This window comes from Lithobates pipiens, unplaced genomic scaffold, assembly GCF_037356315.1.
Source record: "Lithobates pipiens isolate NorthernLeopardFrog02 unplaced genomic scaffold, aLitPip1_a1.2 Scaffold_16, whole genome shotgun sequence".
In the NCBI taxonomy this organism is placed as follows: Eukaryota; Metazoa; Chordata; class Amphibia; order Anura; family Ranidae; genus Lithobates; species Lithobates pipiens.
The window spans coordinates 323621456-323693544 of NW_027507748.1; the positions used below are offsets into that span (position 1 = coordinate 323621456).

Below are 72089 nucleotides of genomic sequence, written 5' to 3' on the forward strand. Positions count from 1 at the left end.
GATCAGCGGTCTTTGATTACCCAGTTTTTGGCCTTAGAAATGGCAGAGGACAGATGCAGCTGGGATCGGTAGTGCCTCCAGCTAGATGAATATACATGTTTTCTGGAATCCCAAACTAATATTTTAGGTAGTAATTGCACTCATCATTTTCTATAAAAATGTAATGTAGTGCAGCTTACTAGTCCTTAGATGTAGTAACTGCATTAGCTTTCTTTTTTCAGGCACATTTTCAGCTGCTTCCCACCCCCTATGAACGGACAGTGAAGGAGAAGCAGCAAACTGATGAGCTCAACTCTCTGTGACTCTGCTCTCACCTCCCATTGGTATGCTACTTGCAGTGCATCACATCTGGCTCCTTTTGCTGCTTCTCCCTCCCCCTTTTTCAGTTCTGCTATATGCTGCTTTCACAAATTAATTATGTATTTATGAAGACATGGTTGTATTGATACATCTACATTAATAATATATCTGCCTGGAGTTCAGCTTTAAAACCTGTTTGGTATCTGGAGCAAAAAACGTAGGTCCCCTGATGGGACAATGGTAGCATAAAAAAAACTGATTGTTGCTTGGAGTTTTAAAACTGAACTCCCGTTATGGTTTTGTAGCATAGCTACATTGGTCTAGCATGGACCGATGAAAGAATACATATTATATATAGATTATATAGATTATAGATTAGTGCTACATATATATATATATATATATATATATATATATATATATATATATATATATATGTAGCACTAACCCCCGAAGGAGCTGCTGGTTATTTTTGGGCTTACCGTTACCTTCTGTTCTCCTTGTTGCATGTCTAGGGGATGTCCCGTGGTAGATGGCCCAGTAACTCGAGACTGACAATAGATACATTCGAATGGATTTTATTTGCAAAACTCAGACAATTGAACAGTCTTTCAACTTGGGATCAGAGGTTTGGAAAGGAAGTTCAGGTACTCTTAGTGTCAAAGTCAAAAACGTTGAAGAACTTGCTTACTTTGACTGCATCCAGAGAATAGCCATTCATAGCTGGATGATCACTCAGATTGGACAGTCCCTCTCTCACAAGGCCTAGCAGCCAACTTGATGCTTACTCAGGAACAAGTCTCTGCCACAGATGTTGTTGTAGAAACGTACAAAATAATGTCTCTGCCACAGACGTTGTTGTAGAACCCGTAGGAAAACTAAGCTTTAGAACACTTGTAGGATACATGTATCTTTCAGCCTGCATGCGATATCCACAAGACCGTATTCTCTCGGTTACTTCAGCCCTTCCAGGCTCTTGCTAAGAAAACCAACCCTTACGTGGTGTTCTTCTAAAGATTCCTCCCCTGGAATGCTTGAAGTACTCTGGGTCTCTCCCGAACCGAAGACGGCACCCAACCACCTCAGAATCCTTCTTTAGTTTCCCTGCCTCGGGCTAGCCAGCCCCAAGACATTAAAGTCAGGTGGATCCGCACCCCAGGCCATAGCCTTCCTGGGGGCTGGTCAGGAGGACCAGGACCATGAAGTCAGCACATCATACTGGACCGGAACCCCGAACCACGTGACATCCGCCTCTTAAGTACCCCCTCCCGGAAAGCACAGTGAGAGCGCCACTCCCACTGGGCGGGCTCCGAGAGAGAGTAACTTAAGCACCTGACCAGACCATAGTTCCATGCCTGCCAGAAGAGACAGTGCCCCCTGTGGCCAGGCTGAACCTCTCACAGTCCAGTCAGACTGATGCTGAGGCCCATTTTAGATAATTGTACCCAAAACAAACTGCAGTTTAGGCAACTTAACTTTAGAAAAACCGCACAGCGTGTGCTCTTCAGGAGCCGCCGCTAAACGCTCCCCCTGCTTTTTTAGACAATGTCCCCATCGTCTGGGAAAGACAGGAAAAAAGAAACCCAGAGATAACAACTAGTTCTACCAAAAAAAAACCTTAGAGTACCTGAATGGTTTGGGTGGGAATGGGGAAACAGGGAAGGTAACAATCAATAAACTTCCTATATTGTGTAAAGACATAGTTAAGCATAAAATTATTATACATTAAGGTTACCACCGAAGCCTGTCTATCTAACCCACCCACTCACCGGCAGTTTGATAGATGCTCTTCGGTGAATCCTGGAAAATAGAAAAAACATATATACAGTACACTATACATAAACTATTATAAGGCAGGATTCCATCCAATCTCCATGGATTCCTCTCCTTTAAACTATAAAACGTTTGAAACTTTTAAAACCCCTTTTTTTTCTGTAATGCAGTGCTAATTGTGCCGACTCATGCCCCCTAGTGGTATGCGTCACTGAGGTGCAGTCTCTAACTTAAAACAGGTTAAGTATTCTTGATACGGTGGATGTACTATTCTCTGTGTAACTGGCTCTGTCTAACTACCCCATAGTTCAGTAGCCTCAAGAAAAATTGCAAAGAGTCAAAGACCAAGAAAAACCCTCCTTGCAAATTTCAAAGTCTAGAAACGGGGATCAGGCAAAGTTAAATATTTCCCCTGTGCATCCACAGTAGTAATAAAGTACAAGGCACTGTCTTTATCTGGTCTGCAAATCACAACTTTGTCTTCATAAATGTGCCGACCATAGCTCCAATGCCAAAGACATCCGACAAACCGTTCATAAAGCTCCAGTGAAAAAGACTTTTTCCGAAGCGGCTTTGGTACTTTTAAATAGCTCCATTACATTTACCATGATGGGATTTTCCGCACTCTGCGTTCCATCCCCAGAGGTTAAAGAAAGCCAGTCCGAAACATCTTTACAAGTGGCGGCTACATCATCTTTTCCAGCCCACAACAACTCCTAAGACAGTGTCCCCAAAATGTCATCATCTTCAGTATCCGACAAAGATTCTAACTCCGAATCCCGATATTCCTCTGCCGGTAAATAATTCACTAAAGGTGTACTCACAGTCAGACTTTTTCCTGAAGCAACCTTCTTCAGTCGATTGGATCCAGCCAGACTCGGTGGCGGTCCTCCATGTCGGTTCCGGGAAGACTTTGTGCGTTCTACTTTCTCCAAAGGAGGCATAGTGATTTCAGTTACAGTAGTAGAAGCAGTGTCCATCTGCTCCAAAGTAGTTTCCTCGGCAGTCTCAGTGGTAGACGCAGTGACATCTCTCTCGGGGATGTCAACAACGACAGGTGTCACCGCAGTGGAAGGCCTCACCAGAGGGGCGAAGATGGTTGACTCCTCGGTTGTCATGCCCGTGGCCCAGTCCACGCGGTAGGCTCTTGGCAATGCGACTGACTGCTCCACTTTAAAGGTGTACTCTCCACACCTCTTGCATCTGGTGAACGGTTGAGGGTTGGTAACCAGGCAGTCGCACTTTCCGTACAACATGCCCAGGCCCTCGATATCTCCAGTGGTGTACAGTATGAACCGCCCCTGCGGCAGCAGGCGAATGCCCATGTTTGTGAGCCCGGTACCTGGCAGCTGCATACCTGCGGAACCCCTTGCAATAGGCATCCTGGGTCCCGACACAGACTGCATACCCGAAGCACGGTACATTCTTGAGGAAAAAATATTCTCTCCAACACTCCAAGAGAAAATCAACCGGCCTCTTCCTCCTTCTGCAACACACTCCCTCGTGCAGGAAAAAACAACTCAGACTCCTCCCACTGGGATGCTTAGGTTGTGCAACTTTGCAGACTTTTCGGCAAGGGCTCCTCCCACTCAGTGAAAGTCCGAGTAAAGATGGCTCTGATGGCGCAGTTCAAAAAAACACAACCCTCTGTCCTTGCTTTACCACGTGTACAGTTCGCAGCAGGGTAACGGTAAATCCTGGACTACGAGCCCCAACATGTAGCACTAACCCCCGAAGAAGCTGCTGGTTATTTTTGGGCTTACCGTTACCTTCCATTCTCCTTGTTGGACGTCTAGGGGATGTCCCGTGGTAAATGGCCCAGTAACTTGAGACTGACAATAGATAAACTTGAATGGATTTTATTTGCAAAACTCAGACAATTGAACAGTCTTTCAACTTGGGATCAGAGGGTTGGAAAGGAAGTTCAGGTACTCTGATGCTGCGTACACACGTTCGGACTATCCGGCGGACAAACCTTGGACTTTGCAGCGGAGGTCCATCGGACTTTCCGAACGAGCAGACCTTCCCACACACGACTGGACTTTTCCAGCGGACTAGTTCCGGTGGACAAACCGTCGGACTATGGCGGGAGTTCACCGGACTTTTGAAATGAACGGACTTGCCCACACATGGAGAAAAGGCCATTAATTTTTAATGTGGCTCCAGGTAGCCGGGACTAGCATAGGAGGTCAATGTCGCCGCCTCCATTGGCGAGATTGACACCTTGCTGGCCCCGTCACCTGGTATGGACTTAAAGGGGAACCCCTACGCCGAAAAATGCCGTGGGGGGTCCCCCCAAAGTTCATATCAGACCCTTATCCGAGCACGCAGCCTGGCCGGTCAGAAAAGGGGGTGGGGATGAGCCCCCTCATGAGCCGTACCAGGCCATGTGCCCTCAACATGGGGGGCTGCTTTGGGGAAGGGGGGCCCTGCTGCCCAGAGGTGTAACTAGAACCTTAAGGGCCCTGGTGCAAGAAACCATCAAGAGCCCCCCCTGGCCCCCGACCAGGGCCCTTCCCACTGATCCCACTGACAGGCCCTTTACTCTCATTGTGGGATGGGAGTAGCAGTGCAGCAGTGGTGGAACAGCAGAGCCCAGTCATAAAAGTGCAAACTTTGTGACCATGGTAGTTTCGCCAGTGGTAGATTTTTATTTTTTGTTTTTTTTAACCTTTTTTTTTTTTACAATTTTAATTGTCATTTCTTAAATATATTTTTAAGGAACCCTGTTGGGGGGCTTGATGAAATATCAGGCATGATGACTTTTAAAGACAGAGAAAGGGACTGAGGACAGATTCCTCAGTCCACAGCCTCAGCTGCACAGAATGAATGAATATTAATAACTCTGTACAGAGATTCCCATTCATTCATAAAATGAGGCATAGTAAACTGAGTTTATTATGCCCCAGCTATAAATAAACAAAAAACAAAACAAAAAACAGAGTCAGTGATCAGTACCACCAATCACTGAATCTATTTATTAAAGCATGGAAAGGGCAGGTAAATTACACATTTACCTGTCCCTTCCCCGCTCTTCATTCTGACAGATCCACCCGCAGCAGCCAGCGGGAGGTGGAAACCCAGCAGTGCTATGGTGGGACAAGGGGAACACACAGGGGCCCAGGGCAGCAGGAAAGGGATAGGGAGGTGGTGAAAGCAGCATGTGGAGGAACTGATGCCCTCCATTTTCCTTGTAGTAGCTGAATGTCTGCGGGAGGGAGAGGAGGAGAAGTGGACATTCAGCAGGTACATGGGGGGATTGCTTCCTCTACATGCTGCCACCCCTGCCGCCCTCCCATCCAGACTTACAAGTGGGCCACCTGGAGCATGGGGCTGGGTCACAATGGTGACCCCTGCAATCCCTGCTATGGACAACTGTGAAGGCACAGAATCACTGCAGTAGTCTGTGTTACTACAGTGATTACTGTGATCTACTGTGCCAGAGGGATGCTCACGCAGCAGGGCCACCATTATCCAAACGTCTTTTTTCAATGAATATAAAGTATTCACTGATTGGATGAGGTGGACATTGTGATGTCACTGCCCCACCATATTCAATCTAAGAATGTCTTATATTGAAAAAAATAACATTTCCTATCCACCTCATCTCAAAGAAAGCTTTGAATTCATTCAAAAAATGGTTTTGAGAGGCTAACCTCCTGTGTTCAGAAGGCAGCAGGCCGGCTGCTCAGCTAGGTACCCAGAAGCAAGTGGGGAATCTGACGTAATGGTGTCTATTCCAGTCATTACTAGCCTCCAGAGGCATTGGCCGTGTATATACATAGTATACATAGTTACATTGGTCCAAGCTAGAGAAATGTAACTTTGTATAAAATATACCATACTTGGAATTAATCTAAAATGATTTCCTACTCCATTGCATACAAGCGGCACACAATTGTAGGCCAACAAACATGAATGTAGTGACATATTACATGTTTTTTCAGCACTTTAGCACCGCCCTTTGGGCTCCTTCTGCTAATTTCATGTTAGTAGAAGTTTGGTGAGTGTTGATTCGTGCTTTCCATTTTGCGCTTTTCATTTGCTTCTGAATGTTTCGGAATCGGAGGAGATAACGTGTTATTTATTATTGGCCTTGGAATCATTGCTTTGACCCAAGTCCAGGAACAGGAGGAGGAGGATTTCTTGGACCAAAAATTGGTTGCTTTATTATGCGTGACCAACTGTCATATGCCTTTGCTGCGGGAGCTCCAGGAGAATAATCCAGATGATTTTCACAATTATCTCCGGATGACTGACCCCTGCTTTCACCAACTCTTGGCATTGTTGACCCCCTATATTAAGAAGCAGAACATATGCATGAGGCTTTTATTTTATTTTTTGGTTGAATAATGATGATTTTATTTGGTATATTTTGTATATTTTTGGATGCATAGAATGGTTAAGTTCTATTGGCAGATAGCATGTATTATTTTATTAGTTTTCTTTTTTTAATGCACAATAAAAAAATTGTGTAGAATAATACTTGGCTATGTGTTTTACTTCAAATGACAGTTTGGGAGTAGGTAGTTACATTTTGCAATGCAATATAAAATTAACAAGGGACACCAACATAGTTGTATCTTTGATCTTAAAAACGACGGGACAATGGTGTTGTGGTAACGTGCACCAAAAAAAAAAATAAATAAAATAACAAGCATTTTAATATTATTCTTGATATCACGAGAAAAAAAAAGCCTTTGAAATTGTGTTTGCAATAACTCCATCAATATCATCAACATAACAGCTTCATTATTATCCCATTAAATGTGCATTTCGAGATTTCATAATTTGCCGCGCCACAAATGTTAATTCTCCATTACAAACGCTAGTTTACAAGACTGACCGCTTCTGGCTCGTCCTTGCTTCCAAGCATGCGTGTTTGTACTTTGGACTTTTGTCCGACAGACTTGTGTACACATGATCGGAAAATCCGACAACAGACAATTGTCTACGGAAAATTTTAAAGCCTGCCATCCAACATTCGTCAACAATTCTCCGATGGAGCATACAAACGTTCTGATTTTCCGACAACAGCTTGTCATCACACATTTCCCGTCAGAAAATCCGATCTGATCATGTGTACACAGTTTAAGAATTAATCACAGTGCCGATAATTGTGATGATGATGGTGGTAATGGTAAAGATGGTAATAATAGTTATACTGATATGAGTGATGAGAAGAAAGAAAGGAAGTCGGATGATAAGATGAACGAGGAGAAAAATGGATAGTTGACAACAAAGATGAAGATATTAAATTTGTAGATTGTTTTAAAAAGGTCTGGATGCATTAATAAATGCACATAATATAACTGGATATTGATATTTAGATTAATATTTAAAGTGGTTATAAAGTCAGGAGTCATTATATGCATTAAGATAAAAATCTTTCTGTTTTCAGCAGCCCCCCTCAGCCCCCCTAATACTTACCTAAGCGCCATCTCGATCCAGCGATGTTGCACGAAAGTCTCGGCTTTCTGGGACTCCCCTCCTCATTGGCTGAGACAACAGCGGTGCATTATTTGCTCCCGCCGCTGTCAATCAAAGTCAAGTGAACCAATGAGGAGAGAGAGGGGGCAGGGCTGAGCCACGACTTTGTGTCTGAATGGACACACAGAGCAGCAGCTCAGCTCGGGTGCCCCCATAACAAGCTGCTTGCTGTGGGGGCACTCAGCTGGAGGGAGGGAGAAGCACCCGCGGTAGAACCCGAGAAGGGGAGGATCTGGTCTGCACTCTGCAAAACTATTACACAAGGCAGGTAAGTATAACATGTTTGTTTAAAAAAAAACAAGACTTTAATATTACTTTAATAGTTACTATTTAGAGGTAATACTGTAACCAGGGGTAGTTAAAAAAAATTTTTTATTGTTCTTTATTTTACCTGCTTGCTGACTGCATACTCTATATATACGACAGCAAGGATCACAGAATCCTAGTACTTGATCCTGGAGGCCCGCTCCCGCTGTGTTTAGACATATTGAGAGCTGATTGGTGGGTACAGCAGCCTCGATGTCCACTGGCACCCGCTGATGCTTCGGTACAGTAGCAAAACGTCGCTCTTCCTATGTAAACAAGGCAGATCGTTGTTCTGTTACTACAGAAGACATGGATTCTGTGTCTTTGCTAAGCAGAGGCACCTATCCATGCCTTCTCCTAGTACAAGCCCCTCCCCCACAGTAGAAAAACACTGGTCAGCCACCAGTGGAGGCCACTCCATTAGGCTCCCCCCAATCTATGCATCTGGCCCCACCCCCCCAAAACAAAATTGAATACCAGACACCTCTGTCAGGCCCACACTTTGTTCGCCCCTGATGTTATCCTCTTCCCTGCCAATGTCATTAGTACAGTGACAGTGGATATTTTTTAGACCCAAAAAGTGTCAGTTAGTGTCCCGACTGCTGTAACATCGCAGTCCCGCTATAAGTCTCTGATCGCTGCTATTACTAGTAAAAAATAAATAAAAATATCCATCATTTTGTAGACGCTATAACTTTTGCACAAACCAATCAATATACGCCTATTGGAATTTTGTTTTACCAAAAATATGTAGCAGAATACATATTGGCCTAAATTGGTGAAGGAATTTGATGTTTTTACTTTTTTTTTTATTGGGTATGTTTCATAGCAGATAGTAAAAATATACATATATTTTTTTTAAAATTGTTGGTATTTTTTTGTTTATAGTGCAAAACAAAACAAAAAAAGAAACACAGAGGTGATCAAATACCACCAAAAGAAAGCTCATCAATTTTGTTTGTTCAGTTTTGCACAACTGTGCAATTGTCAGTACAAGTAACGAAGTGCTGCGTCGCCAAAAATGGCCTGGTCATGAAGTGGGGGGGGTAAACCTTCTGGAGCTGAAGTGGTTTTAAAGGGTATGCATCATAATAAACAGACACAATGAAGGGGTAGTTGATCCAAGGAATATCCAATTCCCTCCAGGAGGATCAGTAAAGATTTTTTTTCTCCCACTGGACCAAATTAGATCATACTTTATTGGGGTTATTTTGACTTTGAAATGGATATTTTATAGATAGGCAACTCCTATCCTCATATTGATTAGTGGTTCCAAATTAATAATAACTACTGCAGTAGGGAGCAGACACAAAAGATACGCTTAGAATCTTTCCAAATAACCGTTCTCCTTTATTATGACGCATGTGAAGGTTTTTATACACATGATTACGTAGGTATCACATTAATATTACAATTGTACGTTTATGGTAACAAGGGGCGTTACATAGGCAGGCAAATTCTAATCAGGACTCTAAAGAATGCAAAACATGTACTGAAAACATTATTAGTGCCGTGTGCACAGTGAGGGCATTGTGCAATACATATAAAATAGAATACAATTATATACAGAACCCACAAATTTCCATTACAACTATGGAAGGGTTTAATATATATTTAATATATTTTTTTTTGTTCTCTTTAACTAGATGGGCCTGTTTCTTTTTTTTAGCCTCACTAATGGCGCGTACACACGAGCGGACTTCTCGTCGGACTGAACTCCGAAGGACTTTTCGATGGAGTCCCGACAGAGTTTCGCCTACACACGATCACACCAAAGTCCGATCGTTTAGATGACGTACGACGGGACTAGAAAAAGGAAGCCTATAGCCAGTAGCCAATAGTTGCACTTGCATCGTTTTTAGTCTGTCGGAACAGCATACAGACAAGCAGTTTTCTCGATAGAAACTGGTTCCGACGGAAAGATTTGAAACGTGTTCTATTTCTAGGTCCGTCAGAATTTTAGAAAGAAAAAGTCAGATGAAGCCCACACACGATCGGAATGTCCGACAGAATGATTCTGTCGGACCTTTTCTGCCGGAAAGTCCGGTCGTGTGTACAGGGCATTAGAACCCATACACACTTTACAACTTTTTTTTTGTCTGATTTACTTTAGATTTACCAAATCATGTAGTCATAGGGTGTGCATGAGTGGGTACAAATTGAAACGCTTACGGTTTTACCTTTATATTATATGCATTTGGTAAATCTGAAGGAAAAAAATCTACAGAAAATTGTATAGTATGTATCACACTTAACTATGTAACTAAAACAGACACAGGAAAGGGAAAGGAAAGGGTTTAGCAGACAGTCCCTAGGAGGGACACAGTAGGGGTTAGCTCAGTAAATGGTTAATGTACAGAATGTAATAAAGAGGTGATTACACAATAACATGGGGTGGATTTCTAGAAAGAGTAGGTCCTGTCTGCTGTGAGCAGTAATAAACTAAATGCCATCATGTAGAACCTGAAGCACTGCCTGTAATACCAGGAGCAAACCCAGAACAATGAGCGTTCTTGTAGGAAATGAGGAGTGTTAGGAAAGCTGTGAGCTGTCAGTGTATGTACAGGAGCTGCCTCTTCCATTGCTCCACTCCATAGGAAGTGTGTAACCATTGACGCTTTCCTGTCTCTGCTAAGGAAAACCTTTCCCTTCCTACAGCTGGAGCAGGAGGAGCAGCCTGCATTCCGAGCAGAGAGGGGACATCACACAGCTAGACGGTAGGTGACAACATGACATCTGCTCATATCTCTGCCTCTGACATTGTCTGTATTAATCTGCCAGGGCACAGGGAAGCTGGCCCATGTACATAGATCTGGGCACTCATGTAGCCATGCCAGTGTTTACCTGCTTACCAGGATGTGTAGGATCTTCCCATTTATACATTGCTTTTTTACTTAGTCATGGGTATGGCCTCATTTAATTAACTCATTTGAACATGAATAGGCACAGCTTTATTATTTATTCATATTTTCTGCATTTGTGTAAAATGAAATCAATGTGATGATATACTATCTGTCTATCTATCTATCTATCTATCTATCTATCTATCTATCTATCTATGATACAAGGATCTATCTATCTATCTATCTATCTATCTATTTATCTATCTATCTATGATGCAAGGATCTATCTATCTATCTATCTATCGATTTATCGATCTATGATACAAGAATCTATCCATTTATCTATCTATGATATAAGGATCTATCTATCTATCTATCTATCTATCTATCTATCTATTTATCTATCTATGATACAAGGATCTATCTATTTATCTATCTATTTATCTAGCTATGATACAAGAATCTATCTATTTATCTATCTATGATACAAGGATCTATCTATCTATTTATCTATCTATGATACAAGGATCTATCTATCTATCTATCTATCTGTTTATCTATCTATGATACAAGGATCTATCTATCTATTTATCTATCTATGATACAAGGATCTATCTATCTATCTATCTATCTATTTATCTATCTATGATACAAGGATCTATCTATCTATTTATCTATCTATGATACAAGGATCTATCTATTTATCTATCTATTTATCTATCTATAAAACAAGGATCTATCTATCTATTTATCTATCTATTTATCTATCTATGATACAAGGATCTATCTATCTATTTATCTATCTATGATACAAGGATCTATCTATCTATTATTCTATCTATCTATTTTTCTATCTATCTATAATACAAGGATCTATCTATTTATCTATCTATCTATAATACAAGGATCTTTCTATTTATCTATCTATCTATTTATCTATCTATCTATAATACAAGGATCTTTCTATTTATCTATCTATCTATTTATCTATCTAGCTATAATACAAGGATCTATCTATTTATCTATCTATCTATCTATCTATCTATCTATCTATCTATCTATCTATTTATCTATCTGTCTATAATACAAGGATCTATCTATTTATCTATCTATCTATCTATCTATCTATCTATCTATCTATCTATCTATCTATCTATAATACAATGATCTATCTATGAATCTATCTATCTATCTATCTATGGTACAAGGATGTATCTATTTATCTATCTATCTGTCTATCTATGATACAATGATCTATCTATCTGTCTATAATACAAGGATCTATCTATTTATCTATCTATGATACAAGGATCTATCTCTCTATCTATCTATCTATCTATCTATCTATCTATCTATCTATCTATCTGTTTATCTATCTATGATACAAGGATCTATCTATCTATCTATCTATCTATCTATCTATCTATCTATGATACAAGGATCTATCTATCTATCTATCTATCTATCTATCTATCTATCTATCTATATATCTATCTATCTATCTATCTCTTTATCTATCTATCTATCTATCTATCTATCTATCTATCTATCTATCTATCTATCTATCTATCTATCTATCCAAGATACAAGGAGGTTACGGCACACATAGAGCATATGTGATTTGCTCCTATTAAAGAATGATCAAGCAGAGCCTGCCTTTGTAATCACTGACCTGCTCTATGCAGTAGTATATAAATACATTTTTTCTCTTAGGTTTACTGATTCAGAAATGCAATTATCAGTGTCTGAATATATGTATTCTAGTATATTTCAGATGCAGGGTATAGAATTGTGGAATGCACATGTAGTTGTGTGCTCACATTTTCTGCATGTACAATGTGGAGGTTCAAGGACATCATATTGCTACCTGATTATGTATATGTTACACTGCTAGTCATAGCTAGGGCAGCCTGTATTCACTAATGCGGCATGGCGTGCCATCTGTGTCCATTCTTCTATAACAACAAGTGAGTACCTTTGCTTAGTGCAGAAGATGAAGTGATTAGAGCACAGTGTGTATGCAGCACACACAGCTAGGAATGCAGGAAGCTGTACATCTGCTGGTCGCTGTCCTTCAGCACCACACAATCACTACAGGAAGGAGCCACCCCTTCCTTCTGTATACAGGCTGAGCTGGGATGGAGCTTTGTACAGCAGGTACTGGAGTCACTCATAACCTACATCCTGCCTCACTGGACAACCTATCGGCCATCATACAGCTGTAACTAACATCAAATGGAGGCAATTATAATATACAATACAATGTGAACCTCATATAAAGCAGTGCACAAACTGTGAGCGCTACATAAAATCTGTATAATAATAATATCTGAACCTTATGTAAAGCACTGCACAAACTGTTGGCACTGTAAATACTGTTTTTTAATAATAATGTAATGTAATCATGCTTTTCGCAAACTGTTACTGCTATATAAATCATAATAATATTATATTTGAACCTCATGCAACACGCTGCACAAACTATTGTCGCTATATAAACCCTGCATGATATTAATGTATCAGTGTGACAGTATTAAGCACTGACGCTATTCGCTCATATACTACTAATCATATTTGAATGTTCAGAATGTATCTGGGTTTCCCACATTGTGTTATTTTTAGGTACCATTTGGACATTTTTGGCAAACCTAACTTTCCCTCCTATCACCCACCCATGATTCTTAGATAAACTATCATCTTTCCTTAAAGTGATACTAAAGTCTTGTTTTTTTGCGCTTAAAAATAACAAACATGTTATACTTATTTGATTTTGCACAGAGCAGCCCAGATCCTCCTCTTCTCGGGTCCCTGGCCGGTGCTTCTGACCCCTCCCTCCTGGCGAGTTCCCCCACAGCAAGCAGCTTGCTATAGGGGCAGCGGAGCCAAGCCACTGCTCTGTGTGTCCATTTGGATACAGAGCCATGGCTTGGCCCTGCCACCTCTCTCTCCTCATTGGTTTATTGACTTTAACAGCAGTTGGGGCAATGGCGCCCGCTGCTGTGTCTCAGCCAATCAGGAGGGGAAGTCCCAGACAGCCGAGTCTCTCGTGCAATATCGCTGGACAAAGCTGGGGCTCAGGTAAGTGTTGAGGCTGAGGGGGGCTGCTGCAAACAGAAGGTTTTTTTTTTTTTTTTATCTTAATGCATAGAATGTATTAAAATAAAAAGAAACTTCTGCCTTAGGAACCACTTTAAAGTGTATGTAAAGTCTTTTTTTCTGGTACAATTATGTTTATTGAAATATAAAAGAGAGTTGTGAAATTCCCACACAGGGGATATGAATACATATAGACACAATGTAGGATTTCACTTAAAGACACGGAAAAAATGTGCCATAGAGTGTAGGCTATTAAACAAAAATGACCCTCCAACCAGGGCCAGGGGTCAACGCAAAGTGCCTGAGCCCTAGGACTCAGGGGTTGAGGTGGGTGAGGGGTGAACAAAACCTGAACCGAACATACAAACAAAAGGGGGAAAAAAGGGGAAATTAATTGAGGAAGGGGGGGAGAAAAGGGAAGGGGGGACAGGGTTACCAGAAGAGGAGCGAGGGGAGTGTTTTATCACCCTTTCCTCTTTTACTCTCCTTCTCCTCTCACTCCTCTTCCTGTGACCCTGTCCAAGGAAAGGTGGAAAGAAAGGACAGGGAAGCTTCCCCAGGCTGGGGGGTGAAGAAGGTTAATTAGAGAGGTCTAGGCTGGTCGGGTGCAACGTTGGAAGAGCGTAAGACCACCTTGGCTAAAGTATTTTTTATCTATAATAAAACGTACTTGTAGGTATCTCCTAAACCTGCACTGTTTAGAAGATATTCACAATGCATAGAGCGGGTTACGTCACTGGCGCATTCGCTCTGAAGGGATGGCATAACTGTGCCATCCAGTCATAGCTCTGCGCTGCAGCCGTAACTCCTGTACACATGCACGAGAGTGATGTCATCGCTGCTTGGCCAGTCACATGAACCCCGGAAGGAAGACCGGGTAAAGATGGAAGCCCTGTCAGCGGTGACAGTGCGCCACTGCAAGGCTTTGTTCTAAGGTATGGTCCATGCATTCTATCACATTGTGCCATTGTCTTGCAGGTTTTTTTTTTTTTAAAGGCCATGCTTTACTACCTTTGCGGAAAAAGATAAATATAAACAATATAGCATCTAATTTCTAGACATGTTATTTTGTAATTTAGGCTCCATTCACACGTGTGCGACTACAGTCTTGCGATTTCCATTACATTGCAACTTTGATGCGACTTTGGCTTTGACCATTGCACAACTGCCGCATTGATAAAGTTAAGATACAACTTTCATGCGGTATTTGAGAGTTTACATTTCTGTCTATGGCACACAAGTAAAAAGAAAAAGAAATACTGCTCTAAACCTAATAATAAAAACTAAGAATAGAAAATATAGCTGCAACTCAAATTTGTAAGATATATACAAACACATATAAGCAGGAAAAAGCTGCGGAAATACATTAAATTGTGAGTCAAGCGACAAATTAAGTGAATCACCCCAACTACTCAACCCATATGAATAACAAAATGTTATAAAATAAATGAATATTAAATAATATGTACCGTATATACTCGAGTATAAGCCGAGATTTTCAGCCTCTTTTTTGAGGCTGAAAGTGCCCCCCTCGGCTTATACTCGAGTCATCGCTGTCTGCCCGCTCGATCAGCGTGTCGAGCAGACAGACAGCGGCCATTCTGATTCAAAAGCCGCGCCTCCGGCTCCGCCTTCGCCTGTGATAGGCGGAACACTGAATTTCCCAGCAGCCTGTGTTCCGCCTATCACGGACGTCGTATCATCCTCGTACTACGGACGAGGATGATACGACGTCTGTGATAGGCGGAACACAGGCTGCTGGGAAATTCAGTGTTCCGCCTATCACAGGCGAAGGCGGCGGCGCAGCTTTTGAACTTTACAATGGCCGCCGACGAAGAGGGCACGGGACGGCACGGCACGGGACGGGACGGGACGGGGGCAAGGCAAGGCACGACACGGGACGGATGCAAGGAGGCAAGGCACGGCACGGGACGGAGGCAAGGAGGCAAGGCACGGGACGGAGGCTCGGGACAAAGGTAGGCTGGACACACACACACACACACACACACACACACACACACACACACACACACACACACACACACACACACGGTTGGAGACACACACAGGGATGGATGGATGGATGGATGGAGACACACACACACAGGGATGGATGGATGGATGGATGGATGGATGGAGACACACACACACAGGGATGGATGGATGGATGGATGGAGACACACACACACAGGGATGGATGGATGGATGGACACACACACACACAGGGATGGATGGACGGACACACAGGGATGGACGGACACACAGGGATGGACGGACACACAGGGATGGACGGACACACAGGGATGGACGGACACACACACAGGGATGGACAGGCATGTCTCACCCTCGGCTTATACACGAGTCAATAAGTTTGCCAGTTTTTTTGGGGGTAAATTGGGGGCCTCGGCTTATATTCGGGTCGGCCTATACTCGAGTATATACGGTAACAACCCCACAATAGGGTAAAAACGAATTGTTTACAAAAAACGAAAAAGTCCAGTGAAGTGAATAAAAATCAGTCCAGTGAAGTGAGCAAAAATCAAAACACAGGTCACATGAAAGTCACATCAAAGTAGCACAGGAACCTTTTTAAAGTCATTGCGACTTTAAGTAGCATAGATTTGAACGGCTGCCATTGAAATACATGGGCTGTGACTTGTTGTGCGACTTTAAAGTATGACTAAAGGCAAAACTTTTTTTAGTGTTGGATAGAGTGGAGAGAACACCTGCCAGTTTCTATTGCTGTCTGTGCCCCTGTTAAGGAGATTTACCCTCTCTATTGGTCCTGTTTACCATTATCATTGAAAGTGAAAGTAAAAGAAAACCCCAAATTTTGGGTTGTCCCCAGAAAAGTAATAGAGGGGACATTTTCCAATGGGGACACTAGTTCTGGTGACCTGGGGGTCCCCAAGAGATTCTCTTGATTTACAGTGATTTCCTCTCACTTTCTGTATGGCTATGGGACAGGAAGCGAAGGGAAATCTTTGCAATGGAGATGGCGCAGATGGCAAAAAAAAACAAACAAATTGACAGGGGTTATAACTAGGGTTGCCACCTGTCCAGGATTCACCCAGACAGTTCGGGTTTGGAATCATGCGTCCGGGTTTCAGACGGCCTGAAACCCGGACACATTATTTTGACTGGACTATGGCTTCCCAGCAGGGTTGCTGGCTGCAGTTGTCTAGGCTGAGAGTGTCTGTTACACTCTTTCACACTGCTCAAAGCCAACACTAACAATCCACCCCCAAACACACACACAGACGGGAGAGGAGAGAGGGCTCGATCAGCACCTCATCCTCCCACCCCTACCCCTCTGTGTCTGCCCACACTCCAATCCCCGGTGATGTGCCTCAGAAAAGGAAAGTTGGGGCTGGAAATTTCAATTCAGCAGCCTCGGATACATCTGGATGAGAGGTGCTGACTGCCAAGGGGTGAGTGAGCTCACCATCCGTCCCTGTCTGTCACTGAAGTCTCCCCCCTTCTCTCTCCTGCCTCTGAGTGAGTACACTAAGGTAAATCAGGGTTCTCAGAGCACCCCTTATATCACAGTTCCCCTTTACACCAGAAGCCACAGTGTTCCCCCTTACATTAGAGTCCTCTCCATACATCAGAGTTCTCAGTGTTCCCCCTTAAATCAGGGTTCTCAGAGAATTGCTTATGTTAGAGGCCCCAGAGTTCTCCCTTATATCAGAGTCTGCAGAGACCCCCCTTACAATGAAACTCTGCGTGTTCAGATGTAAAAGGGGAACTCTGTGGACTCTGATGTAAAGGGAGGTTATTAACTTCATATGATTAGAAATGTTATTTAATGGCAAAATATATGTATAGTGTATACTATAAAAAAAATTGGCGTGCTCCGCTAAAGTGTTCAGGTTTGACTTGAAGAAAAGGTGGCAACCCTAGTTATAACCCTCTCTTTCTCTATCCACAATGAACAAAAAAGTTTTGCCTATAGTTCTACTTTAAGGGGTTGATTTACTAAAGGCAAATGAGACTGCACTTCTCCAGAGCTTAGTAAATGAGGTAAAACTTCAGGTTACAAAGAATACCTGATCACATGCGAGGAAAATAAAAATAAACAGCATTTTTGCTTGCACAGTATTGGATGATGAAAGTAAGCTGAGCTTTCTCTGCTACTAAGATCTGGAGCAACTGCACTTTCAAATGTGCACAGTCAATTTTCCTTTACTAAAACAACTCCTATGTGTCCATAGTCGCATGAGAAGTCACGCAAGCGTGAATGGAGCCTTAATGTTCCTAAAAATTACCTCTCCTTTTCAATCTGCAGCCACTGTTATATTATTATATTGCAGCTTACCAGTTCTAAGATGTAATGGCTGTATTTGTTTTCTTTTTTAGGCTTTCTTTCCCATGTTTTCAGCTGGTGATCCTGCCAGTATGTCTGTTGTTTTTCTAAAGAACACAATCTTTTGCATATATAGCAGTTAGAGGGATGGGACAAACTGTTTATTACTGAAAGGGGGGCTTACGATGATCTGTTTTGATTAATTTATATACAACCTGCATCCCAAAAGGAACTCAAAACTGTTGCTGTACCTGTAACTATAAAGTGTGAACTGGAGTTTAGCTTCAATTTGTTAGTGTCTTTAAATCTGCTAGTATACTAACACTCTCCTCTCCCCCAGACTAACAATGTTGCTGTCCAAAGGTGCCTTTGTTCCCCTTCATCCAGAGTGGGGGCACTTTAATACAGAAGGTGTGTTACTAGCCAGATCAGAAGGTGAGAAGAGAGGGGAAAAAGGCTTAAATAAGAAAATGAATGCAGCTACCATAACTAATGATTGGTAAGCTTCAATAAATTAAATTTTGGGTTTTGGGTTTAATACCGCTTTAAATATTATCTTTCGCTTACCGTTTTTCTTCCCACTGACCTTAAATTAAGCTCTTTCCTAAAATAAAATGTGTAAAATAAACCTGAATGGAACTACGTATGGGGTTGGTGTGAGCGACTACCCGGTATTTCCATTTAAGCTTTCTCCTTTAAAAAAACCTGTCACTTTGCCATTTCAAATAAAACTAGGGGCTTCTTCACACCTGTGCCAGCAACTGCAGCCCCTCTGAAAAGCGATCTAGCGTGAATCACTTTTCAGAGGGAGGTAAAGCAGCAGCTGCTATGCATTCAGGAGGACATATTGCTTCTTCTGAATGTTCCTTTTTCTTTTTTTACAACCAAATGGGTATTTTATGTGCAAGTGCCATGTTGCAATCACGAGCTAAGCAATTGGCTTGTGTTTCAGCATGTTGGCAAAGGTAATGCCTGCCAAAGGTGATTAGAGGGTATAAGTTTTGCATGTATACAGCTTTGAGCAGCTGGATGACAGGGGGATACTAAAACCGAGACTCAACCGCCTGTTTTTACTATCCACTTATGGGAACGAGCCCTTGGGGAGATAGCCTGCCCCCTCCATTGTAGAAATATACTTATGTGAATTACATTCATATTTCTGGGTACGGAAGAGCATTTGTAATTAACAATAAAGGTCTGCACTCCACTACTATTGGCATTATTTTACAACTAACAGTAAAAGATTTTAGGGTGCAGGAGATTTTTGAGAAAGGGGATTTCTATACCCCCAAGAAAACATTGGGTTTTTCCTCCTGCTCTGTTTTCCTTTTTATCACTGTATTCTGAGTACTGAATCCTTGTACGTATTTATGAACATCAGCTGCTATATGTGAAGGAGAAATCAGTACTTTACAGTGATAATCAAAACAGGAAGAAAAGGGAAGCTTTTCAATAGGTATTAAAGTGGTTTTAAACCCTTACAAACCACTTTGACCTACAGGTAAGTCTAGATTAAGGCTTACCTGTAGGTCCAAGAAATATCTCCTAAACCTACACGGTTTAGGAGATATTTACTAAAAGACAGTGACAGCTGTCTACAGCACATGCGCCGTAGACAGCGGCGCGCAGGAACACTATCGGCGTTAGCAGCATGCTGCTGCTAACTGCGATATGCTGTTAGTGGTAGCTCCCGTGTGCATGCGCGGGAGTGACGTCATCGCTGCTCTGGCGCTGTGAGTGCCCGGAGCAGCGATAACCGGAAGAAGATGGATGCGCCGGACTACAGGGGACAGCGGTGACTTCGCTGGCTCCTGTGTCAGGTAAGTGACACATAATGGACTACTATGCGATGCATAGTAGCCCATTATGCTTTACCTTTGCAGGGACACAAAGAGGAAGTAAACTCATCAGGGTTTACTTCCTCTTTAATGCCTCGGTGACAACTGAATAAAATAAAAATTCCCCTTACATTGTAAAGACATGTTGGGATAGGAAGTGAAGTAAAATCTCCCCAAGAGGTCACAGAAATTAAAAAATAAACTGACAGGAGCCTTAAAGTCATTGTAAAGTCAGACTTTTTTTTATCTTAATGCATTCTATGCATTGCGATAAACAGCCTCCTGTGTGCAGCAGTCCCCCATTTCTTACCTGAGCCCATCTAGAGCCAGTGATGTTGCACAAGACACTGGGCTGGCCAGGACTCCCCTCCTCATTGGCTGAGACAGCAGCCGCCATGCCATTGGCTCCCGCTGCTGTCAAAGTCAATCAGCCAATGAGGAGAGAAAGGGAGCCGGGCCGTGGCTCTGTGTCTGAATGGACACTGGAAGTTGTGACAAGCTGCATGCTGTGGGGGCACTCAACAGGAGAGAGGGGTCAGGAGCACAGAAGAGGGACCTGAGAAGAGGAGGATTGGGGCTGCTCTGTGCAAAACCACTTTAAAGAGCAGGTAAGTATAACATGTTTGTTATTTTTAAACAAAAAAAAAAAACGAGGCTTTAGTATCACTTTAAGGAAGCATGGTGGGTGATATGTTATTTTTTATTTATTTTTATAGTTTTGGCTATACATACACTTTAACCCTTAGCACTTAGCTTAAACTAACATTTTAGGCTGGGTTCACACTATTGCGATTCTGATGCGGCTTTCCCTCGCATCCAATTCGCATAGTAGGAGATTGTGACCGGTTCTCTATGGAGCCGGTTCACACATCTCCTCAGCGGCTCCAGTGCGAATTGCACAGGAGTCCTGTGCATCTTTTGCGCCATTTCAAGTCCAAATTCAGCCAAAAATTCAGGCTGAAATCAGACCTGAAATGGTGAATGGAGATGCATCGGACTCTTGCTGTGAGCTGCTGCGATCTCCACTGTAAACCCAGCCTTAATTCTTAGGCTCCATGCACACTGAAGCTAAAAAAAGCTTTTTCTGGACGCCAGATTGCTGGCAGAAAACGCTGGTTGAAAATCGTGCTTTTAATTAGCGTTTATTAGCGTTAGCGTTTATGGGCGTTTTTAATAAAAATACACAGAGGACACTCCAAATATCCCACAGTGCATTCCAAACTCCCACAATGCATTGAAAAAAATAGAACGCTAAACACTAATTAACGGGTGTTTATGAGCGTTTATCGGCGTTTGTCGTTTTTTGGGGATGAAAACGGCACTTTGAACGCAAATTTGTGGCGTTCAGAAAAAAGCCCATAAACTCCACTGCTCACTAAAGCTAAAAAACATCCATGTGTGCATGGACACATAGGCTAACATGGAGTGAAGTTTATGGGCTTTAAAAAAAAAACGCCCAAACTCCAATAAACTGCAGTTTATGAGCTCCAGTGTGCATGGAGCCTAACTGTAGACTACACCCAAACAACTAACCTGATTCTGAAAATAAATCTTTATTCAATATTAAACCTTGTCTCTCTCTTCCTAACCTTAACACTAATCTAGCCTTTAAGATTTCACACCCTAGCCCCTGTCTCTTACCTTATCTGTGTTTAACCCTTAATAACCTATAAAGTGTATCTAAGCCCAAAAACAAAAATTGATAGTCCTTGTGGCTTAGCGGTGCTTAGATGTGTCAGCTACATTAGTTTTCTTTTTTCACCTTTGTTTCCTTTATTTTCACCTGGTAATCCTGCATTTATTGCTTTTCTTGTCCTAGGGTGGCAACCATAGCAGGGAACACTGTTAATGCAGTACAGAGGCATAAAGTACAAGGAGTTATCATCTTACAAGATTTCTGGCTAGATGAACAGCTATTTTTTTTACTTGTAAAACAGACATAATAAAACACCTTTGTAAAGCTCTGCGTAAACTGTTGGTGCTATATAAATTCTGTATAATAATAATAATAAAAATAATAACACTTTCAATGGTATATTTAACCGCTTGCCGACCAGCCCCCTTCATTTTACAGCGACAGGTCGGCACAATCCTGCAAACCATCATTGCTATACATCAGCTCGCAGGATTAGAATAGCAGGCGCGCATGCGCGCTGCACAGCGGGGGTGCCAATGCTCATGGCCATGGCTGATGGTTGCGATGACCGCCAGCCACAAGCGATCACGAGCACGATACACAGAACAGGGACGAGCGTGTGTAAACACACACTTCCCTATGCTCTTCTGAGAGTGACAGATCGTGTGTTGCTATTAGCTAGGAACCACAATCTGTCACTTCCTATAGTTAGTCCCCTGCCCCTTCAGTTAGAAACACACACAGGGAACACAGTTAACCCCTTGATCACACCCTAGTGTTAACCCCTTCCCTGTCAGTGACATTTTTACTAGTAAAAAAATAAAAATAAAAATGCTATGAATCTATCCCCTATTTTGTAGATGCTATAACTTTTGCGCAAACCAATCAATATATGCCCCTTGCGAATACATGTCGGCCTAAACAGGAAAAAATTAGCTTTTTTTAAAAAAAATTGATATTTATTATAGTAAAAAGTACAAAATATTGTGTTTTATTCAAAATTGTCGCTCTTTTTTTTGTTTATAGCGCAAAAAATAAAAACCGCAGAGGCGGTTCTGGTAAAAAAGGACGTCGATTTTGTTTGGGTGCACAGTGTCGCACAACCACGGAATTGTCAGTTAAAGCGATGCAGTGCCGATTCGAAAAAATGGCCTGGTCATTCACCAGTCAAATCTTCTGGGGCTGCAGTGGTTAACAGACCAAAAGGGAGCAAGTAACAAAAATGTATTGTTAGAATTTACATATGATTTAACCTATTTAATTACAAAAAAAATAAATAATTTTAATGAAATGTAATTGAATTTAAAACAAAATACTCACACTAAGTAAACAAAACGTGATTTCGGACTGTACAGGCCACACAAAGAGAAAACAATTTGATATAAAATCATACAATTTATTGATCACAAAGATTAAAATCCATCAAATATACATATTGATTATAAAAACAATGCTAGTGCTGATAGAGTTCACTGTGTATACTTTTACATCAAAAGACAATGCTGGTATAATAGGTCCTCATGTGCCGACACTTTTCACCAGACTTCATCAGGGCCTATGGAAACATTACAGCACTCATCTACAAAAAGACAATAACATATTTTACATTATCCATATATATAGGCTTTTGATACCTTTATGTGTTCACTATGTGGAACCCACCTCCAGCACAAAGAAATACCAGCACCACTCCCTGGGCGGGCACTGGAGCATCAAGGAACCCCACCAACCATACTTCAATTGGATCACCCAATGTGAGCTGAGTATACAGTCATCGTCCAATAAGGATGTGCTTCAACAGACATAGTCATAAATACGCACACTGATTCTTACAATATTGGGTCAATACTTTGGCATTATAAACAATATTTTCCACAAGTGGTGCAAGCAAATCTGAACATATGTAGAAAATTCGCTTTTTTTTTTACTGATGCTTTAACATGGCTTTTTTGTTGATTATGCAGAAGGCCATTTTCAGGCAAACAAATCAATACAACCTACCAGTAAGTTTCTATCAAACTAATTTAATTTGTTGATTGCAGGTTTCTTTGATCAGTGTGGAAATCGTTTTGATTCACATCTGGTAAAAGTGGTAAAAAAATGCCAATAGGCTGCCACGTACAGTATATGGTCACCAGTTATTTTAATAGAGAAGAATGTTCTTGTTTCTCTCCCCCATACTGTAATTAATCTAGATAATGGAAGTGTGCATATACAGTACTTTTTTTAATCGCTCTGCAGTTTTTGTCCATAATGTGTAGTTAGGTTTGTGCTCTATTTTTCTTCAATCTTGTTTAGGGATGCTACCCTCTTTTTTTTTTCCTCTCTCTCTCTCTGCTTCAGACGTTAGCCGTGAATTCAACATTGGCAGAGATCTCCACTTGGGAAAGTAACAAACACATATCTAATAGGGTTGTGCAAAGTGCATTCAGCCACAGCAAACAGCTTTCAATTAATTTGCACTTAGTAATGCTTTTTATTAGAATGGTTTTCCTGTATTTACAGGAAAGCCTTAAAAGAAGCCAAATGTAAAAAGTATGATTTTTTTTTACTTGGCGGTACTATAATCCATCATTCAGTACTTTCACTGTGGGTACAGGCTCAAACTATTTTCCATGTGGTTCAATATGAAGCCAAAACAGGACCCTTTTTGCTCTTTTGTGTCATTCTCTTTGTAATGTCTAATGCTATTTTTTTTTCAAATTGTACCCCAACACCTTAAGGCAGCCATTCTCAACCAAGGTTCCTCCAGAGGTGGTAAGGGTTCCTTGAGCTGTGGCTGATTTACCTCCTGTTTGATGGTGCCTACATACTTCTGAGACAATGCCACATGGAGGAGCCAGTGGTATGACACCATTGATCTTTATAGCTCTCTGTAAGAGGGTCATTCTTACCACCACTATAAAAAAAAGGGCATTCTTCACACTGACCACCAAAGTAAGGGGCATTGTTCCCACTGACCCCCAATGAATGGGTTTTATCAGGGGTTTCCCGAGACCTGAAAATAATTTTAAGGGTTCCCCTGGGGTAAAAAAAAGGTTGAGAAAGGCTGCCCTAAGGCAGTGAACATGCATGCTACAACACACCACTGACCCTATTTCTTCTGTTAGGGGAAAAAAGAAAAAGAGTGAGGAAATAAAAAGATACCCCCAAGAGCGAGGGAATAAAAATAAAAGGCACATTTTACATTAAAATACATTAAAACTAATGTCAGATAATGTCATATCTAGTAAGAAGAGAACATGTTTTCCTGGGAAACATGTTATTGACATGTGTATACAGCATGTGATAAAGTCTTTACTATCTCCCATGCAAAACGAAGGATTTTGGAAAGAATAACATCTTTAGATAACAGAAACCCCCTTGTTGTAGGATTAGTGACCTTTTCTAGTTGGGGAGTGTCAAAGATCCTTGTGGCTATGACAGAAACAAGGCTCCTTTTTATAAATTTGATCAGAGATGCTATTTCTGTATCTTAATATTCATGTGACTTTCACATTAAAGGCTTAAACGTATCTTGTGGAAAATAACTGTTTGATAGCCCTAAATAAACACATGGAACATAAAGACATTCTAATGGAAGTCAGGCGGAACAGTTCACAGAAGGCAACCTGGTATATTGTAGCTCAAAATCAGCTTTAGCCAAACATTCTTAGTAGTATTTATTATGCTTGGGTATCGTGTAGTTTAAAATGATAATTTTGTTGTAGATTACATTACATTTGACACAATTACCACAAACATAGTAAACAATATTGTTAATAAGTACCAGTTTGTTATCTATCCTACCAATACATTTTATTGATTGATATACATTGAGCAAAATTATAAACGCAACACTTGTGTTTACCCCTATTTATCATGAGCTGAACTCAAAGATCTAAGACTTTTTCTATGCACACAAAAGCCAATTTCTCTCAAATATTGTTCACAAATTTATCTGAGCCCTGGTTCACATTGGTATGATTTGACATGTCAAATCGCATGTCAAATTGGCGGCAATTGCCAGAAATGGCATCGTCCTAATCGGTGCGATGCTGCATTTGCAGCACTTCACTGATTTCTGTACTACTTTTTGCGATTTCGGGCTGTCTCTAAAATCGCGTCCGAAATTGGGACTGACATGCAGGAGTGGAATTGTGCGAGTTCAGCTGAACTCGCACGGCTTCATTCCCGCAGCTCAGTGTGAACTTGGGCTAAATCTGTGTTAGTGAGCACTTCTCCTTTGCCGAGATAATCCATCCACCTAACAGGCGTGGCATATGAAGATGCTGATTAGACAGCATGATTATTGCACAGGTGTGCCTTAGGCTGGTCACAATAAAAGGCCACTCTAAAATATGCAGTTTTAATGTATTGGGGGGTCAGAGGGGGGGTCCGAAAACCAGTCAGTATCTGGTGTCACCACCATTTGCCTCATGCAGTGCAGCACATCTCCTTCACATAGAGTTGACCAGGTCGTTGCTTGTGGCCTGTGCAATGTTGATCCATTCCGCTTCAATGGCTTTGTCAAGTTGCTAGATATTGTCAGGTAATGGAATCCGCTGTCGTATACGCTGATCCAGAGAGTCCCAAACATGCTCAATGGGTGACATGTCTGGTGAGTATGCTGGCCATGCAAGAACAGGTATGTTTTCAGCTTCGAGGAATTGTGTACAGATTCTTGCAACATGAGGCCGTGCATTATCATGCTGCAACAGGGGTGATGAATGGCACAACAGTGGGCCTCGGGATCTCATCACGGTATCTCTGTGCATTCGAAATGCCATCATTAAAATGCAGCTGTGTTCATTGTCCATAGCATATGCCTGCCCATACCATAACCCCACCGCTACAATGGACCACTCAATTTACAACGTTGACATCAGCAAACCATTCACCCACACTTAGCCATACATGCTGTCTGCCATCTGCCCTGTACAGTGAAAACCGGGATTCAACTGTAAAGAGAACACCTCTCCAAAGTGCCAGACACCATCCAATGTGAGCATTTGCCCACTCAAGTCAATTACGACGATGAATTGCAGTCAGGTCGAGACCCCAATGAGGACGACGAGCATGTAGATGAGCTTCCCTGAGACGGTTTCTGACAGTTTGTGCATAAATTCTTTGATTATGCTAACCGATTGTTGCAGCAGCTGTCCGGATGGCTGGTCTCAGACAATCTTGGAGGTGAAGATGCTGGATGTGGAGGTCCTGGGCTGGTGTGGTTACACGTGGTCTGCGGTTGTGAGGCCGGTTGGATGTATTGTCAAATTCTCTGAAACGCCTTTGGAGACGGCTTATGGTAGTGAAATGAATATTCGATTCAAGGGCAACAACTCTGGTGGACATTCCTGGAGTCAGCATGCTAATTGCACGCTCCCTCAAAACTTGAGACATCTGTGGCATTGTGCTGTGTGATAAAACTGTGGCCTTTTATTGTGGCCAGCCTAAGGCACACCTGTGCAATAATCATGTTGCCTAATCAGCATCTTGATACGCCACGCCTGTGAGGTGGATGGATTATCTCGGCAAAGGAGAAGTGTTCCCTAATACAGATTTAGGCTAGGTTCACACTGCTGCGATGCGGGAACGCTGCAAATCCACTGCGGGTTCCCGCATCGCATGTCTCCCGGCGGCAGTTCACACTGCCCTATGCAAACTGCTGGGAGTGTCAGTTAAAAGTTAATGATACCTCCAAATCAGTTCGCATATCGCAGTGCGATCTGCAAACTCGGACAGGAAGCGGATCGCATGATCTGAATACCCATGCGATCCGATTCTGCTGCGGACCAAAAAAAGGGTCCTGTACGAATTTGGGCAGGATGCGATGTGAATTCAGCCATTCTATCTGTATGGCTGAAATCGCATCGCACAGAGATTGCATGTGATTTGCACTGCAGTGCGGTGCGAATCACATCTGATCATGGACATCGCAGCAGTGTGAACCTAGCCTTAGACAGATTTGTGAACAATATTTGAGAGAAAAGGGCCTTTTGTGTATATAGAAAAAGTCATAGCTCTTTGAGTTCAGCTCATGATAAATGGGGCAAACACAAAAGTGTTGCGTTTATAATTTTGCTTGGTGTATATATATATATATATATATATATATATATATATATATATATATATATATATATATATATATATACTGTATATATCAAAATTGCTTATTTATCATAAATGTGAGAAATAAAGAGACCTAGGTAATCTTTCAACATCCACCATGCCTTAGTTCTGTCAAATTGGCCAAGTTAAACTTATAAGAATTGTAGATGTACTTTCTCTCATTGCCAGTTACTGTCTCTAGGATTAGTTAAGAAGAAACAATCATGTGCAAAGAAAATGTTTTTTTTTAATCATATGGTCTGATTTCTACAGGGTAGTCAGCAGACTTGTGGTCAGGATGCAAGCTGTGGTCACAAAAGAAATTAGTAGAAGCAAGCCATGGTCATGAACTAGCCAGGTCATTTAGGAAAGGCAAATTTAAAATTAAAAAGAGGTTCAAGACAGGCTGGGTCAATAACAGGCTGAACAACAAAGATAGGTTCAAGGGCAAGCTGACTCAGCAATGGCTAAGCAGCTAAATAGCAGGTCCAAAAGCAAGCTGGGTCAATAACAAGAAGGCAGTGTAGATAGGGTTGCCACCTGTTCGGGATTCACCCGGACAGTTCGGGTTTTGAACCTTGTGTTCGGGTTTCAGGCAGGCTGAAACCCGGACACATAATTCAGACCGGGCTGTGACTCCCCAAGTAACCAAGATAGTCACACACAAATCTGTTGCCATCCGGGCGCTGTGGTGTCTGTATGGGGGCAGGTTTGGCATCACTGGGTGGGTGGGGGGGGGGCAGGCTGATGATGTCAGCAATAGCAATTTAGCCACAAACACTGTAGCATGCTATGCTCACCACATGACCACCCAAAGGTGTCCCAGGCTGCTAAAATGTTCGGGTTTGGCTTGAAGAAAATGTGGTAACCCTAAATGTAGAGGTATGTCCAAAGACAAGCTGAGTCAGCAACTGATAAGCAAATAACAAGAACAGGTTATAGATAAAGGATAATAGCTGGAGACCCCATCCAACATCCAGAAAACTCTCAATCTGAATTCTGTCCCTAAATAGGTCTTCTGGTGCCAAGGCTGGCATTGGGCATGCATACCTGTGCACCTGCATGACCCTATGTCTGTGCAGGGTGCCTGTCCTAATTACCATGTTCACATAAACATGTGTGCACATGCAAATGACTTAATAACCACAGGCCTTTGGTCATCACGTGGAGCATGCTCATGCATGTGTCACCTTCTGAATCCATTCTGACGGTATGACCAGTTTTGCTCAACCATGTCTGGACCGCAGTCAGCTGTAACGTCCTCTGTTAACCATGGAGGTGCTTCCTGTGATGTGTCTTGAGAATAAACACTGCAGTTTTGGTTACTGAAGCCCCCCCCCCCCCCCCCCGATTCCTTTGTGAAGGAATTTTTGTGACTGAGGAGAAGAATAAATTCAATACCTTCGCCATCTCCCCATCCTTTGTAACCAGATGTCCGTCCTCATTCTTTATGATGCCATATGGTCTGTCATAAATTTTTTACTATTTACATACTTAAAGAATTTCTTGGGATTTTTTTTGCTCTCCTCCGCTATGTGTCTTTCATGTTCTATCTTAGCCATCCTTATTGCAAGCTTACATTTCTTGTTGCATTCTTTATAAAGTCTGAATTCTGATGATGATCCCTCAACCTTGTATTTTTTGAAGGCCTTCTCCTTTGCCTTTATATGCATTTTTACATTGGAGTTAAGCCATCCAGGACTTTTGTTTGCTCTTTTAAATGTATTACCCAATGGGATGCATTGGCTAATGCCCTTATTTAATATGCTCTTAAAGCAAACCAATCTCTCCTCTGCGTTCTTTGTTCCTAAGATTGTATCCTAATTTATTCCTTCTAGTAAGGTTCGTAGTTTAGGGAAGTTGGCTCTTTTGAAATTCAGTGTCTTTGTATTCCCCTTATGTTTCCTATTTGTGTGATTTATACAGAAGCCAACTGACCTGGGGTCGCTGTTCCCTCAATTTCCCCGTATTTCCACATCCGTGATCAGGTCTTATTGTTGGTAATCAGTAGATCCAGTAACGCTTTATTTCTAGTTGGTGTGTCTACCATCTGACCCATAAAATTGTCCTGCAAGACATTTAGGAACTGGTGAGCCTTAGATGAATGCACCGTTCCCTCCGCCCAGTCTATGTCTGGATAATTAAAATCCCCCATTATGATAAAACTTCTCATCCTTGCCTATAGCATACTCTCAGTATTATTTTATTATCATCCCTTTGGAGCTCTACCCATAAGGATTCCACCTCCTCCCTTGTGATCTCATCTCTCACATTAACTTGTACATTATTCTTGATATATAGGCATACCACTCCCCCTTTTTTACCCTCTCCATCCTTGCGATAAAGGGTATACCCTTGAATGTTTGCCAGCCAATCATGAGAGCTGTTGAACCAGGTCTCTGAAATTCCCACAAAATCCAAATCCTCCTCATACAATAGTATCTCTAGTTCACCCATCTTGTCCTCCAGGCTCCTGGCATTGGAGAACATGCCATGTAGTTTAGACCGGTTGCATATTATCCTCTTATTGGGTGTTCCGAGATTGCAACTAGGACTTGCTACTATACTTACCTTGGGTTTATGTGCTTTGATCAACCTACCTCTAATGTCCCCAATACTACCCTCTGGAATATGTTCTGTGTTGACTATCTCTACCTCTGCACCCTCACCCCCATCGCCTAGTTAAAAAACCCCTCTAACTTTTCGGCCATCTTCATTCCCAGCTGATCTGTACCCTTCTCATTTAGGTGCAGTCCATCCCTTCTATAGTACTGGTTATCGACTGAGAAGTCGGCCCAGTCCTCCAGGAACCCAAACCCCTCCTTACTACACCAGCTCTTCAGCAACTTGTTTACTTCCCTAATCTCCCTCTGCCTTTCTGGTGTGGCTCGATGTACCGGTAGTATTCCTGGGAATACTACCTTGGAGGTACGTTTCCTCAATTTAGGTCCTAAGTCCCTAAAATCGTTCTTTAGCTTAATTGATGAAGAAATAGCGAAGGAGTAGCCCACACCTGGCCGTGAAACAGCTTTTGATTCAATTGTCCAATAACTTTTGGTCCCTTGAAAAAAGAGGGTTGGCTAATCTTAAGAGCTGTAATTCCTAAACCCTTCCTCCGATTTGGATGTACATACCCTCAAATTAAACCCATTATATAACTATAGCTTGAATATGTTTTGGTAAATACCTGAAAAAATCTAAAATTGTGGCAAATATATATAAATATATGGGCCTAACTATAATTGGATATTAAAAAAAAAGTTGATCTTCAAATACCTTTTTTTTTAAATAATGTAGCTTCTATTCCTGTTGACTCCTGGGATATCAGCATAACAAATCCCAGGAGTCTTCGGGCATCTTCTTTTTATTTTAATACTGAGATTTCTATCCTTGGGAGGGTGGAGGAGGGTGGAGGAAGGTGGAGAGGTTGTCTACATGGGAAAAAACATTCTTTGCTTGTTCTGCAATGCTACAGCTTCTCTATTGTTTATAAGTTGCTATAGCTTCAAATGTGAACGTCTGATGGTGCTGTCATTGCTGTAGCAACTTGCAAACAAAGGCTTTGCCACCCTGAAAGAGAATGGGCACTTGCTTCATCTGCCCTTACTTGAAATAAATGCAGAAAAAGCACAGGTGAGCGCTGTGCTAATAAAAGAATCACTTGTAAATACAATCTGTTTTTAAAAATGAAGTACTTAAATATTCATGGATTAATCTTAGGCTGCTTTGGGGTTCTTTATTTGTTTTTAACTGAAGTTCCTTATTAAGATGAGTGATGGTTGTCAGGAAAAAAAATCATCACACAGATGAATCCATTATTCCAGTTTGGAGAGAATCTTCTGTATCACCAGAGGAAAGTTTTGGTACCACTGAGTGGAGAATGGTTATCACCCCTCTCAGTTTTCTTTTGCTATATGTGTTCCATTGGGGAAATTTACATTCAGTTCCATTTCTATAGACGCTAACAGGAAACGATAAGAAAATTTAGCCAAATTCACAAAAAAGGTATTTAATTTAGGTAGTTTGGAATAAATATGTTCCCAGATATTTTTTCTATAAAACTCTTATCACTGTTTTTGGTTTTTAACAGGCTATGGTGGACAGGTAAGCAGTCAAGTAGACTGGAAGTACCAGGGCCCCTGCTCTTTAGCAACAGTCTGGTGTTTTGAGAAAGATTACCTTTTTGGGGTTTACCTCATGAGGCACGCACCTTTTGATAAAGTGTACCTAATCTGGTATCATGTGTCAAGAGGCTGCATGCTCACATCCCTCTAGTGGGTTTTTTCAATTAAAACAAACTGTGAAAAATAAAGCAAAGACAGCTGTATGAATTATACTTCCAAACAGATTGGGTGAATCACTGATGTTTAATGTTTTATTCATCTACTGTATACTCATTAATTTGACAAAAAGTCCAAAGACAAACAGTGAACAGGCACAACACATGAGCATTGTTGAAAGATCTTAGAATTTGATTTATGAAGAATCGTGCTACTGTACAATACACTTAAGCAAATAGAAAACATTTATAAGATGAGAAGAAAGCTCAGCTTTTTTCTCCACACATCATTGGTTTCTTTAGGTATCATTGAATTGTATTTTTGTCTCCAACTACTGTTTTGCATCCCCCATTGATTTACTATATATTGAAGCCCATGTTAAGCCAAAACTTGTTTCAGGTTTTAATAGTGTGTAAAGGTTAAAAATGTTGCCAGTTTTTATTGCTGTTTGTGTCCCCATTTGGAAGATTTTTCCTCAGTTCCTGTTACACGGGTGTAAGGTAAAAGAGAAAGTGAAGGTATATCTCACCACACCTATCTGTTTGACAGCTGTCAGGCAAAAACAGAAGTGATTGCAAGATACCTGAACAAGGATACATATAGCAATAAAGATAACTAAGACCTGACAAACTGGATTTGGGCTCTAGGGCTTGTTAATACTATAACACATGTGTTAGGGTGCACATAATGTGTATACATTTTTAACTTCATTAGCAATGCCTCACATGCGTGGACTGAAATGAAATAGGAATAAGGCTGATTGCCTTTGAGCATCGCAGCCCCCAGGCACGCAGCTCACTCAGTCTGCTGCCTTTTTAAACTTTCCCAAAATTCAACACCAGTCAACACCGGAGTTCCAACGGAGTTCTGCTGAAACTGTCTTGCATACACACGATCACACCAAGTCCAATCATAAAGAACACGCTGACGTACAACAAACACGATGGGACTAGAAAAAGGAAGTTCAATAGCCAGTAGCCAATAGCCTCCGTCTCGTACTTGCTTCAGAGCATGCGTCGTTTTTGGTCCGTTGGAACAGCATACAGAAGAGCGGTTTTCCCGATAGGAATTGGTTCCGTTGGAAATATTTAAAACATGTTCTATTTCTAGGTCCATCAGAATTTTAGAGAAAAAAAAAGTCAGATGAGACATACACACAATCGGAATATACAATGAAAAGCTTCTGTCTGACTTTTTCTTTTAGACATTCCGCTCATGTGTACGCGGCATTAGTAAATAAAAAACTCCCAGAAATGTTATTTCCACGTTTGTATTTAATTTAAAATTGAGGCATCCCCTAAAATAGGGCTTTCATTTTGGTGAGATACTCCCTAATATCTGTCCTGTGTTTAAGGGATGCAATTTTTTTCATTTCATAGAACAATTACTTTGCTCAGGTGTTTGCACTGAAGACCATCCCATTTAGGAATCAGTATAAGCAAATGTAATGGTGAAATAAACAGCTATTTCTTCAGAACAGAGCAAGGTAGAAATCTGCAACAAAATATTTTTAAACATTTCAATATATACAGTTCAACTAAAGGACTAAAGGGGATTTTTTTTCAACAAAACTAGAGTTATACTTTGACAATGTACTCATTTTTGTGACATGCAATATCTCATGATGAAACAATTAACTTCAATCAATTTGTTGTTTGTCCAGGTAAAAGAACAGACTTGTCCGAGATGTTTGCCATACAGAAATCTGAGGCCAGTGCTCATCAGTCTCCATTTTATGAGCCAAAATCTTTGGGAAGCCTTCCATTCGCCAATGTGAAGGACAGGAAGCAGGATACCAACTTTAATATTCTGGAGGAGGCCTACGATAAGAATGAAAACTGGAGGAAGGACAAGAAAGAAGGAGATGACAGAGAAGAAAAACTTAATGAGGAAGAGGACAAATTAGCTGTAGAAGACAATAGGGGCCATCAAAAGAAAATGGCGATGGCACAATTGAAAGTAGCCAGGTCTGAAGGGATTAGTTTGTCCTCATCAGAGGAAGAAGTTAGGAGCCCACCTGAAGGTGCAGAAATTATGCAGCTGGGAGGGGATACACCTAAAGATAAACCAATTGGCTGTAATGAATGGGCCAGTTCACCACTAGAAGACAATGGTTATGCTAGCAGTTCACTTAGCATTGATAGTCCTGACAGTATCACCATTGACGCATGGGATGATGTTAACACACCAGTCCCAACATCCACACAGCAAGAAGCTCCTGAAATAGAAAATTCTGATGATGAGTCCTCAACAGATTCAGAATCTATTACACAAACACTAACTGAAGCTTTCCAAAGCCTGCAGGACAAGGAGAAACTAAAGGAGTTAGAAAAGGAAAAACACCATGCACAGTTAACTATGTATAGACGGCTGGCTCTCCTAAGATGGATCAGGGGCCTCCAACAAAGGGTTAAGGATCAGCAGAACAGGCTTCAAGAAAGCTTTGACACTATTCTTGACAACCGCAAAGAAATCTTGAAATACATCCAGCATGGCTACAATAAATCGCCTACTAAAGAAGCAGCATGATAGTTTTGAAAGATAAAACCATGCCTCTTCTATATCAGTTAAACTACAGCATCTTTCATCCCAAAGTTCTTTTGACCTTCAGACAAAGAACAGAAAGAAGACAGTCCACAGGAATGAAGGAAAACAAAGAATAGATAGATCTTTGTCATCCTGTCAAAATATTAATGTCTTCTATGGTAGCTTACAACTGTTTCATCCAGAAATAACACAAGTTATTAATTATTAGTGTTTATTCATTTGTGTTGCAATTTGCAGTACATAACAAACTGTAAAATGGTAAAGAGACCTAATTGTCAAACTTGTTTAATTTGTATTGTCGAATACATGTAAAAAAAAGTAAAATTAGCAGTGAATTCACACATGGGATCTATTATCCAAAAAGGCATGTATTGTCTCCAGACAAAGCTTTTCAGTGTGTGAAACATCTTGTCCCAAAGTGTTCTAAGCATAGTTGGTGTCCATCTTGCCTACTGTTTTCATTGAAGGAGAAGTCTTGATCTAAGCACAAAGTAAAATATGTTAGCAAGATCCAACAGGCAAATGTTCTAATACATATGATTTTGATTATTTTATATGTTATATAATTTTGATTATTTTATATGTTTTGGTCTAGTACATGGCTGTGATCTTGTTCAAATACAGGAAAAGTTAGCACAGAGGAGGAATCACAGAATCAGGCAGTCAGAAGCAGATTAGATCTTTTAACTTGGGTTCTTTACTTATTAATATTGTACTGAGGAGAAGTAGTACCCAAAAAGTTTGCCTTATCGCCAGGAGAAAATGACTGTTATAGACATGAACCTAAATATTTTAGAGCTTAGGCAGGACTCTAACAACCTTTTATTTTGGGCCCTGTCGCTCCTGTTTAAATAAAAGGCTACGTCTATATCCCAGGAGGCTTCAGAGTACTGGTGGCAACATTCTCACCTTGGCCTTAGTGAGAATGCTAGCTAGGGGACAGGTTGGGCGATTAAAAAATAAAAGGAGACAAGAAAAGAAGAAAAAATGACTTGCCATTTTACATTGCAGTTGAGGGGGGTGGGTGTTACTTTCAACATTTTACCCTTCTAGTCCTGGCACTTCCTTTTACATATGACAAAACTCACCCACTACCTTACTTACATTGAAGTGGTGGCATTGTCAACCTGCCGTATAGCTTCAGGCTGCCCACATGACTGTTTAGCTAACAGGAGGGAAAAAGATTGAAAAGAAGCATTAAGAAAATATTAAAAAAAAATTTAATCAAAATATTTTACCACCAGGAAATGCCTTTTCTGTGTAAATGTAATATTCTAGGTATTGGGCTGGTATCTTTTTTAGATTTTCAGAAAGGTCAACATTTAGATTTAGTATGTAATATCTTAGAACACAATAGGGTTCATTTACTAAAACTGGAGAGTGCAAAATCTGATGCAGCTTATCACAGAAAAAAATCAACTTCCAGGTTTTATTGTCAAAGCTTAATTTAACCACTTTAATACCAGGCACTTACGCACCTTCCTGCCCAAGCCAATTTTCAACTTTCAGCGCTGTCGCAATTTTAATGACAATTGCGTGGTCATGCTACATTGTACCCAAACATATTTTTTATCATTTTGTTCCCACAAATAGAGATTTCTTTTGGTGGTATTTGATCACCTCTGCAATTTTTACTTTTTGCGCAACAAATAAAAAAAAGACCAAAAATTTAGAAGAAAAAAAAAGTTTTTCTTTGTTTCTGTTAATTTTTTTTGTAAATAAGTAAGTTTTCTTCTTCAATGACGGTCACCGATATGGCTGCACTGATGGGCACTGTGAAGGCGGCAATGATGGGCACCAATGAGGTGGCAATAATGAGGTGGCACTGATAGGTGGCACTTGTATGTGGCACTGATGGGCACTCATAGGCTGCACTGATGGGCACTCATAGGTGGCACTGATGGGTGGCACTCATAGGTGGCACAGATGGGCACTGATGGTCACTGATAGGTGGGCACTGATGGGCATGGATGACCACTGAGAGGTAGCACTGATGGGTGGCACTGATGGGTGGCATTGCTGGGCATCACTTGTTTGATCTGGACCATAATTTTGCCAGTCAGTGCCCATTTGTAGGCACTGATTGGCATCTATTGTGCATTTTTTTTCATATGTGGATGGCTATGGGGTACATACCTGACCATCAACATGTTGCCCCCTTCCCTGGTGGTTCTGGCGGCTTCCCTGGGGGTCCAATATGTGCATCCGCGGGGGGCTGCGCTGATAAACAATCAGCACAGACCCCTCTTACCATAGAGAGCCGTCAATCGGCTCTTTTCTACTCGAGTCTGTCAGACACGAGTGAGGAAAACTTGATCAATGGCTCTTCCTGTTTACATCGTCATCAGCCATGATTGGACACCGCACCACAGATCACTGCAATGCATGCCCCCAACGGGTGCACGACGGCTGTTATCCTACTGGACATCATATGACGCCCAGTCAGGATAACCGAACCACTGCCCGGCCATCATTCTGCTATAGGCCAGGCGGGAAGTGGTGAAAAAGCTGAAGTTAGAAGCTGATTGGCTACCATGCACAGCTGCACCAGAATTTGCACTCTTCAGTTTTAATAGTTCAAGCCCAATGGCTCTTTCTTGATTTCTTCTTTAAATGGTTTAGCAGTGCTCCACTCTGTAAAATTAACATACAAGATTTCAAGGTGGACCTGCCAATAGTAGCAAAACTACTAGCCATTTTCTGCTTTTGCTCATACTAGAAAAACATTTGTAAAATAAAAATAAAGGAACAGATTATTGCAGACAGGAAATAAAACAATATACGGAATCCAGCTACACCAAGGATTCCAGGAATAGAGAGGTAAAAAAATAGAAAGACGACAAAAAGAATGAGAAAAATAAATGACCTAGGGTGACCTGAAACCACAAAGTAAGGGGTAGTCATTTCTCTAGTCCCATATGCATATATGAGGCCCAGGGTGTCCATGCCTTTTCGAATTGTTTAACCCTATCAAGTAACACATGTGCCAACTTCTCATGGATCATTATCCAGGAAATTTTATGTTTGGTATGGGTAAAGGAAACAGGAAGACAGTTTCTTTTAAGCTCCTGCTATCGTACATTTGGCTGTCAGAGAAATAAGAGAAGCTAATCTCTATGCACTGCAGGAAATACCATAAATAGCTTTATTTAATAGGGCAAATTGGGGCTGTTGGCCTGCCGTTTCTCCCAGCATGCGACAGAGCAAGGAGAAAACCCTATTCCAATCTTGGGGCACTCCCACCAACTATGGTATATATTGCCCCTCAGGGAGCAGCCCCGAAAGCAGTGAGGAGAGGAGCTTGCATACATCCCAGCTACTCAGATGAATTTTCAGGTTCATCTCAATAAGGAAGATATTTAAATTGCCACATAATGATGCATTAAAGCATGAGTGCCATATGTCCAAAGTCGTATCAGTCGACAAGTCCTCATCCCAGTCTACCATGTAAGATAACTTTTCCCGCAGCAACAGGCCATATATCAATGATATTCCTCCACTCTGACCCTTATCTCTATTACACCACTTTTTATATGGAGAATTAATGGGCATAGTGATTTCAAAAGTGGGAAATGTGGCGGAAACGAAAATATTCAGAGGGTGGCAAGTCAAACTTAGACACACAATGGGCAAGGGTAAAGAGTCCAGTTGGGGTAAAATAGTGCCTGATTCTATATAAACCTTTGTCTAGCAACCATTTAAATGTCCTAGCATCCATACCTGGAAGGAAGTTAAGGTTGTTAAATAAGTGAGTGAGGGAGGTAAACTGAGAGATTAAGTGGTCATGGATCTGTAATTTATTCCATAAGGCTAGGGCAGTGATGGCGAACCTTGGCACCCCAGATGTTTTGGAACTACATTTCCCATGATGCTCAACTACACTGCAGAGTGCATGAGCATCATGGGAAATGTAGTTCCAAAACATCTGGGGTGCCAAGGTTCGCCATCACTGGGCTAGGGAATGGGACAGGGTCAGGGCCAAGACTGCTGAGCGAGCTTTTGGGGTTTGCCACATCACAAAATCGAGTGAACAGTCAAATCGCTTGTCCATCTGAACTCAATCAAGTTTTTCATGCGTAGAATAGACCGCCGATAACTGTGTCAAGTGTGCCACTTGATAATGCAGCCGTAAGTTCAGGGCTCCCATATATGCACTAGTTTTACTGATAAGAGCACTAAGTTAAACTCTTTTTAACTTTATTAAGTACCATTTCATTCTTATCATGGTAAAAACATACCATAGACCATTAACCAGTTTATATATATTTTATTGGATGGCTGTAGACAGCCAGATGCTGCTCCTGTCCCCATCCTTGACATGACTTTTGAGCCAAGTTGGAACCATTAAGAACAACCTAGGGCTGATACCTAATGCTTGTTGTTCATTACCCCTCACAGAAAGGTTGACGCTTGTTAGGAAGTCTCTGTGCAAGCTATTTAATCTATACCTCTTCAAATTCTCTCTTCCATCTTCATAGTAAGGTAAAAAGATCTTCCATTATTTTATCAATTGCCTTCACATTTAACCGTGGAAGAAACCAAATAACTATAGCTTGAAAAAAGTATACAAAGTCAATATTTTAATTCATCTTCCATGGCAGAAATGCAAAAGTCCTTGACTATGCTAGCAATGACATTGCCTTTCTGCTAATTTATTTTAAATGGCATTCTGTTCATTAGTAACAAATATCTATAACAATTTAAAATGCCTAGAAGAAGAACTTTGCTACTATTTACAAAAAATCTAACATTTATTTTTATGTTTGTAGTGAGACATGGGAACATACAGTAAAGGAAGTTGTTGCAATAGGTATCACAGACAATTAAAGTTTGTGTCTAGCACGATGTTGAACAGTAATTTTTTTCTTTGTTCCTTTTTTTCCAAAAATACTGAATAATATGTCTGTGTTATCTTTGTTGTCAAATAAATCACAGATTTCTATTACCCTATGATCAAATAAATCACAGATTTCCATTACCCTATGATATCACTGGGGAATGTCCTTCTTTTCTTTTTTGCAATTGTTAATATTGAACATATTAAAACATGTAAATTATTTTATGTACATCATTTGTAAATGCAGCAAAAATATTAAAATATATTCATGTGTCTTGGATAGTAATAAAATTATGATCAAAAATGGTAGCAACTATGTGGAATCAATTTATCTAAACAATAGGGTAAGGTATAGCCTAAATATCAAAATCAATCCAAGATTAACATTATAGACAAACCTTTTAATTTTTTTTTAGACAAAGTAGTAGACAGCAAGACCTAACCATAATAAGGAAAAAGAAACTATGATGAAACGGTGTACATTTAGTTTAAGATAACAATAGCTGTTAGACGTCCATTGTAAAGAAATGCTTGGGTAGCAATCTAGCTGTCTGTGGAGTACAAATGACTACAAAAAGGATCAGAGGATCCAAGTTAAAATTAAAGTTGTAAAAAGAGAAAACTGCGCTATTATCTAAATCCACCCAGTGAGTAGCAGCTCAAATTGCTATACAACGACACACAACAATTAACAGACATAAAGAGCTGCGCTAAAAAAGATTTGTGTATAAAACTGTGATCAAAACATTGATACTAATCTAATCGAAATTAGAGGTGCAAACAATATCAGATAAAGAACATGAATAACAAAAGACACCTATATCCAAAAATAAATAAATAAATGAAAATCAAATTCCAAATATCATGGTGAAATAAATATCATATATGTGCTCAAAAATGAATAAATAAATAAATTGATAAAATTACAATATATAAATAAATACTAATTCATAAGTGGAAATTAATAATTTGACGATGACACTTAATATAAACGAAATGAAAAATATTAGTCCATATGTAATGTCCCATCAAGAACCGAAAGAATTCATGCAAAGGGATCAGCAGAATCAAACAAAACACCCTTTGAAGAAGTGCTATAAAGTGTAGAGGATGCCACCACCAATAATAACTCTGGCCGCTTACCAGAACCATAGGTCCCTATTATATGGGACCTAAAAACGCATAGATTGATCTTCAGGATTGACACTCAGGATAGCAGACAGGAAATCTCTCGCCCCCAGCAGTGTGATGTCAAACAGCGATAAACAATTCCATATAGAAAAAGAGAAATGCTCCCATAGCGTAAAACCTTAATAATTTATTTGTATAGTGTATATTAATTTTTGAGCTCATATATGATATTTATTTCATCATGATATTTGGAATTTGATTTTCATTCATTTATTTATTTTTTATTTTTGGATATAGGTGTCTTTTGTTATTCACGTTCTTTATCTGATATTGTTTGCACCTCTAATTTCGATTAGATTAGTATCAGTTTTTTTGATCACAGTTTTATACATAAATCTTTTTTAGCACAGCTCTTTATATCTGTTAAAATGAAAGTTATTTGCTGGATTGGCTTTTTTAAATCAATTGCTAATCTTTCTCAGCATGTTGTGCACAGTCCAATGCATGCATCTGTTCACATAGGGTTTCTTTGCATACTAAGGTTAAGTATATATTGTGGCAGCTCTTTTCCCAACAACCACCATCAAATGTTTTTGGATACCACTGAGCTTATAAGGAAACCTGTCAACACAAAATGATGATCTACTGTATATTCTTGTTTTTCAGATAGTAGTCACCTCAAGGCATGGCTGTACTTTATACCTGTTGACAACTTTTTTCCTGGTTGCTAAAGTGGTTCTAAAGTCAGAAGGTTTCTACCTTAATGCATTTTCTGCATTAAGGTAAAAAAACCTTCTGCAAGCAGCTTCTCCCCCCAGCCCCCTTATACTAACCTGAGCTTGATCCCGATCCAATGGGGTGCACATAAGAAATGGATATCCCGGCTCTCTCTCTCTTGATTGGCTCAGTGACAGCAGAGGGAGCCATTGGCTCCTGATGCTGTCAATCACAGCCAGTGAGAAGGGAGCAGGGGCAGGGGCGAGCCACGCTCTGTGTGTCATGAGCACACTAGAGCAAGTGGCTTTGTTATGGGGGCACTCAGAAGGGGGAGGAGCCAGGAGCTCCAGCGGTTACCCAAGAAAAGAATGATTGGTGCTGCTATGTGCAAAACCATTGCACAGATTAGGTAAGTATAACATGTTTGATACTTTTGTAGCACTACCCCCCGCAGGGGCTGCTGGTACCTGGCTCTCCTTCTCCTGCACAGCCAGGCAACATGCATTCTCCACTTGCAAACAGACACAAGAAGGCAGTCCCTTGGCTTTGTTTTTATGTTTTATTAGGGGTAACAACTTAGATGGGTGAAGGGATTCACGGGATGCCCAAATTGAATCAAAAACTACAACAGGGGACAACTTCCTTGCTCTATGCAAAAGATCCTGGACCACTGTAATTCCTGTACATACACAAAGTTCTTAGTGGATTTAGTTGCAAAAGTCTGTTACAGACTAGGAGGTCTCAGCCCCTCTTGGATATAGCACATGAAAACCTGAGGCAGACTGCATGCAGGAGTGTATCCTCAAATTGGGTAGGTATCCCTGGCATCTGGTGCTCAAAATTTTTGGGAGGCACAAACAAACTGAAAAAGAAACTGTTAGTAATGCAGGGCTGTAAATAGTCATGTATCAAGTGATTATGTATCATTACTGCTAGATAAAACTGTGCCCATCATATGCAGCCTCACTGTGCCCATCATTTGAAGCCTCACTGTGCCCGTTATTGCAGCCACTGTGCCCATCAATTGCAGCCTCACTGTGCCCATAAACTGCAGCCTCACTGTGCCCATCAGATGCAGCCTCACTGTGTCCATAAACGACAGCCTTGCTGTGCTCATCAAATGCAGCCTTAGCCCTTGTACACACGCTCAGACATTCCGACAACAAAATCCGTCGGATTTTGTCCGAAACTGGTGTTGCATACACATGGTCGGACAAAGTTGTTGGAAAATCCGATCGTTCGTAACGTGATGACGTCATTTAGTTACGACGGGACTACGTTCAGGCTAGTAGCCAATAGCTTTGGTCTAGGAATTTGATCTGAGCATGCGTGGCACTTTGTCCGATCGGAATTCTCTACAAACGATCGGACAAAGTCCGATCGGATCATGTTGTCGGAAAAATTTTATATCCAGCTCTCAAACTTTGTTGGTTGGACATTCCGACGGAAAAAGTCAGATGAAGCCCACACACGGTCGGATTATCCGACAACGCGGTCCGATCGGACATTTTCCCGTCGGAATTTCCGACCTGTGTACAAGGGCTTACTGTGCCCATCAAATGCAGCTTCACTGTGGCCATCAATATCAGCCTCCCTGTACCATCAATTGCAGCCTCACTGTGCCCGTTAATTGCAGCCTCACTGTGCCCATCAATTGCAGCTTCACCGTACCCATCAAATGCAACCTCACTGTGCCCATCAAATGCAGCCTCACTGTGCCCATCAAATTCAGTCTCACTGTGCACATCAATTGCAGCCTCACTGTGCACATCAATTGCAGCCTAACTGTGCCTGTCAAATGCAGCCTCACTGTGCCCCTTAAATGCAGCCTCACTGTGCCCATCAAATACAGCCTCACTGTGCACATCAATTACATCCTCACTGTGCACATCGTTGCAGCCTTACAGTGCCCGTCAACTGCAGCCTCACTGTGCCCGTCAACTGCAGCCTCACTGTGCCCGTCAAATTCAGCCCCACTGTGCCCATCAATTGTAGCCTCACTGTGCCCATCAAATGCAGCTTTACTGTGCCGATGAAATTCAGCCTTACTGTGCCCATGAAATTCAGCCTCACTATGGCCATCAATTAGAGTCTCACTGTGGCCATCAATTACAGCCTCACTGTGCCCATCAAATGCAGCCTCATTGTGCACACAAATTGCAGCCTCACTGTGCCCATCAAATGCAGCCTTATTGTGCACATCAAATGCAGCCTTATTGTGCACATCAAATGCAACCTCACTGTGCCCATCAAATTCAGCCTCATTGTGCCCATCAAATACAGCCTCGCTGTGCACATCAATTACATCCTCACTGTGCATATCAATTGCAGCCTCACTGTGCCCATCAACTGCAGCCTTACTGTGCATGTCAACTGCAGCCTCACTGTGCCCATCAGATGCAGCTTCACTGTGCCCATCATTTGCAGCCTCACTGTGCCCATTATTGCAGCCACTGTGCCTATCAATTGCAGCCTCACTGTGCCCATCAACTGCAGCCTCACTGTGCCCATCAGATGCAGCCTCACTGTGTCCATAAACGACAGCCTTGCTGTGCTCATCAAATGCAGCCTTAGCCCTTGTACACACGCTTAGACATTCCGACAACAAAATCCGTCGGATTTTGTCCGACGGATTTTGTCCGAAACTGGTGTTGCATACACATGGTCGGACAAAGTTGTTGGAAAATCCGATCGTTTGTAACGTGATGACGTAATTTAGTTACGACGGGACTACGTTCAGGCTACTAGCCAATAGCTTTGGTCTAGGAATTTGATCTGAGCATGCGTGGCACTTTGTCCGATCGGAATTCTCTACAAATGATCGGACAAAGTCCGATCGGATCGTGTTGTCGGAAAAATGTTATATCCAGCTCTCAAACTTTGTTGGTCGGACATTCCGACGGAAAAAGTCAGATGAAGCCCACACACGGTCGGATTATCCGACAACGCGGTCCGATCGGACATTTTCCCGTCGGAATTTCCGACCTGTGTACAAGGGCTTACTGTGCCCATCAAATGCAGCTTCACTGTGGCCATCAATTTCAGCCTCACTGTACCATCAATTGCAGCCTCACTGTGCCCGTTAATTGCAGCCTCACTGTGCCCATCAATTGCAGCTTCACCGTACCCATCAAATGCAACCTCACTGTGCCCATCAAATGCAGCCTCACTGTGAAAATCAATTGCAGCCTCACTGTGCCCATCAAATGCAGCCTCACTGTGCCCATCAATGGCAGCCTCACTGTGCCCATCAAATTCAGTCTCACTGTGCACATCAATTGCAGCCTCACTGTGCACATCAATTGCAACCTCACTGTGTACATTGCAGCCTAACTGTGCCTGTCAAATGCAGCCTCACTGTGCCCCTTAAATGCAGCCTCACTGTGCCCATCAAATACAGCCTCACTGTGCACATCAATTACATCCTCACTGTGCACATCGTTGCAGCCTCACAGTGCCCGTCAACTGCAGCCTCACTGTGCCCATCAAATTCAGCCCCACTGTGCCAATCAATTGTAGCCTCACTGTGCCCATCAAATGCAGCTTTACTGTGCCGATGAAATTCAGCCTTACTGTGCCCATGAAATTCAGCCTCACTATGGCCATCAATTAGAGTCTCACTGTGGCCATCAATTACAGCCTCACTGTGCCCATCAAATGCAGCCTCACTGTGCCCGTCAACTGCAGCCTCACTGTGCCCATCAAATTCAGCCTCACTGTGCCCATCAAATGCAGCTTTACTGTGCCCATGAAATTCAGCCTTACTGTGCCCATGAAATTCAGCCTCACTGTGGCCATCAATTACAGCCTCACTGTGGCCATCAATTACAGCCTCACTGTGCCCATCAAATGCAGCATCATTGTGTACATCAATGTCCGCTTCACTGTGCCCATCAAATGCAGCCTTGTTGTGCACATCAAATGCAGCCTTATTGTGCATATCAAATGCAACCTCACTGTGCCCATCAAATTCAGCCTCATTGTGCCCATCAAATACAGCCTCGCTGTGCACATCAATTACATCCTCACTGTGCATATCAATTGCAGCCTCACTGTGCCCATCAACTGCAGCCTTACTGTGCATGTCAACTGCAGCCTCACTGTGCCCATCAGATGCAGCCTCACTGTGCCCATCAATGGCAGCCTTGCTGTGCCCATCAAATGCAGCCTTACAGTGCCCATCAAATGGAGCCTCACTATGGCCATCAATTTCAGCCACACTGTACCATCAATTGCAGCCTCACTGTACCCGTTAATTGCAGCCTCACTGTGCCCATCAATTGCAGCTTCACCGTGCCCATCAAATGCAACCTCACTGTGCCCATAAAATGCAGCCTCACTGTGCACATCAATTGCAGCCTCACTGTGCCCATCAAATGCAGCCTCACTGTGCTCATCAATGGCAGCCTCACTGTGCCCATAAAATGCAGCCTCACTGTGCACATCAATTGCAGCCTAACTGTGCCTGTCAAATGCAGCCTCACTGTGCCCCTCAAATGCAGCCTCACTGTGCCCCTCAAATGCAGCCTCACTGTGCCCATCAAATACAGCCTCACTGCGCACATCAATTACATCCTCACTGTGCACATCGTTGCAGCCTCACTGTGCCCGTCAACTGCAGCCTCACTGTGCCCGTCAACTGCAGCCTCACTGTGCCCCTCAAATTCAGCCTCACTGTGCCCATCAAATGCAGCTTTACTGTGCCCATGAAATTCAGCCTTACTGTGCCCATGAAATTCAGCCTCACTGTGGCCATCAATTAGAGCCTCACTGTGGCCATCAATTACAGCCTCACTGTGGCCATCAAATGCAGCAGCATTGTGCACATCAATGGCCGCTTCACTGTGCCCATCAAATGCAGCCTTGTTGTGCACATAAAATGCAACCTCACTGTGCCCATAAAATGCAGCATCACTGTGTCCATCAAATGCAGCCTGACTGTGCCCATCAAATGCAGCCTCACTGTGCACATCAATTACATCCTCACTGTACATATCAATTGCAGCCTCACTGTGCCCGTCAACTGCAGCCACACTGTGCCCGTCAACTGCAGCCTCACTGTGCCCATCAAATGCAGCCTCACTGTTCCCATCAATTGCAGCCTCCCTGTGCCCATCAAATGCAGCCTTACTGTGCCCATCAAATTCAGCCTCACTGTGGCCATCAATTGCAGCCTCACTGTGCCCATCAAATGCAGCCTCATTGTGCACATCAATTGCAGCCTCAATGTGCAAGTCAATTGCAGCCTCACTGTGCCCATCAAATGCAGCCTCACTGTGCCCATCAAATACAGCCTCACTGTAATGGTAAAATTCGCACTTTTCAAGAACTAAGGAACAAAAGAGAGGTGTTAGATATAAATTGGTAGCGGTATATAAATTGGTAGCGTTATGTGGAATCCCTCCCCCAGCCGATCAGGTCAGAAGATCCACTAGAGTGGCTATGTGTGACATCTGATGGAAGGAGAGGGATCTCGAAGATATATAAAATTTTGAATGGCCTTAAAATTACGGCGCCCCCTCCTTATATTAGAAAATAGGATGAAGGGTTTGGGACAGGGAGTACGGAAGGCAGAGGTATATAAAATATTAAGGATGCCGCACGCGACATCATCAGATGTTAGTACATTGGAAATGAACTATTAGCCCTTGTACACACGGTCGGACATTCCGGCAACCAAATCCGATGGATTTTGTCCGACGGATTTTGTCCAAAACTGTTGAATACACACGGTCGGACAAAGTTGTCGGAAAATCCGATTGTACATAACGTGATGATGTTATTTAGTTAGGACGGGACTACGTTCAGGCTAGTAGCCAATAGCTTTGGTCTAGGAATTTGATCAGAGCATGCGTGCCACTTTGTCCGTCGGAGTAGGCTACACATGATCGGAGTATGTCCGATCGGAGCATTTTGTCGGAAAATTTTACCGGCAAGTTGGAAAAGTTGGTCCGTCGGATATTCCGACGGAAACAGTCCGATGGAGACCACATACAGTCAGAATATCCAACAAAACGGTCCGATAGGACACATTCCGTCGGGAATCTCCGACCGTGTGTACAAGGGCTAAGTGTATGGCGCGGTGGTACTTAACACCAGATAGATTATCTCAATTTGAGAGAGGGGCCTCTAATCTATGCTGGAGGGGATGTCCAGAAATTGGAACTATGTTCCATATTTGGTGGACTTGTCCTAAAATCAAAGTATTCTAGAAAGGAATACTATCAATAATAGAAGAAATTGTGGGTCTTAAAATCCCGGAAGAGCCAAGGGTATGCCTGCTCCATGGGATAAGTATGCCCATAAAAAAATATAGGAGAACACTGATACCAGCTTTCCTAAATGCTGCAAAGAGCTTAATCCCCCGCCAGTGGAAAGATCCAGAGAGCCCCTCCCTGAAGAGTTGGTTTCGCAAAATTAATCAGATTTACAATCTTGAGTCTTTAAAGTATAGCGCAGAAATAGGAGAATTTGGGTTCAAAAAAAGATGGAAGGATTGGGTTGAATACAAGCAATCATCGAGATACGCAGATAGGATGTTTGATGTACCACAGGATGACCATGGATAGAAACGGAAAAAGAAAAGAGTACGTTTGCCCTTTTGGGAGGGGGGGGGGGTGATGAATTGAGTTACAGTTACAGGGGATAACTTTTTTAAATCTATGTTATTTCTAAATGGGCGTGTTTGTAGCCCTTAATTAAATAACGGAATAGGTGTGGAAAAAAAAAATCTTTTTTGATATATTCAAGGATTAAATGCTACAATGATGTTGAAAGATGCAGAGACAACAATGAACGATAGAGTTAACTTAGGTCTCTCTAAAGCAGGGATCCTCAAACTACGGCCCTCCAGCTGTTGCAAAACTACACATCCCATGAGGCATTGTGCAGCTCTGACATTCACAGACATGACTAGGCATGATGGGAATTGTAGTTCCTGAACAACTGGAGGGCCGTAGTTTGAAGACCCATGCTCTAAAGTGTTCACTGAAGTAGCAGGAAAAAAAAATACAGCCTCACTGTGCCCATCAAATGCAGCCGCACTGTGCACATCAATTGCACATCGCTGTGCCCGTCATTTGCAGCCTCACTGTGCCTGCCAAATGCAGCATGACTTTGCCTATCAATTTCTGCCTCACTGTGCCCATTAAATGCAGCCTCACTGTGCCCATTAATTGCAGCCTCACTGTGCAAGTAAGTTGCAGCCTCACTGTGCCCATCATATGCAGACCCACAATGCCCCAGCCATGTTCATTGCACAAACTTGCAGGGTAGTTGTGGTGCACCCTATTCATGGGGAAATGCCATTTAATTTTTGCCATTAAACAGCACTGAGTGCCTGCATCTCTTTTCAGGTGGGCTGGTTGGGGTGGTACAACTTCAGCTCAACTGCCTCCTTGTACTGCCCCTCCCAGCTGTGTGAATAGGCCCCTAAGGTCTTCTTCACAAGTGTGATCTCAGATCTGTCCATTCCTCTCTAGGGGTCCACATACTGACTGTCTGCCTGATACCCTTTCCATCCCAGATTACTTTCTATCTCTTTTACCTGTTCAGTATCTTCTCTGCACTCATTTAAGGTATCCAAAGAATAGATGATTCCTTTTATTATTTAATTCCTAGTATGCCCACCTTAAATGAATACAGAGAATGTACTGAGCTGCTGAACAGGTAAAAGAGATAAAAAGTAATGTGGGATGGAAAGGGTGTGAGTCAGTGATGGGAATGGTCAGATCTGACACCAGAGGATGCAGGGTGTGTGTGAATAGTGAAGATACATATAATGGGAGGGCAAACAATAGAAAGTGATAGAGGGGGAGGATTGGTGTGATAGGGAAGGTGTATAGACTTCCATTACATGGAGAGAGGGGGAAGTAAAGTTGGAGGTGAAAGGTGCTGCTGTAGCAGGAGTCAGGGCGGTGACAGTAGCATAGCAGGTGCCCCTTCCTCCCCCCAGCTCGGGCCCTGCATGTACTGTACCTTCTTTGCGTGTTTCCAGGGATCCCTCTGTTTGCACTGCTGGCTGCCGAGTCTGTCACAGGGAGATGGATGGAGGACCTAGACTGCTACCTCTGACTGCTACACGGACCTGAGCCTGCAACCGTTTGGCTGATTCCCTCAGCACTTACTAGCTAAAGGAGGCAGGCAGTGTGTGAGCCAATTCACCTCTCTGCCAGCAGCACAGGGACTGAGAGAGCCTGGACTTTAAACTTACTATTGGCAAATGCAGCCAGTGTAAATCCGCATTGGAGCCGAAATAGAAAAAATAGTCCCTCCAGTTACAGTCTCCCCGGCTCTCCCGATGAACTGATGCACCCCCCCAGCCATGGGGTCCCCCCTTATCAGCAGCCATGGATAGAGCACTGGATGGATGGCCAGGTCATCACCTTCCTGTATGCAGGCTGGGCAACGATTGCCCTGGGCACTCCACTGTCCAATTCTGTGTTCTCCAGGCTAGGTAGCAACAGGCGTGGAGGTGTACAGGAGTGTCTGATAGCCGGCCACCAGACTCAGAGAGGCTCAATCCTTGAGTTCCACCACCATGGGACCTGGAAAAGTTGACTAGCGAGACCGGAAGTGAAGCAGTTCAGCTAAAATCACCACCCTATATCCTCCACAGCTCTGCCAATCACAAAGAATAATTGTATAGTGGGAGTGTTGGGGCACACGGCTCTGCGCCCTGAAGAAATGTTAAAGGAAGCCAATCAAGCTTCCCAGCTGCAATCACATGATTGCAGAAACGTCATGCTTCCCATAGACACCTGTGTGTCCAGCACCCGCAGACACTTAAAGGAATTTTTTTTGCAATTTTTCTTATTATTTATTTTTTTGATTAATAGCTTTGGGGCGCGGCGCCCCTGCCCCCCCTTTTGACGCCACTGGTTGATATGCTCCCAGCTACACTGCTTGCAGGCACTACCATCCCCCCTGGCTGCTCTGAAAGTCTCCCTGGGCAAGGTAATATAAGGGCTAAGCACAAGAATGTCCTTTTAGAAAGCTTGCTAAATATGGCAATCTCTCCCCTCGAATGTCCCTGGGTGTGCTGATGTACTATGTGCTCCTTGCTCAAACTGATTTCCAGGCAAGATTCCACATCCAACCGCTCTGCTGAATGGATCCCCCTGAGCCAGCCCAATGCCATCCTGAAGCTGGGGTCTCCCCTAGACCTAGGAGACCCCTCCTAGGCCACCAACAGTCTCCTCAGCACTCCATCTTCCATCCGACTTCCCTGCTGCCATGACTCATGCAAATTTAAAGGGTTGACCTAGCCACCCTGCCAGGCCAGTATGCCTGGAGATTGGCTAGGTTCACCTAAGTATGCAGATCAAACCTCCTGGCCTCTGCCCACTAGCTTTTAAAAATTTCTCCAAATTTCCAGAACCAGGGGTAAGCACCAGAGACCTGCCTGTATAAGTCATCCAGTCTGACCTGCAATAAACCCTGACCCAGATTCCAGACTCACACTTACCATGAGTTAAATAAATGTCTCTGTACTTCTTCACTTGCACACTACAATCACTTTAAATTTATAGTTACTTTAAAAATGATAATTTCAGAGACTGTTTATTGAAAAGCAAAAGTCAGACTGTTTGGATTTTAACTCCTTCTTCTAATAAGGTCTCACATTTTAGCGTGAGGGCTGGTGGGAACTAACCCTAAATGGTTTCAAACTTGTATGTTTTTGAGTTGTGCATTTTTGTTCAATACAATTTGTTTAAAGCGGAATGAAACCCTCCTATCCTTAACAACCAAAGAAGCTTCTATCTTGAACCTGGTACACACACGGCAAATATCGGTCAGTATGAGCCGGTTCAACAGAAACCAGCGGGCATTCAGCCCCTGTGTACAGCAGCCTGTCTGATGGAAGCTGGTGGAATGCCTGACTTCTGTTAAATGGGCATGCTTAAAAAAAAAACTGCTGCTGATTGGTATCCAATCAGCGCTTGCAGTCAATGACTGCGAGTGCTGACCGGTGCATTTTGGAGGGGGGGGGCAGTCCCTCCATCAGAACACAATAGCACAGCAGGGAGACTATGTGATGTTAGTACAGTGAACGCCTCATCGCCAACATCTTCCCACCAGGTGCCGGTCTTCAGGTATCTCCTTTGGCCCGCACTGGATAAATTAACTCCTGTGCATGAACAGGATTCAGTCATCCCAACACAGGGGCCGTGTGTGTTCAGCTTACATGTCAGTCTGCAAAAGACTGCGAGCAGGCTGGTAGATGTATTTTACTGCAGAAGAGAAATTGCCTGTTCTCAGTCTGTTGTATAATGCCTTCAGTTCCGCTTTAATGCGTGTCTGTAAAAGAATGATTGGCTCACATGTGCACGTGTTACTTTTGGTAAAATTGGAACATTTGTACACTAGAACAATAGATATGTTTAATATTAACTTTAACAATAATGGACAGCTATATGTTAAAGGCCAGTCCATCTACCCCAAATATTAATCAATCTGGCTCGGCAGGCACTAGCAAATTGAATTAACCTGTAGAAGGGTAAAACGGAAATAGCTAAAAGCATCCAAGAAGTCGAAGATGGTGGATCAAAGGAAAAAAGGCCATACCTATGAATAAAATAAAAGCAGCAGTAAGTGATTTGACATTGTAATGCACCAAACCTTGTTCCATAAAGTCAATAATACACAGTTTAGCATCTATTATAATAGGAGGCCTAAAGTGTTAAAAACTGAGTAATTTTGTATACATTAAAGTGCTTATAAACCCTTCCATATACCCAGTGAAGTGACTGGCCTTAGGTGATACACAGAGATGAAACAAATCCTCCTACATATGTTGTACCTGTTTATCCACCGAACTCTTTCCCCTACATCAAATCAAAGTACCAAATTTACACAGGATCTCTAATCTTTGAAAAGCAGGGGGCAGGGAGCTGAACTTATATCAGGGACAACCCCCCCCCCCCCCCTTAGCACACAGAAACAGAGCTGAGGCTGTCAATCACAGACTGTGCCCTTCCTTGTCACCATTTTTCTCTTGGTGTCAGAAAAAACTCATCAGAAGTGACTCCTGCTTTTAGCAAAGGTACGAGGCAGCAGACAGAAATTACACTTATTGCTTTTGACTGAGACAAGCACACACTATAGAGGGATGTGCTTTTTTTATAATTCATGTCTGAGGTTTACATCCACTTTAAGACAGTTTGTTGTAATCCCAGAATATATGGTTGTCTGTAACAGAGGATAAATCACCACACTGACAAGTGTCACACTAAAGTAAACTCTTTTGTATAAAAAAAATGATATACAGGCATACTCCACTTTTAAGTACACAATGGGGTTTATTTACTAAAGCTGGAAAGTGCAAAATCAGGCTAATTTCTGCATAAAAACCAATGATCTTCTATCCCCAGCTTGTTCAATTAAGCTTTGGTAATAAAACCTGGAAGCTCATTGGTTTCTATGAAGAAGTGAGCCTGATTTTGCACTTTCCAGCTTTAGTAAATAAACCTCATTGTGTACTTAAAAGTGGGGTATACCTGTAGTGCATAGTAAAAGTAAGACTTCTCTTTTGCATAATTAATACCAAAATAAATTTTTTAGTATATATATATAAAAAAAAAACAAGTAACTCTACGACCAAATAAGATTTAATTTTAACCAAGTTGGTTAATGCCCCGTACACACGACCGGACTTTTCAACATCAAAAGTCTGACGGAATGATTCCGGCAGACTATTCGAACATGTGTGGGCTGCAGCGGACTTTTGATTTGCAAAAGTCTGACAGACTTTAGAAATGGAACATGTTTCAAATTTTTCCGACAGAACTCTGCCGGACCCAGAAATCCGCTCGTGTGTGTGCTAGTCTGACGGACTAAAACCGACGCTAGGGCAGCTATTGGCTACTGGCTATGAACTTCCTTATTCTAGTCCAGTCATACGTCATCACGTTCGAATCCGTCGGACTTTGGTGTGATTGTGTGTGGCCAAGTCCGTTCATTCGGAAAGTCCGTCAGAACTCTGTCAGAACTCCGTCAGAACTCCGTCGAAAGTCTGCCGGACTTAAGTCCTGTCGTGTGTACGCGGCATTAGAGATCATTTTTAATTGTTTGCTACGGTGGTTTACTGCACATCATCGTTGTTGTTTGTATAATAAAAATATATATAAAAATGTGTATTTTTTATTGTATTTCCACCTGTCCACAGCATGCTTGTTAAGAGCCTATGATGATATTAAAGGGTTAACAAAGAGTCCAGTTTATTGGCAGAGAGGATTTGGGTAAAAAACAGAGTGCCTGCTAAATGAATTTCTAGGCACAATAAGTGTTTAATCTGTGCTGCACTGATTGCTATACAGCAATAAGATTTAGCAGCCATATTGATAGCCACAGGGCAAATATGTAGTCTCCCACCCCAGAAGCTGCAAGGGGCTGAAGCTGCTGTGATAACCTTCTTCAGGCACGGGAGAGGAGCAGGTTCAGTGAAAGAGGACTACAAGCAGAAAAGAGCAGTGTTAGCTAATGCTGCCTCAGGCTCCACGCCTGCATTTTATCCCATTGATAAGGAACTCTGAAGGGCTGACTGCCCAAGGCAGGAGACAAGCTTAAACCTCTCTTTATATGTATGGCTGTGGGAATAGGAAATCAGGGAGGGTGGCGGAAGTAATGCCTCAGGTGATTTGGAAGGTAGCCCCTCGTTCACTTTTTGTTTCCTTTCTCTCAGTGAAATGTTTTTTTTTTTTTTCACAATTATCTTTTCAACCCATATGCAATGTTATTATGAATGACGTGTATTTATAAGAATACCACAATAGGCCTAATACATAAACAACTTGTACACACAATCAAGGCTGTATTATGAAGCGATGCTGCCTTAGGCGCCATGAGCTAATATGTCCGAAGATTTGTAACAAGCTCATTCTCTTCTATCAGACTCTACTTTTCTTCTATTTTATATTACATAGAAGAAATTACTAGTTAGAAAAAACAGCAAAATATAAACCAGCTAATTAAATTAAAGCAATAAAATGACCATAAATCATATTAATTTGAACAGCCATGGCAGTGTTATAACTGTGAAATATTCCTTTTGTGGAATCTATTTCACATTTTTTTTCCAAACCTACCAGTTTCCTTTTTTGTGGTGATCAGCCTATCACAATCCATAAACCATGCAAAGGGAACAAAATGGGAGCAGATAAAAGGTAAAGAAAAAATTTCCCCTGTTGCCCACAGGATTTCCACCTGTGTTGTAAGCTTTGGTTTGTTGCTTTGAAGGGTCTGTGTTTGTAGATGAAAAAAAATGTCCGCTTATGGCCCGTACACGCGTATCAACATCAGAAGGAAGAAGAAGAGAAGAAGGAGAAGAAGAAGGCGGCAGCGACAGCAACATAACCGGGCCAGCGCTAGTAAAAGAGCTGTAAGAAGAAAGCCGAGGCCCGGCAAGAAGAACCGAAAAATGTGAAAAGACCCCGAAGTCAGAAGAAGACCCTCAAAGTCAGAAGAAGACCCCCGGACGGCGGCAACGACGAAGAAGAAAGCCGGGCTCCTCCGCTAGTAAAAGAGCTAGCAAAAGACCAGACGATAGTGGAGGAGCTTGGCGAGAAGACCCCCTGAAGATGGAATAAGACCCCCGGAGCTGTCTAATAAAGTACTTTAAAAACCTGTGTTGTGTTTTTTTTATATACACTTTTTTCCCCAGGTGAATGGGTAGGGGTACATCATACCCTATACTCACTCACATAGGGTAGGGGGCCAGAATCTGGGGTCCCCCTTATTAAAGGGGGCTCCCGGATTCCGATAAGTCCCTGCCCACAGACCCCCCGACAACCAACGGCCAGGGTTGTCGGGAGGAGGCCCTTGTCCTCATCAACATGGGGACAATGTGCTTTGGGATGGGGGGGCCACAGGGCGCACCCCTTCCCCAAAGCCCCCACCCCCCATGTTGAGGGCACGCAGTCTGGTACGGCTCAGTAGGGGGGCACTCGCTCATCCCCACCCCCCATCCCCACCCCCTTTCCTGACCGGCCAGGCTGCGTGCTCGGATAAGGGTCTGGTATGAACTTTGGGGGGACCCCCACGCCGTTTTTTTGGTGTAGGGGTTCCCCTTTAAATCCATACCAGGTGATGGGGCTAGTGAGGTGTCAATCTCACCGATGGAGGCGGCAACATTGACTTCCTTCCTTTCCACATTCAAAATTAACGGACTTTTCTCCATGTGTGGGTAAGTCCGTTCATTTCAAAAGTCCGGTGGACTAGCACACAGACGGGCAGATTGTCCACCGGACTGCCGAGTACCGGACAATTTTGAGTCAAGACTAGTGTTGAAGACTTCTTTCAAAGTCCACATGACTTTTGGGAACAAAAAGTCCACTGAAGCCCACACACAGGCGGATTGTCCTATCGTGTGTCCTATCGTGTGTATGCGGAATTACAAAACCCACAACAGTAAAATCAGTCTGTATATGCAGCATAGCATGCTTGTTATACTCACTGTGGAACTTAATGGGTTAATCCTCTGCATTGTGTAAAAAGTCTGTTTTAACCTGCATAGATCCTCCTCCTCCTGCACTGTCTATCTGGGGAAGGCCAGCTAACACAGGCAGGATAGCTGACCTGCACATGCTCAGTTGTGTCTTTTATGGTGGAGAGAACAGTTTCTTGTTCACAGAGCTAGCCAGGTCACATGATATTGACATCACACATATGGGTGTGTATACAGGGTGCAGTGGAAAACTCCTCCTACCTGAACTCTTAGCACTGGAGAAACTGTACAGTTTATGATGGAACCGTGGTATACAGATCATCCAAAAAGGTATATAGTGGCAGTATTTTAATGTAAAAAGAAGATTTATAAGCTGTGGGCACTATGGGGGGGGGGGGGGTGGGGGCGGGGCACAGGTGAACTATTTTCATATTACTGGGTTTAGCAACGCTTTAAAGCAGAAGTTCACCCTAAAAGGGAAGTTCTGCTTTATGTCCGTTTAGCACATTTTCTTTTGGGGAGGGGGGGGGAGCACGCATCTATATTTCTCAGATACTTGTCCCCATTGTCAATTAAATTGACTAGGCAATTTCACCGGAAGTTCTCCCTTCCCACCCATAACTTCCTGGGACACAAGACAGGTCCCAGGAGGGCCCGTGCGGCTCATGCATGTGCAGTGGGAATTCGGCTGTAAAGCCGCAAGCAGTCACAGCAGGCTTCCCATAGTTAACATACCAGTGCTGGGGACTGAAAGACTGGTTAATAAATGGCCCTGGTGAGGATGAAGCTGGATTCTTGGACAAGTAAGTGTCTTTTTATTAAAAGCAGCTACAGTATTTTATTTAAACAGACTGAACAACCACTTTAACTGTCTTTAGATGGTGTCCCTGGTAAACATTTTTATCATTGTGGTTAGTCAAGCATCAGAATGTCTATAAGATTTTCCAGTCATAAACACTTTGGTAACACATGAATTTTTCTTGCAGAGCCAACCAAGGCAATGCATACCACGTTTCACTTCCTACCGGAAAACTATAGATGATAGAAGTAAATTTCTTGTCATACAATGTTAAGGGTCTGAACTCTTTGGTTAAGAGGTACAAATTGCTAAAGGAATTACAGCAGTATAGAGCAGAGGTGGTATTTCTGCAGGAGACCCACTTGTCTCAGGATACAAATATTAAACTATACTCGGTTAATTACCCAAACTGGCTATATGGGGATTCGCCGATAAAGAGGGCTAAGGGAGTGGCAATAGGGTTCGAGAAAGGTATAAAGTTCACATTGATGGATAGGATGACAGACCCTGAAGGCCGATACCTGTTTGTAAAGGGAAAATTAGGGGATAAGATTCTCACCCTAGCAAACGTATATTGCCCCAACAAAAACCCTATAAGATATCTGAAAACAGTATTGGGGAAGTTAGAGGATTTTAAGGTGGGGGATGTTGTCCTCGCAGGAGATTTAAACTTTTGTATGGAGCCATCTTGGGATAGTACGTCCCGGGCTAGGGGGTTAAATATGAAGGCACTGAAGATGATTAAACTTTGGATGAAACAACATAAAATGATGGATGTATGGAGGTTACAGCATGATAAAATAAAAGATTACACCTTTTTTTCCCCCGTGCACGGGACGTACTCCAGGTTGGATCATATACTGGTTGACCATAGGCTGTTGGATCTAGTGACGGAAACCAAGATAGGAATAGTTACACTGTCAGATCATGCTCCGGTGTCAATGAGGATGAGGATACTCGGAATGCAAAGGCTACCGTTCACGTGGCGCATGAACGAGAATCTCTTGCAGGACGAGAAAATTGCGGAGGCAGTATTAAAGGAAATTTAATTTTATTTTTCCGTTAATGATACAGAGGAAATTTCCGGTGCCACTTTGTGGGAGGCACATAAAGTATATATTAGGGGTATCCTCATCTCCATGGGCACAAGGAAAAAAAAGAAAGACTAGAAAAAATAGAAAATCTAAAAGAAGAGGTTTATAAACTAGAACAGGCCCATAAAAAATTAAGGGGGCAACAGCAGAAATATCTCCATCTATTGGTGACTAAGAGGGATGAACTTAAAGATATGATGGAACAGGAATCAAAGAGGACATTGGACAGGAGAACTAGAGAGAGATATTACCTGGGAAATAAAATAAGTAGACATCTAGCCAGACAGCTGAAAAGGAAGAGTGGGAATAATTTTATCGATAAAATACAAGACAAGAAAGGGAAGATGACCCATACATCCAGGGAGATATCGGAGGTGTTCAAGCAATATTACGAAGCTCTGTATAACTTAGGACAGAAAGGGGCAAAAGATTTAGGGAAAATAGACAAAATTAAAGAATTCTTGAATAAAGTGAAATTACCGAGTTTAGCTGAGAGCGATAGATGTAACTTAGACAGACCCATTACTGAAGAAGAGATCTATAAGGCTATGAAAGATACCGCCTCCGGTAAAAGCCCGGGACCCGGGATTTCGTATCTGAAAAAATACAAAGAGATCTTAGTCCCCAAGCTTTGCAAGTATATGAACGGCTTAGGTAGAGAATTCGGGATGGGAGGAGAGGCCCTGCGGGCCTCAATTACGGTGTTGCTAAAGGAGGGGAAGGACAGTACGCTTTGCTCTAGTTACAGGCCAATCGCCTTACTAAACGCTGACACCAAATTATTTGCCAAGGTCTTAGCATCGAGGCTGAAGGACAGGATGTCCGACCTGGTGCATCCGGACCAGGTCGGATTCATCCCTGAGAGGGAAGGTAGGGACAATGGAGTGCGTTCGTTGCTCCTACTACAGGCCTTAAAAACGAATGGGTCCCCAGGACTACTCCTGTCGATAGATGCGGAGAAAGCATTCGACAGGGTAGACTGGGGACTCATGTTTGAAACACTGAAAGTGCTGGGTCTTGGACCAAGAATGATCCAATGGATCAAGGTGCTATAAAATCACCCTCAGGCGTCGGTAAAAGTGAATGGGATGTCTTCCTCCCAATTTCAAATGGAGAATGGCACCAGACAGGGGTGCCCTTTGTCCCCACTTTTGTTTGTCCTGTCCTTGGAACCGTTACTGGCCTCCATCCGAGAGAACCCAGACATAAAAGGGATTAAGGTTGGAGAAGAAGAGCACAAACTCGCAGCATATGCGGATGATGTGTTGTTCTATATCTCCAACCCAAGGATCACGATTCCGAACTTGCTGAGGTTATTGGAAAAATATGGGGAAATCTCGAATTTAAAAATAAACCTCAATAAGTCCGAAGTCCTAAATATCAATATCAAGGGACAGGAAAAGGTAAGACTCCGGGAGGAATTTCGGTTTCCTTGGCGAAAGGAGATCAAATATCTAGGAGTCTACCTCTCCAATACTATCAAGAAAATCTATGTTAACAACTACATTCCATTATTAGAGGAAATTAAGAGAGAATTAAAAAAAATCTCAATAAGTCACCTCTCCTGGTTAGGGCGGATCAATGCGGTCAAAATGGTTTTGACCCCAAAGATTCTATATAAGTTCCAAATGTTGCCCATATCTCTCCCCCTAGTTTTCTTCAGGACATTAAAGGGGTTGATCTCAAGGTATATCTGGCAACATAAAAAACCAAGAATTGCTTTCGCGGTACTGAGCAGAGAAAAAAAAAAGGGGGGCCTTGCAATCCCGGATTTTAAAAAATATTATAACGCGGTGGTACTTACACGAGTGGTGGAATGGGGAAAAGAGGTGAATAATAAAAGGTGGGTAAGTGTGGAAAAGGCAATGAGTCAAGCACAGTTAGGATGAATAATTTGGAACCCTCCTCAGTATAGGTCAGTAGGTTTAAACACACACAAAATAACACGTATCGCACTTAAATTATGGGATCGAACACACGCACAAAATAAATGGAGTTATAATTCACCTTTGATTTTTTTAAAAGACAATGATTTTTTTATTCCAGGGAAACAGGAGGAGGGGGGAAACTGGATAATAAAAAATAATGCACAAGTAAAAGATATTATTTATAGAGGTAAAATAAACACGTTTCAAGCACTGAGGTTGGACACGGAACTTATGCGGATAGATACCTGGAGGTACCTTCAGCTAAGACACTTTATTACAAAATTGCCCCATCCAATTCGAAGTGACGAAGATTATAGGCCTTTCGAGCGGCTCTGTCTTAGAGATAAATCAAAAAATAACATAGGTCGAATTTATAAAATTCTATCAGAGGGGGAAGGTCGGGATGGCCCGCCTTATATTAAAAAATGGGAAAGAGAGCTGGGGACTCGATGTAGTTTACAGACAATGGAGAAAATAATGAAATTAACGCATAGTGCGATGGTAGACCATAAGATGATTGAGTTAAATTATAAGTGCCTCGCAAGGTGGTATGCGACCCCAGACAAAGTGGGTAGATTTGTAATCGCGCAATCCCCAGAGTGTTGGCGGGGGTGTAAGATAATAGGAACCATGGCTCACATCTGGTGGGATTGCCCGATTATTAAAAAGTATTGGAAGGAGGTGTTGGATCTAATAAAAGTTGTAACAAATAAATACATAGCAGAAGATCCCTGGACTGTATTGTTTCACGGGACCGAAAGCTCTGTGAGGCAATATATGTCCTCTTTAATCCCCATACTGCTCAGTGCCGCGAAAAGTTTAATCCCAAAAAAATGGCGGGAGACGGACAGTCCTAAAATACGGGACTGGATACTCCGGGTAAATGAAATAAAGAATATGGAATGCCCAGAGGAAGAGGGGTAAGAATTGGTATCTAGAGAGGGGTGTAGGGATAAATGGGTATCATGGATAGAATTTAAAAAATCATGGAGGTATGTAGAAGAAATGGTAAAATAAAATCGGGTATGATATACATAGTGTTGGCAAGGGTGGATACAACCCCGAACCCACTGCAAGAAGGGGAGGGGGGGGAATGGAGGAGGGATAGGAAATGTTAAGTTTGTTCGACTGTAAAAGATATTAAGAAAAGATTGAGTTTGTGATTGAATGTACTTTCTTTTTATCTTTTGTCTTATTCTATTTGTAAGGAAAAAAAAAAACTAAATAAAGAATTTATAAAAAAAAAAGAAAGGATTTACACGGCCGAAGGTTGCATTGCAGTGTATTGGACTTCGTATTTCTAGTCCCGTCGTACGTGCTGTACATGTCATCGCGCAAGCTTTCAACGGACTGTCTGTTCATCGTGTGTGGTCAAGTCCGTTCATTCAAAAGTAGGATGGACTGTCTGTCGGATTGTCTGACGGACTTAGTTGGCCAGACAGTCCGCCCGTGTGTACGCGGCTTTACATTGCACCAGAAGGCACACAGCATTTTTAAGAAACGATGAAAACATGCTAGGGTGCTTTCATTCCCAAAACTGTCTCCCACCGATGAAATGTTACAATGCGTTTTCTTTCCTGAGCTCAGAGGAGAACATTTTCACATTGATACATTGTATACTTTATACTTCTTGGCCACAGTGTTAATTTCGTTAACGAAAAAGTTTTCGTCATAATTTTCGTCAGCGCCATTTTTACAGTGACGAAAGTGAAACATACATCACATTTTTGTCCACTGACGAAAACAATGACAAAAATCAATTCCTTTATCGTCTTATGACCGTGCACCGATCCGTTCACAGTCTGATCCCATTTGGGGTGGACGGGTGGTCTGAAGAAATGATTCAATTGATCTGCAGATCAATAGGATCATTTTATTTCTATTTTTCTTTCCCTGAATCTTATATTCTCTATTAAATAGATCGAGTTCAATCTGGATCCTTTTTTATTTCCCTTTATATATATTTATGCTCTTTTTTTTATAATTTAATAGTGATTGTAACATTGAATGTATGACATTGTTATTGATATTTGTATCTTATGTACAAGTTGATACACTGTTATATTTCATTTTTTTTATTGTAAATCTCAATAAATATATTGAGCGAGGAAAAATCAATACCGTTTTTGTTGGCGAACGAAAACAAAATGAAAATGTGAGGCAGGGGCATTTACCCTCCAAACTTCCATTTTCCATGAAGTTCCGCCTGCTTTCTCTGGATAGAGTCTGGCATTTGTAGACAGAAAGGCTGTCCGAGCGGATGGTTAGACCATCAATGGCTGTTATCTGCAGCCTAAGATCGCTTTCACACTGAAGGCGCTTTACAGGCGTTTTAGCGCTAAAAATTGCACCTGTAAACTGTCTCCCCTGTCTCCCCAGTGTGAATGCCCGAGGGCTTTCACACTGGGGCGGTGCACTTGCAGGACGGAAAAAAAGTCCTGCAAGCAGCGTCTTTGGGGTGATTCGGGAGCGTTGTATACAGCGCTCCTAAACTGCCCTGCCATTGAAATCAATGGGCAGCGCTGATGAAGCGCCTGCAAAGTGCTTCTGCAGTGGCAATCTTCAGGCGCTTTTAACCCTTTGTTAACCCCTTCTTGGGGGTTAAAAGCTCCCCGCTCCCACCTGCATAGCGCCAGTAAAGCGCAGATAAAATGAGTGGCGCTTTACCGCTAATATGATCCGTGCCCCAGTGTGAAAGGGCTCTTAAGGGGGATGTTCTATTAGGATGGTGAGAGCTTGGCTGTGTAGTTAGCCCTCTCACACACTGTCTCTGTAGATACATGCCTGCAGTGCTGATTGGATCTCTATTAGTCAGGTGTGGTAAAGGCTGTGTGTCCGGGAAACAGAGTGCTGTGATCACACGGATCCTAGAATGACTGTGGGCTCTCCACTGTCTGTGGACACAACCTTCATACTGATATATAGAGGGCCCCTGAAGGTGACCTGCTCCTTGTCAATAGGCTTCACAGCTTGTCCACTGTGGCAGAGCAGCACACTGTCTGATCTGCACAGGATTAACCCTTTTGCTGCCAGAGCTGTTTTGGCAACCATGCTTAAAAAAATCAATGTAGGCCTGAAGATTACATAAACACACCCCCCCCCAAAACATTTTTAAAAATTACATATTTTCTGAAAGCAGATAAATTCATGTAAATGTGCACTGTATGGTTGCATCATCACGCAAAGAGTTTTAATTTTTACACTTCTGTCAAAAAAGACATATTCTTGATTTACCTTAAAGACGTTATATAACAGCTAAATCTGTGTCTGTAGTGCATGTTCAAATGTTATGAGGAAGGCTTTGGCCGAAACGCGTTAGTACTTTAGATGTAGCACTGCTATTAGTGCCAAATAAAGATTTGTAAGAAGATGCAATCGCATTGCTGGCATTTGCTGCTATTTTGAGCACCGATATTCAGCTCATTACTCTACAATTGTGGGTGAGTTTTTGTCTATATCCGTGCATGTTCAAACATTAATACCATAAATAATAACACATTCTATTTTTTACTCCAGGAGTATATAATGGGTTTGGAGACTGTAGAGAAATGCTTAGATAATGCATTACAATTTAACTAAATCCATTCAAATTCAGATGACTAAAATTAGTTTTAGTCGACTAAAATGTACTGGAGATTTTAGTAGACTAAAATGTACTGGAGGTTTTAGTCAACTAAATACGACTAAAACTCAAACAATTGCAGATGACTAAAATGGGACTAAAACTAAAATGGCATTTTAGTCAAAAGACTAAGCCCTTGTACACACGGTCGGACATTCTGACAACCAAATCCGTTGGATTTTGTCTGACGGATTTTGTCCAACGGATTTTGTTCGAAACTGTTGCATACACACGGTCGGACAAAGTTGTCGGAAAATCCGATTGTACATAACGGATGACGTTATTTCGTTACGACGGGACTACGTTCAGGCTAGTAGCCAATAACTTTGGTCTAGGAATTTGATCTGAGCATGCGTGGCACTTTGTCCGTCGGAGTAGGCTATACATGATCGGAGTATGTCCGATCAGAGCATTTTGTCGGAAAATTTTATGGACAAGTTGGAAAACTTGGTCCGTCGGATACTCCAATGGAAACAGTCCGATGGAGACCACACACAGTCAGATTATCCGACAAAACGGTCCGATAGGACACATTCCGTCGGAATCTCCGACCGTGTGTACAAGGGCAAAAACTAAACTGAAATTTGCTGCCATAATTAACACTTCCTGGCCTGGCCAGTGCAGAGTCCCTCTAATTGTTATTTTGCACTTTTCTAAAATACCGCCAGCAAACACCAGGTGATAAATAACAAATGTGTGTGTTTTTTAGTGAATTGACTTTTGCGGTATTTCCCTCACTATTTTAACAAATGTGCAGTATTTACCTCACATTTGATATTTTACTTTGATAAACTGACTTTTATTATCTCATGCGATATTTCCAAAAAATGAGTCATGTGACCTTCATATCGCATGCCGTAACCTTTAGTGTATTGACCCCTTTATGTTTCTAATGCAAAAATGTTGATAGTTGTGACTCAATTGCGAGCAGGATAAAATATTTACGAGTTTTCAGTATCCCATTAAAAACATTGATGCTTCCCATTAAAAAAGCGTATTCTGCCAGGTCAAAATCTGAAGAGGGAAAATGAATACTGCATAGAATCTATAAAAAATATTTCTAATGTTGATTACACTTAGAAATCATTTAGTCAATATTAATTTTTTCCCTTATACTGGTATTTGTGTATGACAGCACACTGGATAAAACATCTGTTCCCCATGGCTGCACAATGTGTGTTGGATACTATTACCAGGTTAAGACTCAGTCATTTGGACCTGTTCTATGCATTTGAGGCCCATAAACACAGACCCTTAGGCTTGTACAAAGTCCAAAACATGGATGAATATTCAGTGAACAGGCAGGCCTGGTTTCATGCTCATGATACACAGCAGAGAACCTTTCTATTTGATGTATATTAGTTGAATAAATCTTAAAGTATTTTCCTTAAAGCAATATTAAACTCAAAAGCAAACATTTATTATTTTGCAGCTTACTCATTCTTAGATGGTTGCATTTGTTGTTCGCCATGATGGTTGCATTTGTTTAGTTTTTTTAGGCTTTCTTTCTTCTTTTTTCATCTCGTGATCCAGTCAGTCTGTTGTTTTTCAACAGAACAAGCCCTCCTGCAAATGTAGTATTTAGAGGGTTGAGACAAACCATTTACCACTGACAGGGGTGCTTACAATTATTAGCTGTTGTTTATTGATGTAAAAATCTTATTCCAAAAAAAAAAAAAAAATGTTACTGTAACTGCTTGTGTGACTTGAGTGTGAGCTGGAGTTTGGCATACATTTTACAGTGTATATAAATCTGATAGTACATCTAATGGTCCCCTCCTGCCACACTGATAATGCTCCTGTCCAAAGGAGCCCCTGTACTCTTTCATCTAAAGTGGGGGCACTCTAATACAGGATGTGTGCTACTGGTGTGCTAATGGCTAAAAGCCTAGGAAAATAAAACGAATGCAGCCAACTCTCTTGTACTGAACTGTGCTGTCTCACTTTATATTTTAAAGTGTTACGCAAACTCTTGGAACTATATAAATCCTGAATTATAATAATCTCTGTACTGTCTCACTTTATATTTTAAAGCGCTAAGCAAACTCTTGGCACTATATAAATCCTGAATTATAATAATCATAATAATAATAATAATGATATAACAATATTTATACTTACAGCGTTATTAAACATAAAGCCAACAATTTCATATATTGCCGCTTACCAATCATTAGATATAGTAGCTGCAGCTGTGTTAGATGCACTAGCAGATTTAAATACGCTAAACAAATTTAAGCTGAACTCCAGCTAATACTTTTTAAGCAGCTACAATAAACTTTTTTTTTCTCCTTTGGGCATAGAGGTTTTACATAAATGAACAAAGGCAAATCATTGTAAGCACCTCTGCCAGTGTTAAATGATTTGTCTCGGCCCTCATCTGCAGGACAACTTGTTCTGTTGAAAAACAACAGACTTACTGGCAGGATCATCAGGTGAAACCTAAATGAAAGAAAGAAAACCTAAAAAAGAAAACTAATACTGCCATCATATCTAAGAATTGGTAAGCTGCAATATAATAAATGTTTACTTTTGGGTTAACCACTTGCCAACCACGACATAGGCAAAAGACAACTACAGCACGGTCATGTTTTCCTGAGTGGACGTCCTTCCAGAATGTTGCTCTTGCGCGCCCATTTACCACGTTATCAAACGTGTTGCTCTCGCGCGCCGTTTATCAAATGACGGAGCGATCACATGTAAATAAACCGGCGTCACGTCATGACGCCGGTTCCTTCCTGCCCTCTCTGTACCGATCGGTACAGTGAGAGGGGAGAGGCGGAGAGATGGCAGCAGCGCTATTGGCTGGATGTGTAGTGCCCACAGCGCTGCTCTGTGCCAATACTCTCCCCATACTGTGCAATACTCTGTAAATACTGTGCAATACTCTGCAACACTCTGCCAATACTCTGCAACACTGTACAATACTCTGCAATACTCTGAAACACTGAGCAATACTCTGCCAATACTCTGCAACACTGCAATACTCTGCAAATACTCGCCAATATTCTGCCAATACTCTGCAATAAATTTTAACAGAAACAAATCATTTTATTTATTTATTTTTTACCGAATTTTCAGTCTTTTTTGATTTATAGCACAAAAAAAAAAAACAGCTGTGATTAAATACCACCAAATGAAAGCTCTATTTGTGTGAAAAAAAAAGGCAAAAATTTCATATAGGTACAGTTTTGCATGACTGAGTAATTGTCACTCAAAGTGTGAGAGCACTGAAAGCTGAAAATTGGTCTGGTTGGGAAGGGGGTTTAAGTGCCCAGTGGTCAAGTGGTTAATTACTTCTTATGATCTGTACACACGGTCGGACTTTCCGACGACAAAATCCGTGAGATTTTTTAAGACTGATTTTGGCCCAAACTTTTCTAGCATACACATGGTCGCACAAAGTTGTTCGGAAAATCCGATAGTTCTGAACGCGGTGATGTAAAACGCGTACGACGGGACTATAAACAGGCCAATAGCTTTCGTCTTGTCATTTATTCTGAGCATGCGTGGCACTTTGTCCATCGGAATTGTCTACAGGCGATCGGAATTTAAAGAATCGGATTTTGTTGTCAGAACATTTTAGATCCAGTTCTCAAACTTTGTGTGTCAGAAATTCCAAAGGAAAAAGTCTGATGGAGCCCATACAAGGATTTTCCTACAACGTGATCCAATCGCACATTTTCCATCAGAAAGTCCGACCGTGTGTACAGGGCATTATAATTGGCCATAGATGGATTGAAATTTAGATGGTTCAGCAGGGACCGACTGAATTTTTCGATCCATCTATGGCCATACCTGCTCCAAAGAAGTCAATTTAGTGATCAAATTCTGTCGAACAGGAATGTTAGCAATGTTTTCTTGATGAGCCGGCTGCAGTCGCTGATCAGTGTATTCTGGCAGTGGACAAATCCTGCTGTCAGAATACAATGACACAGCAGGATGGATTCCTGCATCCACCTTGCTTGTGTGAATGGAGGAATCATTTTTGTTGTTTTTGTTCAGTCCAAGAGATCCTAAGAGATAGATTAGCCATAAAGTAGAATCTGTTCAGATTGGTAGATTTTAAATCTAACTGGATGACTATGGCATAGTTGCAAACATTTTAAAAACAAATTCCAGGGACACTTTTTTTTGCTGTCCATCCAGCAAGCCATTGTAGATGTAGAATGTACTTTGTATGTATATAGGGACAAGACATTAATTTAAAATATATTTTAATATTTAGAAAACATAATTTGGCACTGGGTTGAAGGTTTTTGTAGGTTCAGGTGGGAACAGAGAGTACAAAAGAGGATGGGGTAGTGAAAGGGTAGGCAGTGGAAAGGGTAAAGGGGGTTGAAGAGGGGAGCAGGATGGCAAGGAGGGGGACAGAGCAGTAAAAACAGTGACAGGGTAGTAAAGAGGGGGACTAGGAAGTGAAAAGGGCAATAAAGAGATGAAGAGAGACACAAGGCACTAAGAGGGGTACAGTACAGTGAAGAGGGAGAGGGGATGGTAAAGGGGTGTGAGGAGGAAGACAGGAGAAAATGGAGTAAAGAAGATGTACAGGACACCAGAGATGGGTCCTGGATGGGTGGTATGTGTCCCCTTTGTTTTGGGTCTTGGTTAATTTAGGGGGGATAAAAATAAGTAATTTGGCATACTTAGAAATTCTCAGCCGTGTAGGGTGAGGGATTCCATGGAGATCTAGTGGAAAAAAAGAGAAAACGGATTGTTATGTCCTGATATGGGTTCCTGAATTCGGAGGCTCAAAGGAATCTTAGAGCGGAAAGAGCCCTGACTGTGTGTAGTTTGAACCTGTAAGTGTTAGTCTGCCTGTAAGAGAGAATTGAAAACAGAGGGAAGCAGCCAGCAGGTGTCCATGAGGTGTTGAGGGGAACAGGACATAGTTGTGAGAGAACTGTGAACTATCTGGCTTCTGAGATACTGCTGGGCTCTTGTGACTTTTCTGGACCTCCAGAGCAGGCACGGACCAAAGCCCTGTTGTGGGACAAGTATATGCTGGCGGTGAGCCAAGTTTTATTTTGTGTACCAGAGTGATAGGTTATTTTGTTTAACACTGAAAATAAGCTGTTGTCATTTGCCTTTTTTTTTTTAATAAAGATTGTTTGTTTTACACAGCTGGCTAGTGATCTGGACCCTCAAGTATCACAAAGGGCAAGGGGTGAGGGGTAAATAAAGGGTATTTGTCCCTAGAAGGTGAACAGCTGGTGTAATATGTTGTAGTATAGGTCAGTGTGGATATGTAGTTGAGTTAGGTAGTTGAGGCAGTTCTCCAGCTCAGCGGTGGGGATACAGAGGAGGCCACAACTCCTACCTTTCACCTGTACATCACACAGCACCCTAAATCCTCACTTTTCCCATCACACATAGTAACCCTGATGACCGGCATGTGTTCCCCTCAAACACAGAGCCCCTGAAAATTCTCATGTATACCCCTCACACATCCACTTTCCTCCCTGAGATACACAGTAGGAAGTAATGACTGTCTCATATGCTCTGTCGGAGAAGTCTGGCACTACTGACTGGGACCAGGGCTCTTTCCCAACCCTTGCATTACAATTCACATCAAATAGATCCAGAGAGCAAGAAAGCTTCTGGCCAAGCTTACTCTGACACCCACCCACTGCAGCACACAACACGCTAATTGGCCAACTACTTTGCCACGGATACAAGCATCACAGAACAGATAACTAAAGAGCAGAGCTGTCTGTGAAAAGCAGGAGCAGTTGGGAAGTATGCATTAGGTTTGCTGAAGCACTGTCTATCAAACTATTGAATTTTTTTTTTATTATTTTAGAAAATACTGTTATTACCCTTTTCTTTGCATCTCAGTGTTGTTGAGCTTCTGCAGCCTCCTTCAACCACTTCCTATGTACTGTGCATGCTTATACTACAGTGTCAGCTGCACATTATTGCTCTGGACTGGCATCTGATAGTGACAGCAGCAACATTGAACACTGGCATGGCCTTTAATTTATCCTGCAGATGTACACGTAACAGGATGACAGCACATGAGCGCTAATAGAAGACAAAGACTGAGGGTTGTCACCCTATAAAAGGAAGTACTTGAACAAAGACCTACATAGCAGAATTACTAGGTATTATAATAAAGCTCTTCGTTGAAAAAGACTGAAGATGATTTTTGAAACGGCATATTAAAGCTTATATGAAATGTTTGCAATATAGCTTACATGTTCTTTAAGGGGAAATTCCATCAATATAACTAGATAGGGCGTAGTATGAATGCCAGGTGCTTAGCACTAAGGTGACACCAATTTTGGCATTTTTTCAAAATCATTCTTGCGCTACCATGTGACAAAATGATATGTGAGTCGGGGGGGGAGTAAAAAGGGGGGTTGAGAGGGGAGAGGTAATCAGAGGAAAGGGAGGAAAAGGAGAGGATAAGGGTAGTAAAGGTAAAGCTGTAGCAAACACCTAAGTGGGTCAAACCTTGTCCACAAAATGTATACTATAGAGGAGAATGGTGTTGCGCTGCTTAGAGGCGATAGATCTTCAAAAAAAACAGCAACTGTGCAATTTATCTTATGTAAATAAACCATAAATAAATATACCATAAAAAATGTGTAAAGCCAAAAGTGTACAAACCAACATCAATTAGCAAACTCAGATAACTGATGGTAATAATCTTCAATCTTATAGTGAATAAATACTATAGGCAATAATCCTTATATCTGCCTGGTGATAGTAAAGTGCTCCGTGCAAAACAAAGCCGATGTAATAATATCATAAACAGGAATATAAGATGTGCAAATCTCCTTCTAATAAAGTGCTAAATATTGCTACATATATCTCAAAGTGCTCATGTGCAAAGTATGTTAAAAAAAAAAACTACAATGTATATATATATATATATATATATATATATATATATATATATAAATCAAACAATCATGTGAAGTAATATTTAGTCCATATATATCCACCAATTGATATGGTAATCCAGTGATGCTTATAGTTTTTATTGAGGAAACATTTTTCAGGATGCAGGATCAATTCATATATCTGTCACTAATCCTCATATGAACCAAATTTCCATGTGTGCAAAACAACATATAAAAGTGCAAGTGCTTTCATGTGCAAAGTTGTTTGATGTGCCAAATATTCCACTTGTGCAACCGTGTCCTTATCCTCTTCGTGCCACACCACACCAATAATGGCCCCTTACCCGGTAAAGAGGTAACCACATATAAGTACACTGGCTATTCCCCTTCTTTTTCTTGTCCTTGGTAATGAATAAACCTGGACCCCGAGGGTAGACTATATATACCGTCTTTGTCTCTAAGCAGCAGCAGGAACAGTGTTGTGTCATTGGTGGTTACATAAACCAACACATCTGATGAATTGCGGCTGTTGATGTATCGATAACAGTTCCACACGCAGCTGATTAGGTAAGCCTTTAAAAGCCAGGATGATACTTATGAAGAATAGAATGATCACAAGACATGTGGGATTCACGGACAGAATCTCTTCCTTGTATGGGAAACTGGACAGCAACTAAACAAGTTGTCAAAGCTTGTGGCTCATACCCAGCCAGGGCCTCTGAATTCTCCCGACTCCTCCAACGGCTAGCAAGCCGAACGTTCTTGCAGGCTTGGTGGATACCAGCAATCAAACAAGCGGCCACAAATGTATCCTTAATGAGTGAGTTAGGCCAGGGCTGTCAGTGCTGCACCAATCCGTTCCCAAGCTCGAAATTTTGGCATCCCATTCTTTTTTATAAGTGGTCAGTCACAGAAGAGCAATTTACAGATTCATAGTATTTCAGAGTCCATAAATCTATCTCCTGCAAAAACAATTTTTTTTTCACAATAGAATTTTATTGAAAGCAAATCCTGAATCAAGGGGAACTTTAGAGGCAAAATAATGGTGCATTCATAACAAGCTATAGTGTTCCCCTCGGGAAATGTCTTATTTGCTTAATAGCTGATGAAATAATGCATTGTTTTCATTTTCTACAAAGGATATGTTCCCAGTGAAGATAGATAAGGGTGGATTTGGGCATAAAGGTTTAGGGAATTTAGTTATTTTCTACTAATGGAATGAGAAATGTAAACCTGAAGTGGCTATTTTGGGTGAAGTGTGAGCGGGCCAAAGGACTGTATTAGACCCTGAAAACGATATAGTGCTGATAATTTGATTTCTGAAAGAAAGAGGAAAATATTGGGGTATTTATTAATTTCTGTCGATCAAGCAGCTTTATGATGTTTGAAAAGAATAGAAACCAGCAGCGGCTGGTCCATGAGGGGTGCAGGGGCACCGCCCCCTAATCTCCAAGTGGGGTGCTAGACGCATTGATTTTCTACAGGTTTTTTTTTTAATCACATGATTAGAGCCTGAGGCTCTAATTGCCTCCAAAAGGTTGGGCTTGGGGCATAGTGGTTGGGCTTGGGGCTTGGGGCACAGAACACTGAGCTCTGAGCCCACCCACCTGCGACATTAGCGAATCAATATTTGATTTGGTTTTCCGGCTTTTCTTCCTGGCAAATCAGGAAGTCGGTCATAAGACCAGATTGGCTGGGAGGAGAAGCCGAGGAAGCCATGACCTGGATGGGGTAAGTGCGGACCCAGCGGGGGGTTTGTTTGCCACCCCCCAAAAACTGGAGCACCAGCCACCACTGATAGAAACTGAGATTAGCTGTAGGAACTGATTAGCGGTAAGGAAAAATTCTAGACATATAGGGAAAGCTTTCCTTGGATACCTTCCCATTTAGGCTTGGACCAGCCAGGTAGAATTTCATCCCTCCAGATAGATGCTGTCAATTCTTTAAACTGCTCCGCTATATGCTGTTGGCCTCCAAAAGTTCCTGGTTGGGCTTCCTTCCACTGGGTTTGTGCCGAATTGTTCTGCCTTTACTTCAATACAAGTTTCACCATTTGCACTATGCGTGTGTTATTGCCACCGCACCATGCTGCGCCCGCCCATATGTTGATCCTTCATGTACAGTAGATCTGTTATTTTTGCTGGGTGACAATGTTGTTCAAT

General features: G+C 41.9%; 1 protein-coding gene across 1 annotated transcript; it reads left to right on the forward strand.

Moving 5' to 3' along the window:
- The first annotated feature begins 10326 nt into the window (after nucleotides 1-10326).
- Nucleotides 10327-39654, forward strand: CUNH1orf216 (chromosome unknown C1orf216 homolog). The gene is made up of 2 exons (XM_077481725.1): nucleotides 10327-10586; nucleotides 33625-39654. The coding sequence occupies exon 2, from the start codon at nucleotides 33648-33650 to the stop codon at nucleotides 34488-34490; it is 843 nt and encodes a 280-aa protein (XP_077337851.1). The 5' UTR covers nucleotides 10327-10586; nucleotides 33625-33647; the 3' UTR covers nucleotides 34491-39654.
- The last annotated feature ends 32435 nt before the right edge of the window (nucleotides 39655-72089 follow it).

Coding starts and splice junctions, on each gene's coding strand:
- CUNH1orf216 (XM_077481725.1), top strand. CDS start 33,648: ATGTTTGCCATACAGAAATCTGAGGCCAGTGCTCATCAGTCTCCATTT.